The sequence below is a fragment of the Marmota marmota genome, unplaced genomic scaffold (assembly GCF_001458135.2).
Source record: "Marmota marmota marmota unplaced genomic scaffold, marMar, whole genome shotgun sequence".
NCBI lineage: Eukaryota > Metazoa > Chordata > Mammalia > Rodentia > Sciuridae > Marmota > Marmota marmota.
Window position 1 is genome coordinate 5,985,098 of NW_025999927.1, and position 64,969 is coordinate 6,050,066.

Here is a 64,969-nt window from a genome sequence, read left to right on the forward strand (position 1 = left end):
ATATATATATATATATATATATATATATATATATATATATATATATATATATATCTTGAATGTGTGTGTATATATATATTTCACATTTTGCTTTCAAAAATTTTTAAATAGAAAAATATCTTATATATTTAATCCAACATGCACTTCCTGTTGTTCTTCATTCCTTGCTATATATCCAGGTTTATGTCTGTTTTCATTGTGTTCAGCTTGCCAAATATCCATTAGCACTTCTTGTATGACATGTCTTCTATCAACCATTGTGCTGTGAAATGGCTATTCCATCTTCACATTTTTGAATCATTGTATCTGGATCATAGGTGCCTCTTACATTTCCCTGTAAGCACATTAATCTGATGTCGATTTTCCAGAAGAGGACCCCTCGCCATTTATCCTTCCACCTATAGGGTTCCCCTGCCCCTTTGCCTACTCTTCTGCAATTTGATTACAGTGCTTTGCTTCAACAGGATTTTGTTCATTCTGCTTTGAGCATGTGGAGGTTCTAGAAGCTGTGGATTTATAGACTTTACTAAATATGAAAAAAATTAATCTTTTTTTTTTCCTGGATCTGTTTCTAATGACTACACTTTCCTAAATATGGAACACACTTTCCTTTCTAGTGAATGTTTATTATTGATGGACATTTTAATCATTGAGAGCTCAATACACAACTGGCAGTGACTCTGGATACAGTATGGATTACTGGGGATTTGTAGCCAGGGATCAGGGGATATGATGCGGAGGTCAGCTGGTGGATGATTACTAAGAGGAAACATTAGAGTAGAGACATCCTGACCAAACTGAATGAGAGGATTCCTGTGAGAGATGGCCAGGGTGATCCAACATCTCCTGGAGGATGGTGAGGATGAGGAACTTGATGACACATTGAGAGAGGGAATTCTCATTAAATTATCTGCAAGACTGTGACTACAACTGGGCAGTGCAGGTCCAAGGACAGATGCCAATTGCAATTGAGTCAAGGAATCAATGGTCTTCGGAATCCAGTTAATTTCAGAAGGACTTGATGATTATAAGGCTGGCTTTTTGTTTTGTCTTGTTTACCCTTTTCCTAAGGAATCACCTTTCTTGGTCTTTCCTGCATTCCTCCTATGTCCATCAAAGGATTTCCAGTCTGATTGGTTGAGACTCAAACTGTGACTGCTGCAGTAGTTTTTCACCTATGGCAACCTGGTGGTTATCTGTAAAACTTTATGCCTAACCTTTCCTCCTAGTCTATGTCCATAAACATTCAGGGAAGACTCAGGGATACAAAGAACTATTCTCTGCCTCTCTTCTTCCTTTCAGATTCTCTGCCCCAAAGTTCCACATCTCAAGCCTCAAAATTCAATACAGTTGTCTTTAGCTCAATAAGATGGCTGTGATCCCCTGACTTCCCCAACCTACACAGAGTTTTAGCAAGGACAATGGATAGGAACCTGTGGAGCTATGGAAGGCTCAAAGTGCTCCTTGACCTGTTGCTCAGAAATCACAGTTCTGGGCACAGTTGTCCAAATTCAAAAATCCATTGATACAAATCACTTCCCATGGACAGAAATCTCCAGGAATGTTGATTTTTTGGTAGGTTTATTTGTTTCCATATTGGTAGGCCATTAGAACCTATCAAAATTATTTTATGGGCTTATAAATGAGTTTCTTAAACTATAGTGATACTAAAAAATCAATACATTCAAACATGTTTATAATATATGACTTCATGGAAAATGGGCCTTACTGATATCTAAGTACTGCGAAGTACTTAGATGTAAGTACTTTGTGACATCAGAAGGCCATGACATCAGAACATTCTGATTGACTATCCATCAAATGCAAACTTATCATATGAGCCCAGGCACCCTGTAATACTTACTCCAAATTATTTAAAGAAAGCATAGATGCCTCTGATTGTACAATAGATGACAAAAATCTGTTTTCCTAATGGTAAGCTAGAGCATTTGTGTTCATGTTGTAGTCATGTGTAGAAAGTGAATTGATTCACAGAAATATAAAAGCGGACTTTGATTTTTGTATCCAACATTGTCACATGTTTCATTTAATTAAAGCCACAAGTTTTATAAATGCCTTTCATGCAATATAAATATCCTTTCCCATAAATTTTAACATAATTAGTATAAACTAAAATGCATATTAAGTTTCCTCTTGCCAAAATTTCTCAGAATTCTCAACTTTATGTGTATCTCAAATACTAAGGTAGTCTGAACCTAAAGTTCCTTTCAATTTATCTGTGATGAGGAGAAGTTAGGGGAATATGAAATAAATGTTGACATTTTCTGCAGAGAAATCTCTGGAATATGCAGATCTTTATCTTATTTTCACAGAGTATACTATCTCTCCACACACCTCTCCACTAATAAATGTGCTTGGTTCTCCAAGATGCATCTCTTCAGGAACTTCTGTGCTTTTTCTTAGTTCTTGCCATTAAATGGGGCTTTTAAGATCGCCCATGCTGCACAGAGCACACATGCACAGACTGGGGCTCTGCTGAATTTCTTAATGATCTCTAGGAGGGCTAAATATGATGCTCTATTTGTTTACCTAAGAGAAGAGAAAATAATAATAGGTTATTTCATCATATAGATTTTTGTTATCTATTGTACAATTAGAGGCATCTATGCTTTCTTTTAATAATTTGTATTCAGTATTACATGGTTAATATAATAGTTATCTTTCATATTGCCTCAGCCATGACTGACTATTGATACTTTCTCAAATTCAATAGTTTGTCTTTTAAAATTAACTATTATACTTCAATGTCTGTCTAGAATTCAAACCTTAGTTTCAAAAGAAGCAAAAAAGAAAAGAAAGTCCTGGTTGGTATACTCAATATATATATTTTTTGATACCAGGTATTGAACCCAGTTTCTTTGCCCATTTATTGATTGAGTTATTTGGTTTTTTGATGTTAAGTTTTTTTGAGTTCTTTATATATCTGCAAATTAATGCCCTGAGGTGCAAGTGGCAAAGATTTTCTCCCAGTCTTTAGGCTCTCTCTTCATACTCCTGATTGTTTTTCTTATTGTTGTTGTTGCTGTGAAGAAGCTGTTTGGTTTGATGCCATTCTATTTATTGATTATTGATTTTACTTCATCTGCTTTAGGATTCTTGTTAACAAAGTCATTTCCTGAGCCAGTGTTGGGCCTACATTTTCTTCTATCAGGTGCAGGGTTCCACTATTTAATAATGATAATAATGATTTAAAAATTACTGCAGTGTTAGCCTTCTTCATGTTATTCAAATAATTCGAGTTTCCCTGTGTGTGAATTCGTTCTACACTTTGTCAATGATCCAGGACAAAAGATTCCTATAAACTCTATTTTATGTGATTAGCATTTTGGGGTTACTGTACACTCATAAAATTAAAATGCTAGCTTCAGCAATGTGAATCACCCATTAACTACATTTACAAATTAATTAATTGTTTATATAATATATACAATTATAACTATGAAGACAAGTCTTTGATTTACCCAGCCAAGACAGTTCTCCTATATTTTATAAATGTTTCAAAACTCATATTCTATATTATTTAATTTTATACACTAGTTTCTTTTAATTGCATTCAACAGGAGACTACAACCTTGAAAATTTAAAGATAGATTGATTTTAATCATTATATAATAATTTGTTATTTTTTTTAAATGGGCAACTCTTCAGAACGTTTTTGTTTATAAATCTCACTCTTGTTCAGGTGATCTTTCCTTGATGTGTTACTAGAGTTTCAAGTTACATTGCAAATTCAAAATATTTATAAACTACAGTATCTTTATCAAATTCCTAATCGTTAAAATTTCTAAAACTAAAAAAATACTGTATAGTTACAGATGATTACAGAAAGAGAAACTTGACATTCATTTTAGCCTCAATAAAATGTTTTTGAACTGGATTGAAAAAGAACAGCTTACAGTTCTTCAGCCACAGAAAAGCACTGTGATAGCCTAAGTCAGTCTCCCACCTGCCATCGTCCAACACAGTCCCAGGAGGCTCACGGGGTTTGAACACTTGAAATGAGTGAGTCCAAATTGAGCTACACAAAGTATAATATAAGCACTGAATATAAAGACTCGTGAAAAATGTAAAATGGATATTTAATTATGGATTATATGTTGAAATTATATTTTGATATACTGATTTCAAAAATATATTATTAAAATTAATATAATTGTCCTTTTTCATTTTTCAAATAGAATTTTTAAAAATATATAGTTGACTCTCGCTTTCTTTAAGTCAGCTGCTCTAGAAAAAAATAAAGCACAAAACTCCAGACCAACTCCTCGTTTATCAGCCTAGGTCTCTAGTGTGCGCCATGTGATGACTTCCAATGGAATCTGATACATTAACTCAAAGTAGGGATTTTTTTTTTAGTTTATATGACATTATTTGATTTTTTTTCAACAAATTGAATTTTTCTCTCCATCCTGGCAAGTCAGAAAGCACAATAGGGAACTTTGTTCAGAATTTTAATTCAAAAGCAGCATGCTTGAGTATCATATAGAATACTAATTTTGGAATTTTCAGCTTTGGCGACACTAATAAATAACAATCATTAAATGTAAAAGACTGAAACGTTTAATCAAAATTAGTACATCTGGAGATCTCCATTTCATTAAAATTTATACGCATTTTCATTTGTAAATTTCCTTAAATTGTCTGAGATCCAGGAAAACTTCTGAGGTTTATATATAGGTGGATATCATGAACTGAGTGGAATTTAATGGAGCATTTTGAGGAACTGCCCATTTTTTTTCCTGGAAAGAGGAATCAAAGACTTCATCAGCATCCTTAGAGACTCAGATGATGCAAAACCTTCCATATATACCTTAGAACTAGCTTAACTCGTTTCTAATTCCATGGCTTTTTGGAGAAGGTAAAGATTAGACACAAATTTCTTCACATTATTCTTTGCCAATAAATGTATTCAGCTTCTGACTTTTTAAAAAATTAACTGTCAATGTGGAGACACAGTAGATTCACTGGGGAGGGATAATTGCTTTCATAATCTGAAAACTACAGGGATTCAATCTGGTTTAGATCACAATGGGTGTGTTCTGAGTTCTGCCATGAACGCCACAAGAGTTAGTGCCTTCATTCAGAACAGTTGTTATGTTTATTTTGTCAAAATTTAGTAACATTCATTTTTATATAAAGGCAATATTCAAATTTTTTTTCCAATAGAAAGTTACTTTTTGGACTGTTCAGACTCCATTAACTTCACATACCTACAAATTAACATTAAGATCCCTTAAGCACAATATACACTCTTCGTTCTGCCCCTGTAGAGTTTAGCAAAAGAAACTGCTTTGTTCTATCAGAGGAGCCAGATATCCTGCCCAGAGCACTGACTTCATAGATCCTCGAGCTTAGAATGGTCTGAACACACAATTTCTTAATCACAAGAAGATACTATAGTCTTAGAGAAACTGAAGCACTTATATGTCTAATTTAAAATAAAACCTCCTGTGTTTATGACAAATTTAAATCTGAGTATGTGTTTATTAGTAAGTAATTAGTTATCTGAGTTTCTGCATGATTCCTTCAATAACTCACAGTGTAAAAGAGTCAAGGTTGGCAACCACCACTGCACAAGACCAAAAGCTTCCACAGCTCCAGCACACCGGCTTGGGCAGAGTGAGCCTTAGGAAATGATTCTAGAGGCCCCTTGCAAAGGGTGAATTGTCTGTGGGTAAAAGGGGTTGGGTAAGCATTTGAGAGTAGGCTCAGGAATGGTGGACACTCGTCAGACTCGGGACAGGTACCAAACTTTACAGAGGTTTTGACATTTCACTAATCTGTGGTGGAGCCTGACCACTAACTGACACCATTTCAGGGACTCAGCAACCTTAAGATTATTTGTCATGATACCAAGATGTGGTGGGTCTTTTTCACTTTCATTCCCTTAGGAGTGTAAAATGGAGTGTCCAGGCAGCTCATGAGGTAAGACAGATCGACACAGCAGATTCAGCAAACCTGACAATCCAGCCAGAGAGTGAAATATTTGCAGAAATGTGAAACAGAGCTATTCTTCTCAGGATTGTTTTTGTTTTCCTAAATACAACAATTTTCAACAAAAATGTGCTATGTAATTTAACACATAAGTTTATTAGTGTCATTTAAATGAATTTACAAATAGTTTATTTGTGTTTTAACTTCTAATGTGTAAATATTGATAGATATAACTAATAGAAACCAAGAATCCCAAGTTAAAAATGTTTATGTTCATAAAGGAAAATAGACAAAAAAATATGATTTTGAAAGATGCTGTGGGGCTGGGGATGTAGTGTGTAGGCCCTGGATCTGACTCTCAACACCAAACCAAAACACACCAAAAAAAAGTTTTTAGAAAGATGATGAAAAGTCTTCTTACAAAATTCAACTGATTTTTCAGACAAAACAATAAATAGTGGTAATTCTTTGCAGCCATTCAAACTACATTCAGATGTACAAGGGAATGTTTCTACCTGATTGAATAACTGAAAAAATTTACACTTTCAAAATTTACACTGGTGAAGAGTGTAGCTGTCTTCTTTCCATTTAAAGAGCCAACTTTTGTAGTGCCCAAAGTTCCTATTGATGGCTAAATTAAAAGCCTTTTGGTGATTCTGTACATAGCGCTAAATACTTTCAGAATGCCAATTCTTTGCAAAGAGCATTTGGTGCGTGAAGGTGCCCATTCTGTGCTTGCAGGGAAGAAGAGTCTGCAGGGCAGAGGAACTTGAGGGCAGAGGAGCTCTGTGAATGAATCCACATGGTGTCTTACTGGCTCCTGCCCTCAGCTGCAACTTGGATCCATCCTTGATGTTTAGAGCATCCAAGTGTACACTCCGGCCATCATTATATGCTGTCATCACTCTGACAAGGCCTCTGAGTGTCCGCAGGGCCTCTCAGAGTGCATGCATTTTCTCACCAGTGTAAGCAGAAACTTCAAGATCCCTTCACACCAGAGTTAGGCTACTTGCACCTAGGACTTGGCTTCAGAGTCCGATGAGAATCAACATTTTCATCAAGATACTCTTGGGATCCCATTTCTCCAGATCCTTGCCAACACTCACCTCTTGACTTTTCCATAGCAGACCTCCTAACAGGTATGAGGCAATCCACTTACATGTGAAATATTAAAAAAGAAAAACAAAAAAGCCGAATGCATAGAAAGAGAGTAGAATGGAAAAGTTACAGGGTCTAAGAAGGGTAGAGAAAATGGAGAGGGAAACTGATTCTTTGGATTTCTATCATGAGAATGAATTTAATGTAAACCAGTTAAACAATTATAAAATGTGTATTTTAAAAACCATGAGCCATTTGAGTAACTCACTGTTATTACAAATATTGAAATAGAAATATGATGTATCTATACTTTCAGTAACTGAGTAATAGTAATCTAAAAATATTTGCCTGTCATGGTATGAAAAATGAGAAACAGGATTACATATGAGACAGCCATAAATCTGTGTAGCAGTTGGGAATATAGGCAGTATTCAAAAACAAGATAGTGATTTAGTATACACAAATAGATCTTTAAATGTTATAAATAAAATATGCCTTTAGAGAAGAAATTCAAATTTAAAGGGGATTGTAAAACACAGGGTAAGCAGAAGCAATGTGAGAAGTGTGGTTGGAAGGGCCTGGAAGGTTTTCTATGATTTCACGGTAGGTTTTGAGATCATCTGCCATTGTCTGATAATGACCTTTATTGCCACAGCTTAGCATAACATGACAAATACCAGCGGTGTCTTTGCCCTACTCCTTCATAGCAACATCATCTCTTCTAGGGAAGTGACAGCGACAGACAGAGGGCCCCATATCTACAGTCCCACTCCTCCCTTCTGTGCTCACAGCCACCCTGGTGTTGACCTCGCTCCATTTCTAAATGGGAACAGCCTCTTTCTCCTCCTCTGTTTTTGCTTTGCAGCAATGACCCTCATCTCCAGCTCAGGGTTGTGCCTTGATTGATCTAAGTCAATCATGACAGTCTATTTTCCTTACTGACAATTCATTTACATTGTGCTATGAGATACAGTTTTGCTTAATTAGACAAAGGGAGACTTCAATGGGGTTCTCAGAAGTTGCCCTTGCTCCTGTTGATGAAGGGAGCAACCCCCTTTAAAACTCTGGGGACTGCAGTTATGGTCTAGACGGGATATTTGACACAGATGAAGCTGTGTCAAATAATCTGATATAAGACAGCAAAACAGAAAGATTTACAAATTCTTTGTCCCTGAAGCCATTATTGAACCATGATATTTTAGTCAGTTGTGACTGCTATAATAAATTGCCATAGAACAGATGGCTTAAACCACAACCACCACAACAAAACTCATTTCTCACAGTTCTGGAGGCTGAGAATTATGAGACTAAGGCCTCATACATCCAGGGTCAGGTTAGGACCCTCTCATGTTGTGAAAACTCCCTTCTTCTTGCATCCTCACATGAGAGAGACTCATAAAGAGAGAGATCACATCTCTTCTCATACGAGCACAATTTTGTTTTTTTTTTCTTTTTTCTTTATCCATTCATCTATTGAAGGCCACCTAGGTTAGTCCCATAGCTTAGCTATTGTGAATTGAGCTGCTAAAAACATTGATGTGCCTAGGTCACTATAGTATGCTGATTTTAAGTCCTTTGGCTATAAACTGAGTAGTGGGATAACTTTGAAAAATGGCAGTTCCATTTCCAAGTTTTCTGAGGAATCTCCGTACTGCTTTCCAGTGTGGTTGCACCAGTTTGCAGTCCCACCAGCAATGTATGAGTGAACCTTTTTCCCCACATCCTCGCCAACATTCATTTTTAGTTGTATTCTTGAGAATTGGTATTCTAAATGGAGTGAAATGGAATCTCAGTTTAATTTTAATTTGCATGTCTCTAATTGCTAGAGATGTTGAACTTTTTTTCACATATTTGCTGACTAATCAGATTTCCTCGTCTGTGAAGTGTCTGTTCAATTCCTTTGCCTATCTATTGATTGGGTTATTTGTTTTTTGTTGATTTTTTTTGTTTTGTTTTGTTTCGGTTTTTGGTGTTCAGATTTTTGAGTTCTTTATATGTTCTACCTGAGTTTCAGGTGGCAAAGATGTTCTCTCATTCTATAGGTTCTCTCTTCACATTCTTGATTGTTTCCTTTGCTGTGATGAAGCTTTTTAGTTTGACACCATTCCTTTAATTGATTCTTGATTTTACTTCTTGCACTTCAGGAGTCTTGTTGAGGAAGTCAGGACCTAAGCTGACCTGATGGAGTGTTGGGCCTACATTTTCTTCTAGGTGGCACAGGGTCTTAACATTGGGGCTCTGCTCTCCTGACCAAATTACCTTTCAAAGATTTCATTTCCAAGTAGCATTTCTTTGTGGATTAGGGTTTCAATCTTATGAGTTTTGGGAAAAGATAAACATTAAAATCATAGCACATAAATTGAACATGCTCTGGAGCTTCAACATAACCCTGAACTTCATGTTATCTGAGACAGTAGGTTTCCCTGGTGTTCTAAGAAACTGAAGTCTGACTTTTTAATATGTAACTGGCAGTGTCCCTGCAAATCCTTCTATAGAAATATTGTAGATAGTAACGCTTAAAGTAATTTGGCATAATAATTCTGAATTAATTGAGTTTTTTTGTAGTGCACATCTTCAGTAAGATTTCCTCAAAATACATAGGTCATTAAGAATGCTTTTCCTTTTCTTGGTATTCTTTCAATTTTCTTGATACAATTTATGCTTCATGGTTTTAATATTTTCTTAAATATTAAGAAATATACAGGATACAGAGCACACTATCACATAGCTCAATAGCTAATAAAGCCAATAATTATGTAAATGCAACTTGAATCAAGTAAGACAGAGTTGCCAGACCCCTGGAAGTCTCTCCCATAACCCTGTTCAGTCATGACCCTGACTTCTAACAGCAGAGATTAGGTTTGTCTATTTTGGAACTCATAATAAATGGGATCATAAAGGTTGCATTATTTTATTAGATTATTTCCTTTATAAACTATGTTAATAAGATCCATAAATTGTTTTGCAAAGAATTGCTGATTATTTATTTTTATTTCTGCATATAATTCTCTTATTTGAATATACCCCAATTTATCAGTGTTAACACCAATCAACATATATCCCAAGAAATTGTTAACACTGCAAAAAGGAAAGCCACAGATGTATAGAAGGTATTTGCAACTTATAAAACTAACTAACATTTTGTTTCCAGGATACAAAATGGTTTTCTAGAATTAATATAATAAAAAGAGAAATAACCAAGTAATAAAATGAAAGAGACTTGCAAACCCTGTAGAACAGAGGTTATCTCCAATACAAATTGGAATGATGATATTTTCTTTCAGTAATCATAAGAATGCATATTAAAGATTAATTTTAGATTTCACTCCACATCCAATGGATGGATAGTGGCAACAACAACCAAACAAAACCAAGAAACTACAAGCAAATGACAGTATCAAGTACTACAAAGAAGTGCAGCAACAGGAGTTTTTAGACTCTGCAGCTGGTGTTGGGAATTCATATAGTATTTAGGAAAACATTTTCTGTGATTCCCTGAACTTGAGCATATGCATTCTCTGTGATCTGCAAATTTCATTCACAGGTATATCACTATGTGATGCATCTAGGATAGGTGGGCATTTGTTCCAAGGGACAAATGCATAAATGTTTATGTAACTGCAACAATTTGAGTAACTAAAAAGTACTGGCAAGTATTTTTTTAAAAGCCATCATAATGTATACTTTAAAATCATTCAAATTTCTCTTCCGTATCAATTCAACTACATGGGTCAGGTCATAAAGTATAAGACAACACTTAAGATAGGAGAAAGAAAAGGAACAGGAGTTCAATGTTGAACCTAGACAACTGAGCCCAAGAAATACATAGGAAGTCTATTGTCCTCCAACACCATAGTCACTAAGCCCAGCTGAACCAACTGGAGTACATTACTGGGCCTCTTGAGATGACTCTTCCATTTTTCAGGACAAACTTTTTCACACCTTCTCCAAGATTCTCAAGTCTAGCATTCACCCATGGAAGTATGCATGTTAGAGCTTCCTGAGGAGAACCACTCTACAGAATGCAGCTGTCTCAGGGACTCCAGCTGCCACAACCTTGATTCATCGAAACATCCACATATGGGTCAGATTCTCCCTGGGCTGCTAGGGTGGGGAGCATGCGTGATAGAGGTAATGGGGCACCCTCTCTGTCTGAGGCACACTGTTGGCTCTGGGACTCCGAATCTTTGTTGAGCCTTTCTCAAAAGGGCACTTTAGTCTGTTCCTACTCAGTTGTCCTGGCCTTGTGGACTGTGATGGCTTGGATATTGAGTGTCCCCCAAAGCTCCTCTATTAAGGCAGGAATGTTCACAAATGAAATGATTGGATTGTGAGGGCTGTGACCATACAGTCCATCCTAGTTGGAATGGGGGGACTGTAGGCAGGTGGGGCGTAGCGGGAGGAGGTGGGTCACTGGGCATGTGACCTAGTAGGTGCATCTTCTCTGTGGCCACTTCAGTTCTCCCTCCTTCTCTCCCTCTCTCTCTGTTTCCTAACTGCCATGAATGAAGCTGTGCTTCTTCACCATGCCATGCTGCCATGATGTTCTGCTTCACCTCAGGCCCAGAGAAATGGACTTGGCTAACTGTGGACCAACCCTCTGAAACTACAAACCAAAACAAACTTATCCTTCTGTAATTTGTTCTTGTCAGATATTGGGTCACAGTGTAGAAAAAATGACAAATACACCTTCCTTCCTCCTTTACTAAACCTCACACCTGAATTTAATCTAAAAGCTTTCCCCCTTGAATTCATGCTCCTTCTGTCCTTTGCCCTTAAAATATTGCCCATCCCAAATAAATCTGCACATTCAGTTCAATACTGGGGTCCCCTATCAAGAGGACTGGACAGCATGCCTAATAACCCACACTCCTTCCAAAAGCTCTTAAAAATACTATCTCACCAACCTACTATTAGAGCAGTAGGAATTCCTCATTTTTTTTCCACCAGAAATTCTAAAAACAAACCTATATCCATATCAGTTGAATCTTCCCTTCAGATTATTGTTCTTCTGCTTTAGATTAAAGGTGACTGTAAATTATTTGCCACACTTTCCAATGAGCAGTGGAATCTCATTTACCTGCCTTTGAAATTAACCTGGGACTTCTGAGACCAGACCACATAAAATTTTTCAGATTTCAATCAAGTCTCTTAGAATGTTCTTTCTGGGAGACACAAACCCCTATTCAAGAAGTTGGAGACACCTGGAGAGAAGTCACACACTCAGCCCCAGTCCAGTCCCAGCTGAGTACCACATTCCAGTCATTTCCACCAAGCACAGGACATGTGAATACAGTAATCCCAATCGCCCATCAACGATCTCAATGCTGCATAGAACAGATGAATCCTTCTGTTGTATTCTGCCTGAATTCCTCATGCTCAAAACCTTAAGCTGTAATAAGACTACGAGGCTATTTTTGCTTTAAGTTGCTAAGTTAAACAATAGTTCACCGTCCAGCAATGAATAACATAAACACTTTCTCTTGTCTGTGGGTCACCCACCAACCCCCACTCTGTCCATTGCTTTATGGAGGATTTTGCACTGTTATTTGGCTCCTTTTCCTTTAAGCAAATGTGTCCTCTTTTCTAGTACCACTGTAACAAGCACAGATCTTAGAAACACAATCCCCGTGGGCTAGGCTTGTTGGATTAACAAGCAGATATCAACATTTTAGTGGCTTAGTCACATGGACATGACTATTGTTCCACCGTGAGAGTCCTGAGTGGGCGTTAAGATTGCCCTGGGACCTCCTCATGATCATTCAGAGACTTCACATGCCTTTCATTTGGTGTCATCTTCATCCTTTGGAGCTTCATTATCATCTGCATCAGGCAGAAAAGAGGAAGGAGCAAAGGAAGGGGGCATTAGAGATGGTATATAAGGGCAGAGAAGCGGCATCTCAAACTGCTTTTGCTCCACCAGCTGGAGTAGTCGAATAGCCACTTAGAACACGAGGGAGCCTATGGCACCTCCTGGGTAGGCAACAAGAGGAGATAGTGATTCCTAGTACAGGAACAGAGTTTCTGCTTATATCGACCATGAGAATAGGCTGATTATTTTGTTAAAATATCTCAATCTAGGGACACAAGCATTTCAGAAAGTCCTCCACTTTATCTTACGGTCAAAGGAGTAGGTATATTTTGGATCAGGAGAATCAGGCACCAGCATTCCTCAGCCCTTACTATTCCTCAGCTGTGGCAATAGTAAGTATGACCATGGACATGGGGGTTCCCATTATAAGTGAAGGGATTCTGTAAGAAAAGAGAACTCTAAACCTCTTCAGGTAGAAAATGCTTTTATATGAAAGAGTGTACAGATTTTCAAACAAGGTCCCCCAACCAAGGAAATGTGGGTAGTAAGTAATGAGATCATCGTGTTAAACATTAGTGCATAGAATTTGCCAGAAAAGAACAGAGGAAATAAAAGCTGAAATGAGCTATTCTAGGGTTAGCAGAATCTCCACAACCTATTCCAAAAGTGCCTGTGCAGAAGAGCCGGGCTGTAATGGGAGAAACGTGAAAAATCTGTATTCCAGACCATTATCAAAAACAGTAGGAGCCTCCTGGAGTGTCATGCCACCAGATGAAGAGAGACAGCAACAGAGATACCCAGTGAGACCTGACCTAGGGTGAACTCTCAGGTCCATGTCTGCATTCTCTCTGGAGCCACATCCAAGACCTCATGGTGATGAGACGGAAGTCCAGGGGATGAGATGCTCAGAATGCCAACTTTTCTCAACTGTACATAAAATTCTCCAACACAGACCATCAATTAAGCCATAAAACAAGACTCATGGAATTTAAACAGTTTGAATCACACAAATTATGTTCTCATGATAAAATAGAATGGAATTTGGGAAAAAAACACAGAAATTTGTGAAACAAGCAAATATATGAATTTTAAATAATGCACTCCTAATTAACCAATGGGCCAAATAAAAAAAGTCATAAGGAAAGTTAGAAAAATATTACAAAATTAATGAAATGAACTGCATTATGCCAAAACTTAATGGGATTTAGCTAAAGCAATGGCTGGAAGGAAATTTAGGTTTGCAAAATTATCTACTTTAAAAACTAAGATTTCAAATCAAGAACTTTATGTTCTACCTAAGACATAAAAAAAGAGTGAACTACACCCAGAACAAGAAGGTAGTAAACAATGAAGATTAGAAAAGTAAATAAAGAAATGAAATACTGGCAGAAAACAATAACAGCCATTGAAACAAAACATTTGTTTTAGAAAAGATCAACAAAATTGAAAAATCTGTAATTAAATGGAACATTAAACAAGATATTAAATAACACAAACCAGGAATGAAAGAAAAGGAATTATCATCAATCTTTCAGAAATAGAAAGGATTATAAAGTAATAATAGCAATTGTTTGCCAACAAGTTATATATTGAGAATAAGGTGCGGGGTAGGGAGGCTGTTCATGTCCCCTTAATAGAATTACTTTGCATTAATATTTTATTGTCCTAATGTCTTTGTCCTTTTTACATTGGATATTTTTTCAGTCAGATCAAATTTGTGTAATTTTTTCCTGTAGCATTACTTTATTTCTATATGCCTCTTTGTGTCAGTATTGTATATTAATCGTAGGTTGGTAAGACCTGGGTCTTAGTATTTTTCCTTCAGCGTTTTGTAGTAAAAGAGTGTAATTTAAACAAGTGAAGCACTTTTTTTCACCTCTGCAGATTTCAATCAACTCACATGGATGAAGATACATACGTTTTAGTTAAACTTTGCACAAGATTACTGTGATAAAGTTGAATGATTCAAGTAAAAACAATATTTGTAACTCATCCTAAATGCTAATGTACCTAAAACTGATTTGTACACACATATGTACAAAAATGCTGGATGGTATCTAGTGTTATTTTCCGCACTTTGAAGAGCAAGGGCCCCATAGAAAGGATCCCTAGGCTCATATCCCACAGTACGGGAGATGCAGGACTTAGAAGGAAATTCTCTGACCTCAAGTTTTCTCCAGTACACATTACAGACTATATTTCTTTTAAATTGATAAGGTAGTTATAAATGCCCTGAGGTTTGCCTTATTGATGGTGTTCTGAATGCTCATGGTTACATTCACCACTCTGTGCTTGTCTGTATGGCTATAGTTTACATAGCACCCATTAAAATAAGAGAAGCCATGCCTGTTTCAATGGAAATTATGCTCAATGTAGAACAGAGAAGATTAGTATTATTTCTAATCAAAGTTGAGTTAAAAACTTGTGAAATTTCCCATTCTTTTAAAAAGAAGCCTGACTTTGAATTCCTGATATGAATTTAGTATCATGTAAGCAGGCAAACATGGGTTAACCTTTCATGTAAAGGTAAATAAAACAAAGTTAAGTGCATAAAGAAATCAATACCTCAGAGCATTAGAGGAGAGTGGAAATAATCAAATGAAACTTGTTGAAATTCAAAAGAGAAACTAAATTGGAAAAGGTAGACATCATGCAGATTGGAACGTGGGAAGCACATATGACAATTTTAACCTTGCCCAAAGTACTATGGGGAGCACGTTTTTAAAAAAGGTGTCATTCTTATTTTTGTTGTCAATTCCAAAGAGCAAAGAACTTTTTCCCCTAATCTCTTTTTGTAAACACCTGTATAAGTCATTGTCGTATTACTTCATTTTGCCAACATCTATTTACCCTGAGAGCCTTCTGCAGAGTGGAGGGGTACATGACAAGCCAGTCTGGTAGGTGGGTTGTATATTTTAGCAGAGAAAAGTATTCATAAACAACTCTGCCACGGAGCAGAGACTGCAGACACAATATGAAGTGTTTTAAGTGCTGTGGGAATATGAAGAAAGAAGAGGTGACACAGCATTGGTGAGATCAAAGAGGCCCTCATGGAAAAGGTCACACGTGAGGGAAGCTTTCAAAGATGATAGAATCTCAACACTCACTGCTCTGAGAGCTGGAGAACCTCAGAAGGATCAAGAATACTTTGAACAAAGCAGAAACACATCCGGAGGATGATAAACAGATGTGTTTGAGAGCGCAGGGGAAGGCAGGGAGTGTTTTAATGAAAGGCGAGGCTAAAATGTTACATCAGAGCAGGAATTACAGAATAAAGGCCAGAGTGTGGACCCTGTGATTTTGGTAGAGAATTATGAATTGCAATTTGATTTAAGCAGATATATAAAGTCACTACAACTAGCTCATCTAGCAGCTGTTATAGGTGTCAGACATTTGAAGAGTGAGATTTAAAAGCTCGGTGGATTACATAATGATGCATTAATTAAAGAACACTTCACAATAGGGCCTGCACAATATTTTCTCTAAATGTGCCATGCACTGAACACTATGACAATAACAGAGACCTGCTTAGGGTGTAAGCACTGATCCGAGACTCCTCCCAGGCTTGTAGGAGGAAAACGCACTGAGGTTCTAATTGAACAGGAACATAAGTCAGCATGTGCAGGAAACCTAGGCCTTCATATCCATGTCAGCTCTTATGGTCTCTGTGTCATTTCTTATGGTGCTCTACTTAGACACAACAGACAGCACAGAAGGTCTGTTGACACCCGCATACCAAATATAGGAGTGGTGCCTTCCACTACGCCTCATGACCACTCGGGCATCACCAGCAACAGGAGTTGCCTGGTGCTCTTTTAATCTCAAGGGACCGTCATACACACAGCACAGGATGATACTGATATTTTGATTTGCAAACACTACTCAATTTTTTTTTTTTTGCTTTTTTGAAGCACACAATGTTCGTCTAGCCCTCGCTCATGATGTAATTTTTAAAAAATTTTTCTAGTTATGTCAGGGTTTTTAGCCCCCTGTTCCCTCCTGACCTGTGGGAGAGTTTGGGGGAGCACGCCCCAACCAGGATGAACCAAGAAAGGTGAAGGTTAACTGGCCGCCAGCCCCCAGCCCTCCCTCGCTGGAGGACAATCAGACGTGCCAGGAAGAACAGTCAAAGCAGGATCTCCTTTAATGAGAAAACACACACAGCTAATATAATGTACAGGAGCCAATCAGGGTAAAGGTCAGCAAGGTGGGGAAAATTTACATCTACACCTATCCTACAGGCAGTAATGGGAGACATGAGCTGTCCGAGCTGTCCCTGAGGGCAGAAGGGTTCTGAGCCTATCCTAGAGGTGGTCTGATTCTTCATCACAACCCATGGCAATGCCTTCTGGCTAATCGCTAGGTGCTCTCTTAGCCACATGTGGCTCCAGGACTGGGAAGCGGGTAGAAGCCAGCAAGTTAAGTTTCCTCTTTTCTGATGCTACATGTCCCATGTTACATCATGCCCTACCTTGTTATGCATGAGAGCAGAATGCAGTTCATTTTATTGTACACAAAATGGATCACAACGTTTCATTTCTCTGGTTGTACACAATGCAGAGTTGCACCATTTGTGCAGTCATATGTGTACAAATGGTGTATGCCCATCTTATTCCACCATCTTAACTTACTCCTCTGTCCCCACCCCTATACCCCCTCCATTTGCCCATTCCAAAGTTCCTCCCTTCTTCCCATGCTCCCCTGCTCCATTATGGATCAGCATCCATTTATCATAAAGAACATTTGGCCTTTGTTTTTTTGGGATTGACTTAATTTGCTTAGGGTGATATTCTCCAACTCCATTCATTTACTTGCAAATGACATAATTTTATTTTCTCTTAATGCTGAGTAATATTCCATTGTGTATATATACCACCATTTTTTATCCATTCATCTATTGAAGGGCATATAGGTTGGATTCACAGGTTAGCTATTGGGAATTGAGCTGCTATAAACATTGAGATGACTGCATCACTATCATCACTGTATTATGCTGATTTAAGTCCTTTGGGTATAGACCAAGGAGTGGGATATCTGGGTCAAATGGTATACCATTCCAAGTTTTCAATTTTCTAATGAATCTCCATACTGCTTCCCAAAGTGGTTGTACCAATTTGCAGTGCCACTAGAAATGTATGAGTGTACCTTTTTCCCCACATCCTCACCAATATTTATTGTTGCTTGTATTCTTGATAACTGTCATTCGACTAGAATGAGATGAAATCTTAGAGTAGTTTTGATATGCATTTCTCTAATTGCTAGATGTTGAACATTATTTTATATATTTGTTGATCAATTGTATATCTTCTTCTGTGAAGTGTCTGTTCAGTTACTTTGCACATTTATTAATTGGGTTATTTGTTTTATTGGTGTTAAGTTTTTTGAGTTCTTTGTATATCCTGGAAATTAGTGCTCTATCTGAATGTAGTAAAGATGTCCTCCCACTCTGTGGGGTCTCTCTTCACATTATTAATTGTTTTCTTTGCTGAAAAGAGGCATTTTAGTTTGAATCCATCCCACTTATTGATTCTTGATATTATTTCTTGTGCTACAGGAATCTTAATAAGGAACTTGAGGCCTAATCCAAAATGATGATTTGGTCTTAATCTTTCTTCTATTAGGTGCAGGGTCCCTGGTCTAATTCTTTGGTCCTTGATCCACTTTGAGTTGAGTTTTGTGCATGGTGAGAGATAGTGCAACCATTACTCTTAATGATGAACATTGGGTCCTTAAGATGTGAGTGAATAAAATTGCAAAAGGCAGTACAATTAGAAAGACATTTAAAAATTTTCATCATTCCTTTAGAATTCATTTTATATCTTCATTTCATAAGGTATTGACATAGTAGTGCATTTTCATCATTTAATTTACATGCTAAGTTTTTAACTAATGGTAGTAACAAGTCACAAAGGTTTAGAAATACTGTTAATAATATTTGCAAACTGGTTCTAGGGTTCATTATAGCCCTCTGTGTGTGAGAAAAATTTGTGGATTTTTATATGTGACTATTAAATGAGTTGAGACTAGATAATATTATCTGTTGCTAGCTTGAGTTGGGCACATATAACATAATGCTTGTCAAACAGAGGAATGAATGAGGCATGAATCACCTATTAAAATATACAAGTGACCACTTGCTGTTCAGACTAGGATAGAGGGCTGTGTCCATCTGTAAATTAAATGTATTTGAATATTATAAATCATAATCTTTATTATTTAGATTAAAATAAGCAATAGTATGAGTTCAATTTTTGCTTCTATGCCATAATGAATCTCCCCACTCTCCACTTCCTAAATCACAGCTGGTGATGGATATATTCATATCTTGATTTAGTTTTTCAACATTATATTCATGCATCATAGCATCGATTCGTATATCAGAAATACATGCAATTATCAATTGTCTATTTATGATAAAATAAAAAAATTAAATCTCTACCAATGCACCTTTAGCTTGATAATTACATTTTATTCACTTGTAAGCACAACTGTTTCTAGTTGTCTGTATAAAAGAGGAACCATCAGATTTTGTCAACTAATCTACTCTTTCTGGCTGACTGTTCTAGATTGTTCCTTACCTGAGGAGTTTATAAGCCTATCTCGCCTTTTAGTGTACACAATATCATCAACTTCATTACGATGCATACTTTCTGTTTCATTTTGGTTTTGTTCCTACATGGTTTGTAAAAACCAGCATGTTAATCTAGCTCATTCTTTAGTTCTTCTTGGGGATCCTAAGGATTTTCTTCTAGAGGGGGCCTATAAATATCTTATTTATCTTCTTCTATTTTCTAAACACTATGACATAATGTCACTGCTGGCTTCACAATTTAAATACATGCGTGAAAACCCCTTCTCACACACACACATGCTCCAGAAGTTTAGCATATGAACCCAGAGAAAGCAAGACTGATGCAGGATGGAAAGAGCATAAAGATACCAGCAGCACTCACATAAGGTGACACGGATGCATATAGATAAGGTATCTGTGTCTATTTGTGTAGGCACACACACACACACACATATATATATGTGTGTGTGTGTGTGTGTGTGTGTGTGTGTATATACATACACACATACATATATACACACACATATATTTTTTAATGCTATTTGGTAAGATATCAAATTGACTCCATTTGGAGCTAGGTTTTATCTTATTGATACCTGTTGGCTGAAATTTCCTGAATTACTTGTTTCTTTGTATTGTTATTATTTAGATGTAAAGAATGCCACAGTGCAGGTTGGACTTGACAATGCATAGGGAGAGCCTGGGCCTAAATAGCCATGCTTCCCACTGAGGACACTGCAGGCAGACGTGGGAAGCAAATTTGAAGGTGGCAATGGAAGACCAGGAGTAGGTCTGTCCAGAAGGACATGCAACACCTCTGTAGGGACTCCCAGGTGTAAGTGGGAGAGACCCATAGTGGACACAAGGCCTTACATTTTGAGCATTAGTGTTGATGGTTCCTACAGTACACACATCACCAGAGCACTGTGGTCGAAGCTTGCTCCCTAGAGAGGCACGGTTGGTCAGTGGTGGACCCTTCAAGAGGTGGGGACCTGGGGGACACCTTCAGGTCATTGGAGGAGTATCCTTGAAGGGGATTGAGGGATCCTGGTCCCATCCTCTTCCCCTCTTTTGTTGCCTAACCATGATTTGGGCAGTTTTGCCTCACTACACACTCCCACCATTATGGCGGCCCCAAAGTAACAGGGACACCCAGTCATGGACTGGACCCTCCATAGCAATGAGCCTAGATGGAAATACAGTTAAGTAGTAGTGATGGCAAGGTGACTAGCATAGGAGTAGTTGTTATTGCATCAAGAGCAAGATGGGAATTTCAGAAAATTATCTGAACAGACATCTTCATGTGCTCTGCTATTTAATTTACATTAACATATTTTCGTACAATGCTGAGATTCTAAACTCTTGTGGTAATAAGAGCCAAGCAAGAGGGAAAATGAACAAAGTAAAATAGCATGTGCCCTAAATAGAAAGACATTTAAGTCAAGTAGGCACATGAGAACTTGAAAATGTTATTCACAAGAAGCCATTACTATAAAGATGTACACATTAAATCCTCCTCAACTTAAAGACAGAAACATATCAGCACTGTTAAGGTCAATTTAATTAAAACTGGAAGAATTGCTCATGTTAGAGATTTTATATTTCTTTTCAGTGTCCCTGATTACAACTGCTTTAGGGAAATTCTTTAGTCTCTCTTCAGAGGAATATTTTTTTCTGAACTATAGGATTGGTTACCTTAAAAATGTATAAAGTACACAGTTTTTTATGCTCTGAAATTCCATTTTAAGCATGCCTGTTTTGGCTTTATGATATTCTAAAGAAGACTCTTTTTAAAATATATGTAATGTACTAGATGAATTATTAATTATTTTGCAGTAAATTTTAATGTCAAACGTTTTCTTTTTCTATATTGCCAGATTAATACTAATATGGACAGTTTCTCTCCCCTTTTGGGGTTGTGCTAAACAAATTAATGAAACCACACAGTAATTAGTACCTGCAGTGTTAATTTATAAGTGTTGTAGCTACTAGAATGGGCAGTGTGGAAGTGAACGGTGTGGAATCAACCCTGGTCAAGAATTTGTTGGTTTTATTAGGGTTATAACACAGCTTTAACTTTTAACTCTTCTTCCATTCTTGAATAGCTGAAAATGTGAGAAAATTATATAAAACTCTAAAAATGACATTCAAAGGACTTCATAAGAGGGAATAGTACTACTGTCCACTCAAATTTGAGTATTACATACAATAATGGAATACTTTTAGTTTTATTTTTTATAATAGATATTCTTCCTAAATGCCTAATTTCCCCACACTACTGACTAAATCATGGTTTGGAAATGATTGGTTTGCCTCACTAGTGCCATGTGTTGGAGTCTTGTTTCCCAAGGTGTTGGTCTTGGGAGGTGAGGGGACACATAAGAGGTGGGGCCTCAGCTCTCCCTCCACCTTCCTGTTTTGAGATGTGACCCTTCCTAGCCATGTTATGGGGCTCACCAGGGCCAGCACTATGCTGTTTGGACTCTCAGCCACCAAACTGGAGCAAAACAGACTTCCTTCATATGTAGTCTGCTTCTGACATCCTGTGATAGCAATGAAAAGCAAATTAACACAAGTAATTTGAGCAAAACCTGAAAAATATGTGTGCATCACTCTATATATGAAAGAATTGCAATAGCAATATCAAATACCAAGAAACACTTGTAACATGGAGAAATGCAGCTACTCATTAGAAATGCAATTTCCTCCTAGGAAATCAATACTTCAGTTACATACAATTACTATATGAAACAAATGCAAAAGAATAAGCGTGACAACTAACACTTGCTCTGTATCAATGTAGGATCATAGGCAAGAATGGAAATCAAAAAGAAAATCAGAAGGCAGAGTTCGAAAACTCAAGATAGTCATGATGTTATCAGAAGAGTATAATCATCCCCATCAATGCTGATACTCTGGTGAAGGATTGTAAATTACTTGCAAAGCAGCAAGCAAGCCCAGACTAAAGCAGAAAGCAAGTATAGCACATGTGTATTTACTAACAAACCACCAGGATCTCACTCCTGGGTGTTTACCTAAAATATCTGAAATCAGTATGTTGAAGATGTCTTATGCCTGGGTTCACATTCACAATGAACAAGCTAAAGAACAAATTAAAGATTCCATCAGAAGATGAATGGATAAAGAAAATGTGGTCTATATACCCAAGGGAATATTATACAGTTTTTAAAAGGAACATGATTCTGTCATTTGCAACAATATGGATTGAATTAGAGAACATTATTCTAAATGAAATAAGTCATGAAACAGAAAGACAAATACTGCATATTTTTCCTATAGGTAGAATCTGAAACAATTGATCTCAGGCAGAAGGAGAATGATGGCCACCAGAGGCTGGGCTTGCAGTGAACAGGAGGTGATAATCAAGGGAGCTAAGTCTCAGTGAGACAGGAGGAATAAAGTGTTTATTGTCATTTTCTTTTCTTTTCTTTTAGATCTGCTGTACAGTGTGGTAAATTCAGTTAACAAAGTTGAGAACCATACATTTTAACCTTTTGGGGAGTGTGGATCTCAAATGTTCTCATGACAGATATCAAATGTTTGAATGATGAATAGATTGTTTGGCTTGATTTGATCATTCCATATTATATTTAAAAACCCATAACATCACTTTGTACTTTATAAATATATGTACTACAATTTGTCAATACGTAATAGAAAAAGAGAAAGGAGAAGAGGAGGAGGAAGAGGAGGAGAGGGGAGGGGAGGGGAGGACAGGGAGGATAAAGCTAGTACATTTGTGGAAGGCAGACTTCATCCATCTTTTCCCAGCCCTGTCAAGAGCACATCCTTCTGACTGTGTAACGTGTGAAGCCCAGACACTGAAGGAGTAAGAGCGTGTTTCTTCCCATGAGAGCTGGAGGTTTGGTTAGGCACAAAAGGTCTGACCAGGAACTTGGAGATGGTGAGAGCAGAGAGCTATTTTAAATGGGAGAATGGGAAGGACACAGGAGCTCTGGGCCGAGGAGTGGCCACAGGGCAGCTGGTGTGAGAGACAAGGAACAGCCAGCAGCCATCTGAAAGACTCAAGGGATAGATGAGGAAACCCACCACGGGGTTAGCTAAGATCACATGCAAACACCAAGCTCAGAGACTCTGGGCCCCCCGCTTCTCCAGCCGCACAGTATTTCAGAGTTCACTCTGAGCCTCACTGAGAGATGGAGCCATCTGGGATTCTGGAGGTTTCTGACCTGAGATGGCAAGAGAAATCTAGGTGACCATTAATATATATATATATATATATATATACTTTTTTTAGGAAATTACAATGTGTATAAGATTCACTGAATACAGCTCTTAGGAGAGATCTATCTTTTAATGGATTTGTTCCATTCACTGTAGTAAATTTGGCAGATTCACTCACTTCCTCTTTAAGGCATGATGTGGCACTAGGCCGTGTTGATTTCACCGGGATCCCTTTCCCTGTGAGCAGGTTAGGGCTGAACACAGAGAGTGATCAGAAGCTCCTAGGCTGAGGGAGCAGCAGCCCTTCTGCTCTGCAGGAGAAACTGCCCAGAATGCAGCCAATGGGCTGGCCCACGGGGTGACAGGGGATGGCCCTGGGCTCCAGCTCCCTCCCTCCCACTGTTCTTCTTAAGCTTTCTGGACAAGGCTGGCACTCAGAAGTTCTTCACAGGCTCACCATGTGGTCCGGGTTAGCCACCAGGAGACACACAGGGTTCCCACCTGTCCTGCTGGGTGTCTGACCTTCGTTGATTCCCTCTCTGCCTTTGCAAATCCCCATTGGCTCTTGCTTTCCCCCTTCCTGCTGCCTGGCATCTTCCTGTCTTGCATATGTCAGGTGCAGAAAGGAAACAGCTCTTCACAAATCTCTTCCCTTGCCCCCTGTGTTATCCCGTCCCCCATTGGGGAAACCTCTGGTCCACCCACCGTGCCCCAACTTCTTCTAAATTCAACCCTGTACTAAATCTTTTATTCTTTTTTTTTTTTTTGTACTAGGAATTGAATCCAAGGGCGCTTAACCCCTGAGACACATCCCCAGCCCTTTTTAATGTCTTATTTAGAGACAGAGTCTCACTGAGTTGCTTAGGCCCTCCCTAAGTTACCAAGGCTGGCTCTGAAATTGTGATCCTCCTGCCACAGCATCCGGAGCCACAGGGATTACAGGCCTGTGCCACCTTGCCGCGCTTAACCCATCCATATCTCTTACCAAACTCTAACAGATACAGGTATGAAATAAAAAGGAAATATTTTCTCTAATTTAACCAAGAGTTTAGTTTCCACTTACGTTGCCAAACATCCTTTCAAAATGAGCTTAGAGCTCACATATATACTGTTCTTCTTCTTATTAACCTTATTTATTATGTATTTTTTTTATATGGTGCTGAGGATCCAACCCAGTGCCTCACATGTGTGAGACAAGCTCTCTACCACTGAGCCACAATCCCAGCCCCCATACTGTTTTAGAAAGCTCTTCCCATAAGGATAACTCACATCTAGGAGATCATAATTCACATATTACAAGTTGTATATCCTTTTTGGGTCCAAGTACCCAGGATGAATGCAGCTTGCTAAGAGAAATATTTCAATTTGACCAAGTTCTGTGGTGTGAGATGGGCAGACTCCACTCAATAGAATGGGGCATGACTGAGGGACTCATGGTTGGTTTATTTATTGTGGTTTTGACCTGTTCCTTTGTTCCATGTTCTCTCCTCTTCAGCCTATCACTCATTTTACTTGATTAGCCTTCACATGACCTGAGATGCCATTGGGCAAAAGGCTTTTGAAGTCACAGGCCAGACACTAATTAGAAAGTAGAGGCAACAGCTACAGCTCAATCTGAGGCTTTCAGGGAAAACAGTGGGATCACAGCAGCACAAACCAACCACAGCCTAAAGAAGTGATGTTAACAAGGGCCAGAGAGAGCTGCTGTGATTTTTACAAGCGAACGCCTTTAATCTTCTCTACCATAGGGCACTCAGAAGTTAACATTATGCTCCTTTTAAATATGAGGCATTGAGGCTTCAAGAATATTCTAGAAATTGCTTGTAAGTCATCTAACCCATAAGTGACAGAAATCTTTGCATCCAGATCTGTGTATTGTCAAAGACTGTATCCTTTATAATACATTCGTTTTTCATCAGAACTTGCCTATTTCTTAAATTGTCTTTCAAAACTCAACTTTTTATCTGAAAGGAATTGTTTTAATTTTTCACATCACTTTGTATATTTTATTTATATAAACCTAGGTAAATACTATTTAAGGGTAAGAAAGGTTTTATGATGAAAAGTTTTTGTTGTTATTGTTGCAGAGGGTACCGCACAAACTATTGTGGATGGCTACTTTACAAATAGCTTCTTTCAGAGGACCAGATCTGACAGGAAAACAAAAACCAGGGCCATCAGGAAAGCAAAAACCAGGGACAAGGGGACAAACAAGCAGAAAGGTAAGTTCAATATTTTGGATCTTGAATTTACAGGAGCCTTGATAAAACAAAGAGCTCCTGGCAAGGCTTCCTCGTGTCTGCCACTTTGGTGTACGACAAGAACCATCTCTCTGTGACCCTGCAGGACTATGCTTGTCAAACATTTAAAGTGAAATAGGAAGAGGGAGATGTGTGTTGGCTCCAGGGGGAGCTTAAACCTGGGTGGCCCCACTCACCACAAGGACTGAACACAAGCTCCCAGTCCATATGGGTTGGACCTTAGCAAAGCTTTGCTTTGTTGGGAAGCTGAGATGGTGAGATTTGGGGGAAGAAAATGGCCCTATGGTGTTCTCTTTTTGCATTTCCAAAGAAATATGGATTAAGGAGTGGAATGTGACCCCATTTATATTAAGCTTATAAATGCAGTTTCCCAGGAGAATGTTGTCAGGGCAAAAATGGAGGGCAATTTTGAGGTTTCCAACTTAAAGTTATAGCATCCCCAGAGGAGGAGAACGTGTGGAGATAAAGCTTCGATCCCTGGCTAATTCAATCAGCAAAGATACAAAGGCCACACACAAGTGACAGGTACACCTTGTAATGTAACAAGGGATAGTTATTAGTTGCTATGAAAACTGTCATATCTATTTCTCTCAGAAGAGAATTCATATTCTCAATAAAACACTGTAATATCTTTCCCTCACCTAGTCATCCTTCTTAATGTAAAACAGTGGAACACAGAACACAGTTGGGGAGCAGTAATTTGTTTTGTATCATTACCTGCTAATCTTGTTAACCCTTTGCCTTTTCCCTAGAAGCATCTCCATGGATGTGTGTGTGTGTGTGTGTGTGTGTAATCCACAGAGTGGAGTGGTAGAAATTTTAGAGCTGGAACTTGAGAGGGAAGAAGTTATGTTTAAGTTGAAGGTATGTTTAAATAGTCGTGCTACCTTTAAATCACTAACTTGCAACCCAAGAGATCAAAAAGTGTTGCTCAAATGTACTTTGCAAGAGAAGCTATGGATATAGGAAATGAAAAGTCTTTCCCACTTCCTGGAAAGTTCTTCTTGACTGCTGACCCAGATCTGGGTGCAGAAGCCACTTCTTCAGGAAAGCTGGTTCCCAAGTCTGGGGAATGTCCTTCACCAGATCCTTTCATCATACACTTGATCTCAGCTCACAGGATGGTTGGAGCAAAGTATATAAGCCTTGTGGGGAAGCTGATGTCTGAAGGGTTTGATTTAGTTTTTTTTGCATTATTGAATCTCCACTGCACACACCAGTAATGCGCTGAGAAAATACGAGGTGCTCATAAATGCAGATGGAAAGAATACTCAAATAAATAAATAATCCATAGCTAATCATAAAATCTGGCCTAGAATTCAAATTATTCATTTTTTATTTTCATAAAAATAGGAGGAAAATGTTGGGAGAATATCTATGAGGGCAAAGCTCCATTACACACTGCAAAACAAAACTTAAATGTTCCCTCTCATTAGATGACAGGAAGAAAACCTAATTTGGTGAGAAAAAAGGCAGATACATGACACATCAGAGAATCAAAGGGCACAGATACTCAGAATCACTGGAAGAAAGATGAGGAGGAGAGGGACAGGATAGGAGGGGAGGCAGGGAGGGAGGAGGAAAGAGGGAGGGGAGGCAGCATGGATGGGCCCCATTGGAAAAGGACAGAAAGGTTTGTGCTGTTTAGTGACTCACTGTTCTTTCATGATCTCATAGAAATGATACTCAGGGGCGTGATCGCCCAGCAACCAGAGCAGGAAAGTTGAGGACTAAAAATGATCCTGCTCGTGACCATGATGCTGCTGTGGAATTTCAAGAATCCCTGAAGTTCAAGTTCCTAGCACAGTTCCTGGAAGTTCACAGCAAGAAGCCACAAAAAAACTCCGCTCTTAATGAGCTGAGGCAAGGTGCAGGGCTTCTCACCATGAGGACAGGCGTCAGTGGTGTGACTTATGCTCCTGCCACTTTGACTCTTCCTAAGAGTCAAAGTGTTGAGAGGACAGGGAGTAGGTTATGTGTTTATGTGTTGACCTCTCAACACATAACACAGGAGTAGGTTATACCCCTTAGACATTATGCAAGCACAGAATTATTAACTAATTACATGCAGAACTTAAAGGAAAAGCCATGGAATGTCTCAAAAACTGACCAGGCACATTGAATGGGAATAAAGTTATGAAAACAAGTAAAGAAAGGGCCAAGTTAAAAATAGAAAATGATTATAATTTTATTTTATCAATACAGGATTATAGACTATTTGAATAATAATAAAAATGATGTGTTTATGAGCTCGTATAGTAAATAGAGTTTCTATAGAATGCTGAAAGAAATTTAAGAAGACCTAAGAAGAAGGAAGACCTCCCATGTTTTTGAGTAGGCAGGATTAATATTATCAAATTACCATACTATCAAAAGCACTACACAGATTCAATGCAATCCCCATCAAAATATCAATAAAATTCATCACAGAACTAGGAAAAACAGTTCTAAATTCATTTGGAAGAATAAGAGATTCAGAATAGCCAAAGCCATCATGAGCAAGAAGAGCAAAGCTGGAGACAGAACAATTCCAGACCTGAAATGATGCTACAGAGCTCTAGTAACAAAAACAGTATGGCACCAGCATCAAAATAGACAGGAAGGCCAATGGAATACAATATCAGCCACAGAGACAACTCTCATGGATACAGTCATCCGATACTTGATGAAGTTGCCAGAAACATACACTGGAGAAAAGATAGCCTTTTTAACAGATTGTGCTGGAAAACTGCATTTTCATATGTGGAAGAATGAAACTCTCACCCTCAACAAGGGTCAACTCAAATGGATCACAAACTTAGTAATTAGACCAGAAATTTTATGATTACTTAAAGAAATATATAAGCCCAACAATCCAACGTATTAGAGCAGTCACCAACTTCCTTAAAAAAGACTCTTTAAAGCTCAACAAATAATATCAAGAATCAATAAGTGGGATGGCTTCAAATCCAAAAGCTTCTTCACAGCAAAGGAAATAAGGGAACAAAAGAGCCTAATGTGAGATCTCCACCATTAATATCCATAATATGTGAGGAACTCAAAACACATCACAAAAAAAACCACCTAAATAATGCAATTAACAAATAGGCAAAAACTAAAGAGATACTTCTCAAACAAGGAACCCAACTGGCCAAAAAATATAAGAAAAATTGTTCAACATTCCTTGAAATCAAAGAAATGCAGATCAAAATCAAAACTACAGTAAGATTTCCTCTTACTCAAGTCATAATAGCAATGGTTAAAAACACAAATAATAATAATTGCTGGTGAGGATGTGGGGGGAAATGTACACTTGTACATTGTTGGTAGGACTGCACACTAATACAATCCCTCTGGAAAGCAGTGTGGTGCCACAACCTACCCAGCTGTTAATTCAGATGCAGCTGATGGGTGACGCGGGATTAAGAAAACCACATAAACACTCAGAAGGAAAGCTGGAATCAGGTGAGACAGTGATCTCTGAGAAGCAGTGACACAGAGCTGGCCCAGCATGCTTATTATATAGGATCTTATAATCAGGAAGTTAAAGACCAAAGAGGCATTGTTTTCTATGTACTAGATAGTTATAGGACTGGAAACATTTTTGTAGCTATTCCACTGGTGCAATGCAAGGAGATTCCAGGGGCACCCAGGAAGCCCATTATCCAAAGTTTCTATTAAGCAGGCAAGCTTGGAGCTTACAGCACTGGCAAAACACTGCAGTTATCTTGCTATGCTCAGAATTCTCTATCCCTGGAAATTGGTGTCTGAGATCTAGGCCAAGACTGACACAGCTTCCCTTCTTTGCACAGAGCCTTCATGAACAGGGGGTCACCACAGCAACTGGGAAATTGTGATCCATACATTTTGTATAGGAAATTCCTAGTGTTTGCAGGTACTCCGCAGCCACAGGACAATCAAAGACTATGATCCAGATCCTGCACTCACCAGTATGGAGATTCTTCATAAAACTAGGAATGGAACCAACATATGACCCAGCTGTCCCACTCCTTGGTATTTATTCAGAAGATCTAAACTCAGCATACTATAATGATATAGGCACATCCATGCTTATAGCAGAACAATTTACAATAGCCAAGTTAGGAAACCAGCCCAGGTGCCCATCAACAGATTAATGGATAAAGAAAATGTCATTGATATACAGAGTGGAGTTTTACTCAGCCATAAAGAAGAATTAAATTATGGCATTTATTGGTAAATGGATGGAACTGGAGAATATCATGTTCATTGAAATAAGCCAGACCCTGAAATTCAAGGTTTAAATGTTTTCCTTCATATGCAAAAGCTAGGCCAAAATAGGGGGAACAGAAAAGTGTGTGTGGTGGGGATTCCATGAAAATAGAAGGGAGGAAGGGGATGGAGGTGAAGGGAGAAGTTATGGGAAAAGGGAGGAACTGTGGGATGAATCTGGCCAAAGTTTTCTATGCACATATATGAATATACCAGTGAATTTTATCCTTAGGTACATCCATAATGTAGTAATTTAAAATAAATAGAAGAAATAGCAGTAGAATAGAAGAAAGGACACGAAGAGGAAGAAGGGGAGGGAAAGGAAAAGTACTGGGAACCGAATTGGAGAAATTTTATTTTATACTTGTATAATTACATCAAAATGAACTCAAATATTATGTATAAATATAATGCACTATTTTAAAAGAGAAAATAAATAAATAAACATAATTTTTCTAACCCAATTAAAGTCTTTTGTTTTACTCTCAAAGGTGTGGGTGGTTCAAAGAACTCAAATGATGAATTTGCTAAATTACAATATGATATGCAATCTTGAGACTGAAATATAGTTTTTCTTATTATCTGTTCACCATCAACAACAAGCAGTTCAAATCTGTAGAAAAGGAAGAGAGATTTTCATGTTGTGTGCATATTATTATTATCTGATGAGCACATAAAATCTGGTTGACACTAAATATAAGTAATTGGAAATTATTTTGGTCATTTCTGCAAGAGACATGAAGATTTTCTTTTCATTCATTTAATTTAGACTGACTAGTTAAAGATAAAAATCAAACAAATATTTAAGTACCAACTTCCTTATGAATGTCCATTAACTAGATATAATTTGTTTCAGAAGTAGGACTATTTAAGGTAAGTAAATAAAATATGTAACAAAAAATTTTCAAGTTAAAGCAACCGAATAATTCATTAAGTGTTCCTAAATTAAATCACCTCAACATCAACTTTAATTAACAGTCACAATTTTGTCTTCACAATTATATTATTCCAAAATAGATTTCTTAATATAATTGCTTGCATTGTCAAAAATATTTCCACTGTCGAGTCATCTAAAATTAATTGAACAAAAGCTGAGTGCAGTGGCATGTGCCTGTCAAACCAGCAACTCAAGAGGCTGAAGCAGGAGGATCATGAATTTAAGGCCAGCCTCAGCAATTTAGTAAGATGCTCAGCAACTTAGCAAAAGCTTGTCTCAAAAATAAAAGATAAAAATGGACTGGGGATATAACTGAGGGGTGAAGCACCCCTGGGTTAAATCCCCAATAACCGCCCCCCCCCCAAAAAAAAAACACAGAAAATAAATAAAGTTAATAGGACAAAACATTAAGACCTAATAACCACTGGTCTAGGAGTTTAAATTTGATGGTTGTTTCTTGTTGAATGGTTAGTATCTAGAGTCCACAGTTGGCTAATTAAGGACTGGGGGATTTTTAAGATCATGACCTTTTATGTTGCATGGTTAAACTCCAAAGCAAAGTCAGGCGACTGTGTGTTGTGATGGGATTGCTCGATACATTTTTTTTTAAGTCAGACTTCCTCCTTTGATACCCATTCCAGAAAAGTAAACAAGCATCCTTAAGGAAGTAGACACAGAAAGCTGTAAAAGGTGCTTAATCCAATATCCTCCCCACCCCAACTTTGAGGCAATTCAAATCAAAAGAGTTCATTAAAAAGGAAAAATATCAGCAAGCATTCTGGTGATGGCTCATGCTGCAACTCTTTTATTTTACTAGTGGGAAATCAAAGAGAATTTGCCCAACACAGTTAAGAAACTGAATTCCTCTTGTTAGTCTACCCTGAGTTTATTTTTTTCTAGCTGAAAAATTCTAAATCCTATTTCATCTGTTCCAATTTTCAAGAAACATTTTATTTTTAAAATTTTCTTCCTATATTGTTATGAAAACAATTGCAGCTATTATTTAAATCTTACAAATTCTTGAAAAATTACTTTATCTAACGTCACTGTGATTAATTTACTTACATAGAAACATATTCTGCATAAAAATACTTAATGAACCACATTACCAGCCGTATACCAGGAAGTTCATAAAAGTATTATTAGGTAGTCTGAATTTTATTAAGTAACAATTGACAAATACATTATTATATAGTTGAAAGTCAAAATACATATATTTTTTGAAAATCAAATTCACATACAATAAAAACTTTAATTAGATTCATGTTATATTGAAACTAGTTTAGAAGTTTCACTGTAGCTGGATGGCTTCGTACTTTACTCCTTAAAACAAATTTAATGTGCAAATAAAGACTTTATGACCACACCACTTGGTGCTTCACTTTATTTCCATATAATATGAACAGAATTGCAATTTGCATTTTAGACATAATACAACTTCTATGAACCTGCAACATGTTATTTTTTCACCAGGGAGAGGAGGTATTTTAAATGATAATGAGGTCATAATTACCCAATATCTTTCTGTCTGTCTGAACAATTCATTGCCTGCTAATCCTTCTGTTGCAGGACCTCCTCCAAGTTCTTTGCTGTGAGGTGGTTATTTGTTTTTTTTTTTTTTAATGTGCTAGCTGAAAAATGAGGTCAGCACTATATCTATTAGTGTCAGAAGAGAGAGCAAGCAAGAGTTCAAGGCAATGACAAGATGCTAAGGAGACAGGAAGTGGGATATAACTGAACAGAGAAACTCACACTCTCTCTGGAAGCTAATATGCTGGGGTTCACAGCACTTGGGCTGTAAAGTATGGGGACACCAGAACTTAAAGAAAAGGACCACTTACAGGTCAATAGGATGTACATCAGAAAAGAAAGGATGCTATCCCACCTGGAAGCACTTAGCAGTGAGGCTCTAGAAGAAGCTTGAGCAGGTACTCAGTAAGGAGAATTTATCCAATAAAGAAATGTTCATGACTTTCTTTGTTCAGTAAGAGGTACTACTCAATGGTGGAAAAATTACAGTTTCTACTTTACATATATTTCATTTATATTTTATATTCTTATAATTACATAATTATAACATGTGCACTGTAGCCTAAAGGTCCTGGAATCCCATCACTCAAAGATAACTTTTGCATAGATTCCATTTTCTCTATTTATTTATTGTTCATAAATGGGAAACTAAATATATACAATTTGGTAGATTTTTCTTTTTTATAGAATGCCAGTTTATTTCAATGTTGATAAATTCAATGCATCAAGGAATATATTACTATATTTGTGTTATGGAAATGAAACCCTGGCTACTTTTAAGTAGAAAGAGAGCTAAAGTTGTAAAATCTTTTATGGTATCTCTTCCTGCACTCATTACTAGACAGAAAGTGGCATTCAAATGTCAAATGTCATCTGCTGCACAAGTGTTTGACTTTTGTTATCAAAATGACCAGATAATACCATTCTCTGTGTGTGCTGTGTGTATAGGATTTCCCACTATCTCCACAATATAGATGGTTATCTATATTATTCATTTCTGCTAAAATGTATTCAGATTTTTAAATCATATTTTATTAATTTTGAATAGCCCATGCCAATCTAGTTATAATTTTTATATACTACTTTCATATGAAAGATTTTATATCTTTACATACTAAGCAACAGAACAATTTAATTTAGTTATACAGACTTTTGTCCTCAATTTTAAACACACTTTTGAATCATATGTGTCAAAACTCTGCCAACTTCCTTTTGAACCCAGAGGAGTTGGATCCACATATTAACATTTTCTACCTTTGACTTCATGCTTGAAAATATTTGCCCAACTTCCTTGTATTTCCTTCTAGTATGTTACAGTTTCTCTTTGCATGTAAATATTTAGTCTATTCATAATATAGCTGAGTAAATGATAAGAGGGAACAGACTTGAACTATTAAATTATTCATTCTATTGACTTAGCTTGACAAAAGCAATGATCCAACCTAGTACTGGCTTCAGATGCTCCTTTATCACATTTTGAACGTCTGTTTATACACTTTCTCTTCCTATAATTTTTGGCATCAATTTATTTGACTCTTCTTTATCAATATGACTTATTATCTAGGGTGGCAGATTTCCAACTCATGATATCATTTCAAAAATTTTCTTGGTTTTTCCAACTAATTTATTTGACCAAATAGACACATTTTGCAAAGAAAATGCATCCCTGTGGTATGTGATCACAGTGCATCAAATCCCAGGTATATTAGTTTTCCACTTATTGTTACATTTCTCAGAGAAATTTTGTACTTAGCTATTTTGTACTTAGCGGTTCTTATTTTGATATTCCTGTATATTTCATAATTTTCCTGAGATCATTTTATCTTCTGTGCCTTATTGTTAGATTTAATATTATATTAACATTTGGTTGAATTTTTACTGTAGAAATTTTTATATTTCTCTATGGAAATCATTTTAAAATTATTCTTTAACATTTGGAACAAATGTCAGCATATGTAGAGTAAATGACATCAAGATAAATATAGATGCATATTTAAACTTGCCAATTAAAGGTGTACATGTGAAAATGCATATCAAAAACTGACTAATCATTCAGATTCTATAATTGACACTTGAAAGAAAGATGGGGGTTTAGGTTGGGGGCGCAGCTGTTGCTGTTGTTGTTTTGTTTTAGCTGTACTGGGGGTTGAATCCAGGGCCTTGTTCATGCCTAGCTAGTGATAGCTAGTGATCCACTATTGAGCTACATCCCCAGGTCTATTAAAGATGTTTTAACAGCTCCCATTTCTATTGTACTTCATGGCATTTTTTCTTGTTTTCATTTAGAAAACCTTAATTTAGCAAATTATCATGGAATGGAAGAATTAAAGAATGTGTAGTTATAATAAAGCCATTGCTTATGTACATAGTAACCATGATTTAAGAAGTGGTTTACGGGGTCTATTTGTTTTTCTTTATTGCATTCCATTTTGCTAACTTGCTTCTGTCACTTCATAACTTCTCTATGAATCTACAATATCCCAGAGATAGTTCTCATCTTCTGTTTGTAGAGCATTTGTAGGATATTTTCTTCCTGATAATGATTCTATTTCAGATTTTCAGGAATATAGATTGAGCTGAATCTTTTCATGTTTTACAGTCAAATGTGAGACCCAATTTTATGTCACAGCTATTTAGTTAAACATCAAGTCCCCTCGGAGTCCTTAGACTTTTCTTAGCATTGTTAGTCTATGTAACTTTGTCTTATATACAATTTTCATGGAGAAAAATATATTTTTGCCTCTTTCTAGAGTAATATTTGTAGCAATTATTTTAACTTATGAATGATTTTGGCACAGGTAGACCACCAATTCATGCTCTGGCTTTCTGGTTCTTACTTGTTTTCTGTTTCATCTATATTACCTCTAGGGCGTGTAGGGATAAACTTGCTATGCATTAGAAGACCTTTCTAAAGCATTTACACTTGAAATAGAAATTTTGATTAAACTTTTGAGCTTTAATCTTCCTTGCCACCTCATTAATGAACCTTTACTGGTTTCAGGAAATTGTTAAAGAGAAACTGAAAGCCATAACACTTTTTCTTGGATTTACTCAATGTGTAACACCTTGTAAGCTCATCATTCTTCCATTCCATACCCTCCATCTTTTACAGAATTTCTCCTCTTTAGACAGAGTCTTTAAAACTTACCTCAGAGAAGATCTTTTAGAAATAAGCTCTTTAAGGCACGTCTTCATTTCTGAAAGGCAGCACTCCTGGGACAGGATTCTAAGTGGGTGACAGACTCCTCTCAGGTCAGAGACACCATTGCTCTGAGTCCTGGCCGCCATGGTTCTTCCATTGAAGCAAGAATTCACTACACCTCCTGCGCCTCCTTTGGAGGGGGTCCAGCACCCTTTGGCTGCTTTTAAACCTTCTGATTTTATTTCATTTTATTTTTATGTTCATAATGATGTCTCTGGGTATCAATTCATGTTCATTTCTGTTTAGGGTGAAGGACCTCAAGGCCCCAGGCCCAACATTAGGAAATCTAACCCCTGGGCCCTGAAGCTGCAAGATGCTCCCTTACACAACCCCCATGTCAAAACCCCTCCAGCAGCACGTAGCATTTCGAGTCCTGCACAATGCTACCACAAGATGTTCCATATAGATAACCCTAACGGTCAAACTTGAGGAACAAGTTTAAAAACAGGAACCAAAAGGACAGGATGCAGGTTTAAAAACAGGAACCAAAAGGACAGGATGCAGGTTTAAAAACAGGAACTAAAAGGACAGGATGCAATTTTATGGTTTTCCCGAGAACAATAAGTTGAAAAAAAACAAGTTTACCCCCTAGGTGACCCAACTGCTGGATTCAGAGGGACCAATAGAAAGACTGTTGCTGTGCTATGCTAAGAACTAACCCACTTGTTCCCTATAAAAGATCTGTACCCCAAAGCCCGGTGTGCCAGTTAACCGAGGCTCCGGCTGAGGTATTGCTGTGCACCCACAGGCGCCTGTGTGAGAATAAACGCCTCCTGCTTTTTGCAGCCAGTGTCTCGCATGGTTCATTCCGGGTTTGGGATCTGCGGATCTTTCATTGTGGAGGTTCCACCGAGATCCGAGATCCCGGTTCCGACCCAGATCCCTATCCGGAGGACACCCGACACCACTGGGAGGTAAGCCGGCCAGCTCGAGCTCTCTGATTTGTTGGTCTAATGTTCAGTGTTTTGCGTGGCGTCTGTAAGACTATGCATAGTCATCCAGTATTCTGAGGCAGCTTGAGAAGGAGTTGACGAACTCGGACTTCTCCCCTGCCACCCTGGGAGACGTCCCAGGGATCAGAGGGGTCCATTTCTTCGGGGCCCCCAGTGTTTCCGAGGGATACACTGTCTTTGTAGGCAACGGAGAAGCACGTACTTCTCCCAGGCCATCTGATACTTTCGGTTTCCACCGAAGCCGCGCAGCGCTCTTCCTGTTCGGTCTCGTCTTTGTGTCTGTGTGTTTGTCTCTTTACTTTCTCTCCGAAACTAACATGGGACAATCACTAACAACCCCTTTGAGCCTCACTCTAGATCATTGGCAAGACATTCAAGATCGGGCAAACAACCTGTCCATGGCAGTCAAGAAGAAAAAGTGGAAAACTCTCTGTACTTCAGAATGGCCAGCATTCAACACCGGCTGGCCAGCAGAAGGGACCTTTAACATTGATCTTATCTTACAGGTGAAAACCCGAATCTTCACCCACGGTCCTCATGGACACCCTGACCAGATACCCTACATTGTCACCTGGGAGGACTTAGCCTCCAACCCACCCCCTTGGGTTGCTCCTTTCTCTCCACCCAAGCCCCCTCTCCGCTCTCCCCTTGAACCCTCTGCTCCCCTCATCCCAGTTCCCCCTCCCCAAACCTCTCACCTTTACCCTGTTCTTAACAAATCTGAGACCTTAATTAAATCAGGGGCAACACCAAAGAAAGTTCTACCACCAGAAGACTCAGCCCTGATTGACCTGCTGACTGATGAGCCTCCTCCCTATCAGCCCCAACCCTTACAAGCCCCTGAACCTGATCAACCATCCTCCGAGGACGAAAACCAGGAAGGCCCAACCGCCAGTGCTCCCCCGGATCCATCTCCCATGGTGGGACGACTCCAGGGACGCCGAGATCACACCGCCTCAGGGGACACCTCTAGAGTTCTCCCCCTGCGACAGACGGGGGGCCCCAACGGCCAATATCAGTACTGGCCTTTCTCTGCCTCTGATCTTTATAACTGGAAAACCCATAACCCTTCCTTTACCAAGGATCCCGTAGCCCTAACCTCTTTGATTGAGTCTATTCTAGTAACCCACCAGCTAACATGGGATGATTGCCAGCAGCTCCTGCAGATACTCCTCACTTCAGAGGAGAAACAAAGGGTTCTTTTGGAAGCTCGCAAAAATGTGCCAGGGGACGACGGGCGTCCCACCCAACTCCCAAATTTGATTAACGAAGCTTTTCCCTTAACCCGGCCAAATTGGGACTATACAACTGAAGCAGGTAGGAACCACCTACGTCTCTATCGCCAGTTACTCATAGGGGGTCTCCATGGAGCAGGGCGGCAGCCCACCAATTTGGCTCAGGTAAGACAGACTATCCAAGGGTCAGAGGAAACCCCGACAGCATTCCTAGAAAGATTAAAAGAGGCTTATCGGAGGTTTACTCCCTTTGATCCTGATGGTGAGGACCAAAAAGGGAACGTTTCCATGGCTTTCATTTGGCAGTCCGCCCCAGATATCAGGACTAAATTGCAAAGATTAGATAACTTACAAGATTTTTCCCTAGCAGATTTATTGAAGGAAGCTGAAAAGATATTTAACAAAAGAGAAACTCCAGAAGAATGAGAAGACAGGATTAGGAAGATGCAGGAAGAACGAGACCTTAAACTTAGAGAGGAATCAGATAAAAGAGAAAGAGAAAAAGACCGGAGGCGTAACAGGGAACTAAGTAAAATATTGGCCACCGTAGTTCAGGCAGGACATCAGGGAGACAAGGTAAGCAGGGACAGGGAGCGAAGCAGACCCCGTGTAGACCGAGGCCAGTGTGCCTACTGCAAGGAAAAAGGACACTGGGTAAAAGACTGCCCGAAGAGACCCCCCAACCCCAGAAGAGATACAAATCGGACCCCCCAACTGCTAGCGTTAGATGAAGATTAGGGGAGTCAGGGCCAGGAGCTCCCCACTGAGCCCCGGGTAACTCTACAAGTAGGGGGGCAACCTGTGACCTTCCTAGTGGATACCGGAGCCCAACATTCGGTGCTGACACAGACACCAGGGCCCATGAGCCACAAAACGACGTGGGTCCAAGGCGCCACTGGGAGCAAACCATACCAATGGACCACTAAAAGAGAAGTACACCTTGCCACAGGTAAGGTTTCCCATTCGTTTCTGCATGTGCCTGACTGTCCGTATCCACTGCTGGGAAGAGACTTATTGACCAAATTGAGAGCCCAAATTTATTTTAAAGATGGAAGTGCCTCCATCACGGGGCCAAACCAGACTCCCTTACATGTATTGACTTTCAAATTGGAAGACGAATATAAACTTTTTGACAAACCCTCGGTATCTATGAGAGACATGGACTATTGGCTTAGTTCCTACCCGGAGGCCTGGGCTGAAACCGGAGGAATGGGAATGGCAAAACAACGGCCTCCAATAGTCATTCATCTAAAGGCCGCTGCTACTCCCATCAATATCAAACAATATCCTATGTCAAGGGAGGCCTACCAGGGCATCAAGCCGCACATCAAACGCCTCCTAGACCAAGGCATCCTAACACCTTGCCAATCGCCCTGGAACACCCCATTACTGCCAGTTAAGAAGCCGGGGACTAATGATTACAGACCGGTCCAAGACTTAAGGGAAGTTAACAAGAGGGTAGAAGATATTCACCCCACAGTGCCAAATCCTTACAATCTCCTTAGCACTTTGCCTCCTACTCATACTTGGTATACTGTTCTGGATCTGAAAGATGCTTTTTTCTGCCTAAGACTGTCTCCCCAAAGTCAGGCTCTCTTCGCATTCGAATGGAAAGATCCCGAAGGAGGAGTCTCTGGACAACTGACCTGGACGAGACTGCCACAAGGATTTAAAAACAGCCCAACACTCTTCGATGAGGCTTTGCATCAGGATTTGGCAGACTTCCGTGTAAGACACCCTTCCCTAATCATGCTTCAATATGTAGATGACATCTTGCTGGCTGCGACCTCCGAGGAAGATTGCCAGGCAGGTACGGAGGAATTATTGCAAACTTTGGGACTATTAGGGTATAGGGCGTCAGCAAAAAAGGCCCAAATCTGTCAGACAAAAGTTACCTATCTGGGCTATGAACTCCATGATGGTCAACGATGGTTGACAACTGCCAGAAAAGAGACTATCTCAAGTATACCAACCCCCCAGAGTCCCAAGCAACTGCGGGAATTTCTAGGGACCGCAGGTTTCTGTAGACTCTGGATTCCTGGGTTTGCTGAGATAGCAGCCCCCTTGTATCTACTGACTAAACAAGGTAACTCCTTTACTTGGACTAAGGAACATCAATTGGCATTTGATCACATCAAATTGGCTCTTCTGTCAGCCCCCGCTTTGGGCTTACCGGACGTTACCAAGCCCTTTGATCTATTCGTAGATGAGAAACAGGGTTATGCAAAAGGGGTTTTAACCCAAAAACTGGGGCCCTGGAAGCGACCTATAGCCTACCTGTCAAAAAAATTAGACCCAGTGGCCACAGGATGGCCACCATGCCTCCGGATGATCGCAGCTGTGGCTCTTCTGATTAAGGATGCCACTAAACTGACTTTGGGACAGCCATTAACCCTATTAACCCCTCATGCCATTGAGACTGTAATTCGCCAGCCACCTGATCGCTGGATATCAAATGCCCGACTCACCCATTACCAGTCTTTGTTATTGGACACCGACCGAATTCAGTTCGGTCCCATGGTGACACTGAATCCAGCGACCCTCCTGCCGCTCCCAGGAAAAGCAGATCCTCACAACTGCCAGCAGATTCTTGCAGAGACACAGGGAACCCGGCCAGACCTCACCGACCAACCGATGAAGGATGCGGAGCTGGTCTGGTACACAGATGGAAGCAGTTATCTGCTCAATGGAGAACGCCGAGCAGGAGCAGCCATCACCACCGAATCTGAGGTAATATGGGCGAGTGCACTTCCGGGCGGAACATCAGCTCAGCGGGCAGAACTGATAGCTCTGACTCAAGCTTTAAAGTTGGCAGAGGGGAAGAGACTAAACGTGTACACCGACAATAGATATGCCTTTGCTACTGCTCATATACACGGAGAAATTTATAGGCGCTGGGGGTTACTAACCTCAGAAGGAAAAGAGATCAAAAATAAGACTGAAATATTAACTTTGCTTAAAGCTTTGTTTTTGCCTGAGAAGTTAAGTATCATGCATTGTCCCGGTCATCAAAAAGGGGATACTCCAGAGGCCAGAGGGAACAGATTAGCAGATGAAACAGCCAAGAAAGCAGCCCTAGGGCCACAACTTTTGATAGTGACTCTATTGCCCCAACGAGCAGACCCACAACATGATGACCATGAGGAACACTGGGTCTATGAAGACAAGGATTTAAGTGCCATACAGAAACTGGGAGCCACTTATGACCCCGAGAAAAATGTCTGGAAATATCGAGGAAAGACTATCATGCCCCTCAAAAATTCAAAACAACTAGTAAAGTCCCTACACAGACTAACACATCTTGGGGCTAAAAAGATGAAAGAACTCTTAGAACATGGGGAAGGTACTTTATATCTTCCGAACAGGGATCAACTTCTGCGCCAGGAAGCAGAAAACTGTCAAGCATGTGCCCAGGTAAATGCTGGTAAGATCAAAATTGGAACAGGGATCCGGGTAAAAGGCCATAAGCCCGGAACCCATTGGGAAATAGACTTCACTGAAATCAAACCTGGTATGTATGGCTACAAATATCTCTTGGTTTTTGTTGACACTTTCTCTGGATGGGCAGAGGCATTCCCGACTCGGCATGAAACTGCTAAGGTGGTCGCTAAGAAATTGTTGGAAGAAATCTTTCCCAGATATGGGGTACCTGGGACAATTGGGTCAGATAACGGGCCTGCATTCGTCTCCCAGGTAAGTCAGATGGTGGCCAATACATTGGGGATTAATTGGAAATTACATTGTGCTTATAGACCCCAAAGTTCAGGACAAGTAGAAAGGATGAATAGAACCATCAAGGAGACTTTAACTAAATTAACGCTTGAAACTGGCACTAGAGACTGGGTACAACTCCTACCTTTAGCCTTTTACCTGGCCCGAAACACCCCAGGCCCACAGGGACTAACCCCATTTGAGATTCTGTACGGTGCACCACCACCCGCTGTTAACTTTTATGAAACTGAAACCTATGCCTCCCTCACCCCATCTATGCAGACTCATTTGCGTGCCTTGCAATTGGTCCAGAACGAGGTCTGGAAGCCTCTAGCTGCAGCATACAAGGAGGAACTTAAAACCCCCTCGCTGCCACATCCCTTCAAAGTTGGAGACACCGTCTGGGTACGCAGGCACCAGAGCAAGAACCTCGAACCGCGGTGGAAAGGACCCTACACCGTTCTGCTGACCACTCCCACTGCAATCAAAGTAGACGGCATCACCGCTTGGATCCACGCCTCCCACGTGAAAGCTGCACATCCACAGGAGCCCACAGATGCCACTCCAGAGCCTGAATGGAAATTGCAACGCACCCAGAACCCGCTAAAGATAAGACTTACCCGCTGTTGATTTTTCTTGCTCTGTGCTCTATCTTCCCCATATCAGTTGCTAGGCACCAATTCTATGACCCCAATCGGCCTATACGCCAGACATGGCAAATAATATCGGGGGCGCGAGACATAATTTGGGAAAAAACATCCACAAATACCCCCTCTGGGCTTGGTGGCCTAACCTGGAGCCAGATCTTTGTCACATACTGGCTGGGTCAGAAGACTTTGATATTCCAACTACTGACCCAGCTAAACCGAGTGGGCCAGAAGTGTGCATCTCCAGCGGGCGCTGCCCTTGCTCACGCTATCCGGCAGGATGTAGGGACCCAAGGGCTCGGGCAGCTCTAAGGAAAAAATCATTCTATGTATGCCCCAGGGACGGGAGAATTAAGTCGCAAGCACGTAAATGTGGGCAACATGAAAGTTATTATTGTAAGGCTTGGGGATGTGAAACTACGGGGGATGCATACTGGAACCCTAGCTCATCCTGGGATTTGATCCAAGTAAAAAGAGAAAAGCAGAATGAGCCCCCACTCTCTACAGACTATTGTAAAAGTACACCTGGGACAGTCAACACCTTATGGTACGGGGACTGGCCATGTACCATGTTTGCCTGCAACCCCTTAAACATTACCTTTACTAAGGCAGGCAGAACATCAAAAGATTGGTTACAAGGAAGGCTATGGGGACTACGGGTATATCATCAGACTGCATATGACCCGGGGGTCCTCTTCAAAATCAGGTTAACTATAAAAGCTGACCCCTAGCCAATAGGCCCTAATAAGATACTCCAAGATCAAAAGGCTCCTCCTCCTAAAAAATATAAACAGGCACCCTCAAGGCCAACGTCCCCATCTAATACCATCCGTCCAACCCCCTCCACTCCTCCGACCGTGCCAGTTGTCACTAATCCTACTTTACCAGGGTCAGGAGAAAGACTCATGGACCTAGTTGAAGGGGGATACCAAGCCCTTAATTCCACCCAGCCCAATCTCACTGAGTCCTGCTGGATTTGCCTCCAGGCAAGCCCCCCCTACTATGAAGGAGTAGCTATTAATGGGAATTTCACCTATGGCACCTCCACCAGCTGCAACTGGGAAACAAGACACAGGTTGACACTGCCTGAAGTAACAGGTACAGGAACATGCATAGGAGGCTCCTCTATGTTAAAAGAGCTCTGTGCACGTACTGCAACCGTGTCATCCTCTGACACATCCAGCTACTTAGTGCCTCCAACAGGACTCTACTGGGCATGTAACACTGGGATTACACCATGTGTTGCGATAGCCAATTTCAACCAGTCTAAAGATTTTTGTGTGTTAGTCCAGATCTATCCACGGCTACTCTATTATTCCACAGAAGAATTTGAGGGACATTTCATGAGCAGGACTCGATTCACCGGAGAGCCTATCAGCATTACCCTGGCAGTCTTGTTAGGAGCAGGAGTATTGGCAGGGGTTGGGACTGGGGCTGCAGCTCTGATTGAGGGCCCTCGACAGCTAGGGATTCTGGAGACTGCAATCCAACAAGACCTAAGAGCAATAGAAACCTCTGTAACTGCTTTAGAAAAATCCCTAACCTCCTTATCGGAGGTTGTTTTGCAGAATAGACGAGGTCTGGACCTATTATTCTTGAAGGAAGGAGGTCTTTGTGCGGTCTTAAAGGAAAACTGTTGCTTTTACACAGATCACACAGGGGTAGTAAGGGAGTCTATGACAAAGCTTAGAGAAAGACTGGATGCACGGGAAAAATCCCTGCGAGGCTCCCAAAGTTGGTTTGAAAGCTGGTATAATAAATCCCCTTGGCTAACTACTATATTATCTACTGTAGCTGGCCCCTTGATTATATTACTGTTAATTTTAACATTTGGACCCTGCATATTTAACAAATTAATGCAATTTATGAAAGAAAGACTGTCCGTAATCCAAACTATGGTCCTCACGCAGCAATATCAAGTACTCCAACAACACGCTGAGCCATCAGCTGTGTAAATGCTGAATTCTGAGCAGGTAGATCAATGGATATAGGATTATATCCCGGATAAAGAAAAGGGGGGAATGAAGGACCTCAAGGCCCCAGGCCCAACATTAGGAAATCTAACCCCTGGGCCCTGAAGCTGCAAGATGCTCCCTTACACAACCCCCATGTCAAAACCCCTCCAGCAGCACGTAGCATTTCGAGTCCTGCACAATGCTACCACAAGATGTTCCATATAGATAACCCTAACGGTCAAACTTGAGGAACAAGTTTAAAAACAGGAACCAAAAGGACAGGATGCAGGTTTAAAAACAGGAACTAAAAGGACAGGATGCAATTTTATGGTTTTCCCGAGAACAATAAGTTGAAAAAAAACAAGTTTACCCCCTAGGTGACCCAACTGCTGGATTCAGAGGGACCAATAGAAAGACTGTTGCTGTGCTATGCTAAGAACTAACCCACTTGTTCCCTATAAAAGATCTGTACCCCGAAGCCCGGTGTGCCAGTTAACCGAGGCTCCGGCTGAGGTATTGCTGTGCACCTGCAGGCGCCTGTGTGAGAATAAACGCCTCCTGCTTTTTGCAGCCAGTGTCTCGCGTGGTTCATTCCGGGTTTGGGATCTGCGGATCTTTCAAGGGAACTATTGGTCTTCCTGAAACAGGGCTTGTGTCGTTCATCAATGCTGAAACATCATCCACTCATGTGCCTGAAAATTGCATCTTCTCGATTCTTTCATCTTTTAGCATATATCAAAACGCTTCCTTTTTCCTCTTTACTTCAGCTTCCTCCTCTTCCCATTTTCCATCTCTTATCTTTGTGTCTTGTGAATTTTCTCTTTTCTTGTTTTCAGATATGCCTTTCCATTTACTGTCTCTCCAAATGTCTCCTATCTTTTGCTGACCGCATCCATCAAATGATTATTCAAACTTCCACTTTCACATTCGTAATCCTTGAAGTTCTGTTTTAAAATCAAATCTGCCTTTTTACATTTATAGTTTCAACATAATTTTATATCCCTTCTTATCACCACTCTATTCACTCTCTTTATTTCCATATCTGGACTTGTACATTTTGTTGGTTTTGTTGAGTCACACTTATTTTTTTCTCTTTCATTGTATCTAAAGAAGATTTCTTTGTGTGACTTTATGCTTCTTGATATTATTTTTTTTAGAAAAGTTTTGAGGACTGTATTTTAAATGTTCCCCCCAAAATAAAATTTTAGTTTTCTCTTATTAATTTCCTGAAAGAACTTATAATCTGAGAACAATAAAATATATATTTTAGCTCTTTAGTTTTTCTGGTCACCTGGGTACTATAAATTGCTCTAAATCCAAGCCAGAGTAGACTTTTGTTTGGAAGTTTTCTAATTCTTGCTCCATTAATATCTTGATTTCTGTATCAATAGGAATGAGCAGACATGCCATAGAGAAGCAATGGCTCCAAGACTCTTGACCTTCTGGATTCAATGTTACGCACTTCTGAAGAATTTCCTTCCCTCCACATCAGCATAGCCATGTATCTAGGAAGATATATTTTTATAATTTTTGAAGGATTTCTAGGTGTGCACACAAAGAGGGGTTTCTCTGTTCGTTTAGCCCACAGTATTTTAGAAATAGTAGTCCAGTTTACACCAAAAATTACCCATTTGTTTCTTTTTAAAATATAGTTTATATTGTTTCCCTTAAAGACATTCCAGGGTATATAAAAGTATGAGTACTACTAATTGTTTGTCGATGTAATACAGTCATCCTAAGGCAGGTATGGTGTCTCCTATGTCATCAGGACCTAGGATCTTCCAAATCAAATTTCTATCCCACAGTTACCGGAGGTGTTGTTAACTTCAGATGGTTGCCCTTCAACCTGACCAAAGGGGACAACACAGAAGTGAGGCCTCCATTTTTTCAAGGAGACTTAGTGGATTTAAGACACACACACCACCTGTACATTGTGCCCTTGAGCAGAACACTGTCACATTGCGATGTTTATCTTCAAGGTGCAATAGAAAATAACAGCTTTATTCTAGATAATCATATGCTTGATGTCCACAGTCACAGATCCTATTACTGAAAAAGAATAAGTAGCAATCAGGTCTCTGGCAGTATAATCAGTAAGCACTCATTTGTGCACATGGAACACACTGATCCTGAACCCAAAAGAGCTAATTTCAAAGCTGTTTCAGGTTATTACACCTAACTTCAAGTCCATAATATATAGAAATGCTCATTTTTCTCTGCAAAGCCAAGATTTGGCTTCTGATTTTTATTTTACAAATAACTTTATTGAGGTTTAATTCACGTATTTTACTATAAACCTGTTTAAAGTATGCAGTCCAGTAGTACTTACATGACCACAGAGTCATGTATGCATCAACACAATCCATTTTTGTCATCACATAAAAAAAAAACTTCATGACCATTGGTAGCCATTTCTGTTTCTCTCCTCCCTCCTGTAATCATCCGCCATTTTTGGCCCCTGACATTCACTTGCCTATGTTGTCTTATTCACTGGCCTATTCTGGACAATTTTTGATGGTATTCCTTTCATCTAACATTAATTGTATACCCTTTAGCTAATGTCTTTCCATCCTCTGCTCCCCTCTGACCACTCCAGGCTCTGGTAACCACCATTTCAATTAGTTCAACTTTTTAAGGTTCCAGATTGGCGTGAGACCATGCAGTATCTCTCTTTCTGTGCCTGGCTCATTTCACTTAATATTTTCCAGATGCATCCATGGTTTTGCAAATGATGAGATTTTGTTTTCCTAATGTCTGAATAGTATGGAATTTACCAATTTTTAAAAATCCATTCATCTGTTGATAGACATTTTGGTTGATTCCACCTCTTGGACATTGTGAAAAGCTCCATAATAAACCTGGGAATGCAGACCTGTGTTTGACATACTGAGGTCAACCTCTTTTTTATATTTGCCTGGTAGAGGGATTGCAGATCATGTCATAGTTCTACTTTTAATTTATTGAGGAGTCACCAGGCTGCTTTTCAAAAGGACTCTACAAATTTACATGCCTACCAGCAGTGTATAAGTGTCCTATTTTCTTCATGTTTCCATGACAGCACTTAGCTTTTGAGTTTTTGACAAGAGCCATTTTAACAGGTGTGACATGATAGCTCATTGTTTCTTTGATTTGCATTTTCTGATGATTAGTGGTGGTGTACATTTTCTATCTTTTTTTGAGAAATGTCTATATCTATTTCCTGTTTTAAGAGGGTAATTTTCTTTCTTTCTATTGATATTTTCTAGTCACATACACATTTTTTATAGTAACCCCTTATCAGATGTATAGCTTACAAACATTTTCTCCCATTCTGTAGCTTGTCTCTTCATTTGTTGATCATTTCCTTTGTTGTATGAAGTTTTTAGTGTGATATAATCAGAACAATGTCATGAAATATCCCCCCCTAGATTTTCTTTTAGTGGTTTCATAATTTAAATCTTAATCCACTATGGGTTGATCATTGTATATGGTGATAGATAATGGTCTGATTTTATTCTTTTGCCCACAGATATCCAGTTTTCCCAGCACAGTTGTCGAAAGGGATCATTTTCCTTTGAAAAGGTGTTCTTGTCACCTTTTAAAAATTATGGCATTATGTAAAAATGTGAATGTGTAACCGATGTGATTCTGCAATTTGTATTTGGGGTAAAAATGGGAGTTCATAATCCACTTGAATCAAATGTATGATAGATGATATGTCATGAGCTTCGTAATGTTTTGAATAACCAATAAAAAAAGAAAATAAATAAATAATTAACAGTTATAAATACATAAATGTATCTCTTGACTCTGTACTGTTCCATTGGTCTCTGTGTAATGGTTTATGCTTGAACCCTGCTGTTTGCATTATTGTAGTTTTGTAACTTTTTTATTTCTGTCAGGTAGTATAATGCCTCTTTGTCCTCTTTACTCAAAATTGCTTTGGCTATCAAGTCCCCTTGTGGTTTCATGTGAATTTCAGAATCGCTTTTTCTAGATCTGTGAAGAATGTTACTGGTATTTTCATAGAGATAATATTGAATCTGTACATTCAGATAGTGTGAACATTCTAAAAATATTTCTTCAAATTTGCAAGCCTGGGATATCTTTCCATATAATTGTGTTTTCTTCCATTTCTTTCATCAGTATTTTACAGTTTTTATAGTACAGATTTTCACCTTCTTCATTAAATTTATTTCTGGGCATTTTATTTTTGTAGCTATTATAAAAGGTATTGTTTTCTTGGTTTCTTTCTCAGTTCAACATTTGTGTCTAGAAATGTGATTGATTTTTATATGTTGATCTTATATCCTTCAACTCTACTGAATTTATTAGTTCTAATTATTTTTGGTGGAATCTCTGAGGTTTTCTATATAAGATTATGTGGTCTTCAAACAGGGACAAGTTAATGTTCTGCTCATTTTGGATAATTTTTTGTTTTGTTTTGTTTTTCTCTTACCTATTGTACTGGCAGGAACTTCCAGGCCTATGTTGAACAGAATAGGTGAAGTGGGCATCCAGATCTCAGAAAAAAGTCTTTCAACTTCTCTGGTCTTGGTAAGATGCTAGTTGTGGGTTTGTTATAAATGGTGCTTTATTATGTTGAGGTGCTTTCTTTTAAGTGCTTCTGATAACCTCATTATGTTCAAATAGTGTGAAAACATCAAAATAATCCTTAAAAATTTTTGAGTAAAAACAAGTAGCAGATTTCTGGCCAGTATCAAGAGTGACCCCTCCTTGATGACATCAGTGAGAATCATTTCCTTTGCTGGTAGCAGAGCAAGTTTTGAGTGTGTCCAGCTGGCAGTCTCCGGTCTTGTCTTAGGGTAAGAATTGTTTCTTCATCTGAAGTCCCTGCTTGCCCATTCCTGTTCTCTGCCTCCATGGCCCTATGTGGGTGGGTACCACCACAAAGGATGCCTTTCTTGGAGTGTCCAGATATTTCATGTCCAGCATCTATCTGGTAAAAAATTGGGAGCCCCAGAGTTTGCTTTTAAATAATGAATCTTCACAAACTTTTGTAGGGTTGTTTTTTTTTTTTTTCCTCACTTAAATTCTCTTCCAGGAGATTTATAGTGTAAGAAATCAGAGCTGAATTTTTTTGTCTAGTTAGTTTTTAAGCCTGAAGTCTAATCGTAAACACACTGACTCCCGAGTTCTCCACAATTCATTTTCTTTCTCCTCTAAGAAGCTATATTGTGAACTTCCAACACAGTCATCTTGGGTAAAAAGACAGTCCTGACTGTGTCTTTGCCTCTAGGAGTCTCATGTGAGGAGAGACCACACTAACTACAACCTTGCAGGGTGCCTGCTGTTAGGGCCCCAAGAGCAGAGCTGCTCCTGGGAAGGGTGGAGCAAAGAAGAATATTATCTGCAGCTCTGTTCCCTTGAGCTCCCTGGAATTGCAGATATCACATTCACTTCATTACACCAGACAGAACATGGTTATATGGCTACACTTGCTTCTAACAGAGCCAATAACATGTTGCCCTTATTCCTGGTAACCATGTGCCAAAAGGAAAATCAGGGTTTACACTATTAAATGAGTTAAGAGAAAAGATATTCAATTGGCAATGTCTGACACAGGATGCTCTCTCTGTCTCTGGCGAAGAGCTTAGGTTATAGAATCACTGCCTGCATTCAAATCCTGGATCTGTTGCCTTTTATAATCTCTGGAAGGTTTGCATGAAATAAGGGTAATAGGATTATTGCCTCCATCCCAGGGTTGTCATGTAGATAAATTAAAGTAGCATCTAGCAGTGTCGGAACCATGTGCAGAGTTCTGTAAGCATCAGTGCTGACTATGAGAAACGACGACGCTTATAACTATCGTGGTACGATCTCCCCCATGACTTTTAGATTTCACCTTAAATTTACAGTGGAATGAGGCCAAAGACCACATTTCCAGTCGATTTTCTGTCTACGTATCTTCACTATCTACCGGGTTCCCGGCACTTCTCGGGCCCGAGGTGGAAGCAGTAAAGGAGATGAAAATAAGCCTTGCTCCTCTCCACGGGCTTCTGCCTGGGGTTTCACGTCTCCTTTTCCCACGTGGAACCCCCAGTCCTCTGGATGGACACAGTCACTGAGAATTTTTAATCGGCTGGTGTGGTTTCTCTTAGAGCTTCACCTGCAGCCACAGCCTACCTGTAGTAAAGAGGCTAGGCCCCCAAGGATGAACTGGCAGTTCACCTGAATCTCCACCCATTTTATATTATGGGCTTTTAATCCTTTGCCTGGACTTTAACAGATGTCCACAGGTAAAGATGCAGGTTGGTGCTCACCTTGTGGATTCCTCAGGAGCTCTGGGGTAGGTGTGCTCATCACCCCCTGTCCCTGCAAGAACTCTGCCTCAGGAAACTCAAAGCCCATGGTGAGCCAAGGCCTGGAAGACAACGCCCAGCCCAGAGCCCTCAGCCTTGCCTTCACCATGGAACCTCCTGAGATTATGGGAGGGGTATTCTGCCAGTCTTTACCTTCTTTAACTTTGAATTTTAGACCTCGCCCCACATCCTCTCAGAATTCTAATTAGAATCACAGAGGCAAGACCTGAGGCACACTATGCACACAGGGCTCAGTGGAGTTGACTTGCATTCTCAGATACAAACCTTAACTCAGCAGATCTGACTGTTCATCTTACCTGATGTCCTTCTTGGAACATCTTTAGCACATTTATTTGGGTGATTACTATCATGAAGAAAGCTCAACTAGACTTATTTACATGATATGTGTCACTTCTAGGTAACACTAACACCCCGTACAGCTATTATATCCAAATGCTACTTTGTGAAAGGATGCCTTAAAATATTGACCATATTATATTTATGTTATCAAATTTATAACTTAGACGTATGCCACTCTAAGACCTCCACCTGCACCTGTGCAGCTCCTGGCTACACACCAGCTCCCCATCAACCAACAGGGGGGTCCTCTGGCTGCCTCCATCTTGGGACACAGCTACTACTGCCATACTTCCCACCATGTGGTAATCTGCACTTGGGAACACTGTTCAGGGTCTGAGACAGTCACCCATCGCACACCACATGCTGTATCTCCTAATGCACCATACAATGCCCACCCTTGCGGCCTCATCTCTGAAAGTGGTTTCCTCCATCCTGGGACACCTTTGGTGCCATCTTGGGTTACTAACCTCTGCTGCTTCCATCGCCATCTTTAGGTGTGGCAACTCCCATCTCAGGACACCAGCTGGGGCCTAGAAGCAATATCAAGGTACCTATAGATCCCTACCCTCTTCCACCAATAGCCACTAACCCGGCACAGCACCTGCAGCTATTGGCCAGGCTGTAGCTCTCAAAGATAGCCCCTGATCTTCCCAATTCAGAACAGCTCTCCGCACAGGTCTCAGAGTTCAGCCTACATGACCTCCAGAGAGAGAGTTTCCTGATTGAGAAGTAGAAAGGGAGGGCATGTGAGAGCTACAGTTTAGAGCCCAAATTAGAGACCAGAAATTGTGAACTCTACAGGTGATAAAGGGGCTAAGACCAGGTGCCCACATCACATGAGTGGACCCCAAAGGAGATCCTTGGGGTGCAGTATTCTAATGGGGACAGCAAGTAGCTCCAAGAGTTCTGTCTCCAAGACCAACCCTTCCACCCTAATAATCTTCACCACCCTGTGGGTGTGGAGATACCAGCAAACAACTGACAATCTACCTACTGGATGAGAAGGGAAGCAGGAAAGATACTGAACTCCAACAGAAACAATCAGTCAATTTTCTTTGAGATTTTTTGTTTTGTTTTATTTTCTCCTCTATCCTTTCCTACCCGCGCATGCCTGACATTTGTGAAACCAAGTACTTTCCATGCATCCAGCTACTGAGGACTGGATTTCTGAATAGTATATTACAGGTTTTTTGTATATTATTTTACCTTTTATCAATATATTTTTTCTTTTTCTTATTAATTTCTTTGTTTGTATGTATGTTTTTTATACTCTCTCATCTATTCTCTTCTCACTTTTCTATCTCCTAAGAGTCTCTTTCTCTCTATTCTCCTACTACCAGCCAATTTCTTTTGATTCATCACACATACTTCTTGAGATCTAATACTTCTATGTCCTCACCTTCTACCTTCTTAACATCTCATCATACCCCCCAGTTCTCTCTTTGTCCATCTTTAGGAACTGTAGACTTTTCACAAACCTATTGTATGTACTGTAGATAAAAATTGAACACATCATTTCATCTATTGTGACAAAAATGAAAATGTCTCAATAGGAGCTGTTTGGTTTAAGGCTGCATATTTTTTGTATTGAGACTTGTTAATACTTATCTCCCCCCTACGGGAGAGAAATTGGAAACCTGCAGGGATACTTTTAAGTCTATAGAGTAGAAACACTGTGGATCCACAGTGCTAGAAGGGAAGACACATGAACAACATGAAAAAAAAAAAAAAACAGCTAAGATACTATCTTGTCCCAAACAAGCTAAGATACTACACTATTAGAATTCATGGCCAGCACAGTAGATGAAATGTCAGAGAAGGAGTTCAGGAGGTACTTGATTAAAATGCTCTGTAAACTAAAGGATGATATAAGAAAGTAAACACAGGAAACAAAAGATCACTTTGATAAACAGTTATATGATCAAATACAGGAAGCAAAAGATTACTTCAATAAAGAGAGTCTGAAATTAAAAAAAAAAAACAGAGCTCCTTGACATGAAGGGAAACAATTAACCAAATTAAAAACACAATAGAAAGCATCACCAATAAACAAGATCACTTGGAAGACAGAACCTCAGACAATAAAGATAAAATATATAATCTTGAAAATAAAGTTGACCAATCAGTTAAGATGGTAAGAAACCATGAACAGAACATGCAAGAATTATGGTATAATATCAAAAGGCCAAGTTTAAGAATTATTAGAATAGAGGAAGGCATAGAGATACAAACCAAAGGAATGAACAACCATCTATTCAATGAAATAATATCAGAAAATTTCTGAAACCTAAAGAATGAATTGGAAAATCAAATACAAGAGGCTTACAGGACACCAAATGTACAAAATTAAAACATACCTACACCAAGGCACATTATAATGAAAATACCTAGCATACAGAATGAGAGAATTTTAAAGGCTGCAAGAGAAAGGAAGCAGATCACATATAGGAGGAGACAAATTCACATCTCAGCAGATTTTTCAGCACAGACCCTCGAAGCCAGGAGGGCTTGGAATAACATATACCAAGCTCTGAAAGAAAAATGGATGTCAACCAAGAATTTTATATCCAGCCGAATAAGCTTTAGATTGGATGAAAAAATAAAAACCTTCCATGATAAACAAAAGTTGAAAGAATTTAAAACTAGAAAGTCTGCACTACAGAACATTCCCAGCAAAATATTCCATGAGGAGGAAATAAAAAATAACAATGAAAATCAGCAAAGGCAGGAACAACACTAAAGGAAAAGTCAATCAAAGGAGAAAACAAATCAAGTTAAAAACCACAAATAAACCAGAATTACTGGGAATGCAAACAATGCCTCAATAATAATCCTGAATGTTAATGGCCTAAACTCATCAATCAAAAAATTGGCAGATAGGATTAAATTTAAAAAAAGACCCAACAATGTGCTGACTCACCTCATAGGAAAAGACATCCACAGACTGAAGGTGAAAGGTTGGGAAAAAACATATCACTCACATGGGCCACATAAACAAGCAGGGGTTTCCATCCTCATATCAGACAAAGTAGACTTCAAGCCAAAATTAGTCAAAAGTGATAAAGAAGGACATTTCATACTGCTTAAGGGAACCACACATCAGCAAGACATAACAATTGTAAATACATAGGCCCTAAGCAATAGAGCATCTATATACATTAAAAAAAAAACCTCTTCTTAATTTCAAGAATCAAATAGACCACAACACAATAGTATTGGGTGACATTAAGACACCTCTTTCACTACTAGATAGATCTTCCAAACAAAAACAAAGATACTATAGATCTCAATAATACAATCAATATTTCATTTATCAATGAGTGAATACACTTTCTCCTCAGCAGCACATGGATCCTTCTCCAAAATAGACCATATATTATGCCACAAAGCTACTCTTAGCAAATATAAAAAAAAATAGAGATACTACCCTGCATTTTATCAGATCATAATGGAATGAAATTAGAAGGCAATGATAAAATAAATAATAGAAGCTACTCCAAGACCTGGAGACTAAATAACATTATATTGAATGAACAATGGACAGCAGAAGACATCACAGTGGAGATTAAAAAGTTCTTAGAGGTAAATGAGAACACTGATATGACATATCAAGATGTCTGGGACACTATGAAGGCAGTGCTAAGAGGAAAGTTCATTGCATTGAGATCATTCCTTAAAATTAGAAGAAGTCATCAAATAAATTATCTAACAATACACCTCAAAGCCCAGAAAAGGAAGAACAAATCAACACCTAAAGTAGTAGAAGACAGGAAATAATTAAAAATCAGAGCCGAAATCAATAATATTGAAGCAAAAGAAACAATTTAAAAATTTACAAAATGAGAAGTTGGTTTTTTGAAAAAAATTATAAAATTGATAAACCTATGGCCTTGCTAATGAAGATAAAGAGAGAAAAAACTCAAATTACTAAAATTCGTGATGAAAAGGGGAATATCACAATGGACACTATCAAAATACAGAAGATAATTAGAAACTATTTTGAAAATTTATACTCCAATAAAATAGAAAATCTTAAAGACATCGACAAATTTCTAGAGTCATATGATCTACCCATACTGAATCAAGATGACATACACAATTTAAACAGATCAATTTCAAGCAATGAATAGAACTGCCATCAAAAGCCTACCAACAAATAAAAACCCAGGACCAGACGGATTCACAACTGAGTTCTACAAGACCTGCAAAGAAGAACTAATACCAATACTCCCCAAATTATTCCATGAAATAGAAAAGGAGGGAACCCTTCCAAACTCATTCTATGAGGCCAATATTACTCTGATACCAAAACCAGACAAAGACACATCAAGGAAAGAAAAGTTCAGACCAATAGCTCTAATGAACGTAGATGCAAAAGTTCTCAATAAAATTCTGGCAAATTGAATACAAAAACTATTAAAAAGATAGTGCACCATGATCAAATGAGGGGTATAAAGTTGGTTCAACATATGAAAATCAATAAATGTAATTCATCACATCAATAGACGTAAAGATCAGAATCACATGATCATCTCAATAGATACAGAAAAAACATTCAACAGAGTACGGAACACCTTCATGTTCAAAGCACTAGAAAAACTAGGGATAATAGGAACATACCTTAGTTATCTATGCTAAGCTCAATGCCAACATTATTTTAAATGGAGAAAAATTGCAATCTGCAACAAGACAGGGATGCCCTCTTTCACCATTTCTATTCAACATAGTCCTAGAAACTTGAGCCAGAGCAATTAGACAAATGAAAGAAATTAAAGGGATATGAATAGGAAAAGAAGAAATCAAAGTATCATTATTTGCTGACAGCATAATTCTATACCTATAGGATCCAAAAAATTCCACCAGAAAACTTCTAGAACTAATGAATGAATTCAGCAAAGTGGCAGGATAGGATATAAAATCAACACCCATAAATCAAATGCATTTCTGTACATGAGTGACAAATCTTCTAAAAGAGAAATTAGGAAATCTACCCCATTTATAATAGCAAAAAATAAATAAAATAAAATACCGTGAATCTATCTAACAAAAGAGGTGAAAAACCTCTACAATGAAAATTACAGAACACTAAAGAAAGAAATTGAAGAGGACCTTATAAGATGGAAAGATCTCCCTTGCTTTTGGTTAGGCAGAATAATGTTGTCAAAAAGACCATACTACCAAGAGTTATACAGATTTCATGCAATTCCAGTCAAAATCCCAATGACATCCTTGTAGAAATAGAAGAAGCAATAATGAAATTAATTTGGAAAAATAAGAGACCCAGAATAACCAAAGCAATCCTTAACAAGAAGAGTGAAGCAGGAGGCATCACAATACCAGAACTTAAACTATACTACAGAGCTATAGTAAGAAAAATGTCATGGTATTGGCACCAAAACAGGCATGTAGACCAATGGTACAGAATAGAGGACACAGAGACAAACCCAAATAAATGCAATTATCTCATACTAGACCAAGGTACCAAAAACATACATTGGAGAATGGATAGCCTCTTGAACAAATGGTGCTGGGAAAACTGGAAATCCATATGCAGCCAAATGAAATTAAACCTCTGTCTCTCACCCTGCACAAAACTCAACTCAAAATGGATAAAGGACCTAAGAATTACTCCGGAGACTCTCATCTAATAGAAAATAGAGCAGACCCAAATCTACATCATGTCAGCTTAGGAACTGACTTCCTTAACAAGACTCCTGAAGTACCAGAAGTAAAATCAAGAATCAATAAATGGGATGGATTCAAACTAAAAAGTTTCTTCTAAGCAAAAGAAACAATTAATGAAGTGAAGAGAGAGCCAACATAATGGGAGCAAATTTTTACCACACACACATCAGATAGAGCACCAATCTCCAGGATATATAAAGAACTCAAAAAACTTAATACCAATAAAACAAATAACCCAATCAATCAATGGGCTAAGGATGTGAGCAAATACTTCACAGAAAAAGATATACAATAGATCAACAAATTTATGAAAAAAATGTTCATCATCTCTAGCAATTAGAGAAATGCAAATCAAAACTAAGACTTCATCCCACTCCAGTCAGAATGGCAGTTATCAAAAAAATCAAGCAACAATAAATGTTGATGAGGATGTGGTGGGACTGCAAAATGTTACAACCATTTTGGAAAGCAGTATGGAGATTCATTAGAAAACTTGGAATGGAACCACCATTTGACCTAGCCATCCCACTCCTTGGTCCATACCCAAAGGACTTAAATCAGCATACTCTAGTGATGACAGTGATGCAGTCACATCAATGTTTATAGCAGCTTAATTCCCAATAGCTAATCTGTGGATCCAACCTAGATGCCCTTCAATAGATGAATGGATAAAAAAACCTGTGGGATATATACACAATGGAGTATTACTCAGCATTAAGAGAGAATAAAATTATGTCATTTGCAAGTAAATGGATGAAGTTGGACAATATCATGCTAAGCAAAATAAGCCAATCCCCCCCCAAAAAAATGCCAAATGTTTTCTCTGATAAGTGGATGCTGATCCATAATGGGCAGGGGCAAGGGAAGAAGGGAGGAACTTTGGATTAAGCAGAGGGGAGGGAGGGGGTGGAGGATTGGAGAGGGAGGGGAGGGGGAATGTGGGGAGGGGGAAGATGGTAAAATGATATGGATATTTTTACTCCTAAGTATGGGTATGAATGAACAGATGGTATAACTATATCATGTACAACCAGAGAAATGAAATTGTACTCCATTTGTGTAAAAAAAATAAAATAAAAAATATTTTAAAAAATTATAACTTAATTACAAAAAAGTATACCTAACCTCTAAAATATATATTTCATGAACCTTTTTCTCCTGATTCTAAGTCTATTTTTTAAATGTAAGTACTGTGTATTGATGGCATGATTTTGTATAATGATAAATTGTGCGATCTTTACTGATGCCTGCAGCTCAAGTCTTATTGCCAAAGAAATATGAACCAGGATGAACTAGAGCAATGAAGTACATTTAACTCTTTATGTATCTAGGGATTGTTCCGTAATGCTGAATGGAAGAGATTTTAAAAAATGCATCTTGTTTTGACTTAGATTTTTAAATTAAACAGATAACAAGAACTTGTAAATAACCACAATAATCCCTAGGATTATCAAAGTACTCATGGGCTACTTAGCAGTCCCAGGGGCAATGTTTACTTCTTTGACTCACCTGATAAATATGGATGATTTCTTCTTCCCTGTGAAAGAAAACCAAAATTAAAATGTTCACAGTATGTGCTTTTTAAGAACAGAGGAAGTCTGGAGTGGGGGAGGGAGGGAGGGGAGAGAAGACGAAGGCCACAGGGTGATTCAGAAGAAGACCTGCAGAACTGGGATGGAAGCTGAGGGGAGCAGCAGAGGCCCAGACTCTTCCTTAGGCCCCCAGGGTGTGTAGTTGGCTGTCAGAAGCAGCAGCCATCTAAGGACACAAAGAGGTGACTGCCATATGAGCAGGAACTGTCAGAACGCATGTTGGTATAAAGTGCAGCACAGGTAGCCCATATGCTTGCCACACTCATTTCCTTTCCCTTCTCAGCACGAAGCTGGTCACACTTGGCAGCCCCCTTTCGTAATTAGCCATGGCCATGTCACACATAAACCTCATGTGTCTGGCCTGGGAACATAGCCTTGGAGTCAACCAGCAAGGGCGGTTCTCTGGTGATTCTCTGTGCTTTCTCTCTTCCCCTATCTTTGGGCTGCTGGAAGACTCCAGGTCTTAAGATAAAGTGAATTTTAAAAAATAGACCAAATCTATACTTGCAAATGAAGGTATGGGCCAGAGCCCTTCCCATCTCTCACCAACGTTGGGAATTTATGCAAAAAGAAAGAAAGAAACTTCTGTAGGATGAAATCACTGAACTTTGTGGTAGATTTTGTGCAGTCAGCTGTGCCCGACTGAGAAGCCAAGTGCAGGGATGCGTGAGGCTCTCTTTCCTCTGGCTCCTGGGATGGTGAGCAGACCTCAGTGGTTGCTGGTGCAGTGGGAGGGAAATGGCCCAGAACTGACCTCGCCTCCTGCCCCAGTATGAATCGCTCCTCCACCCTCCCCTTCATTAGGTGGTGCCCAAGGAAATCCACAGACAGAACCTCCCTGGATTCACATGGTGTTTGACAGAGGAGAGCATTTGATGGCAAGAGATCCTCCCTTCAGATAGCGGCTCCTAGAAAGTTTGCAAGCAAAAGAGGTAACAGACAGCTGCTCCACAGTCAGCTCGGATGCAGTGATGAAATTGTTCCAGAAATTCTGCACAGGAGACACTGTATCCAACATAAAGCATCAGCTTATGTGGACCAGATAACAACACAAAGACAGCAGAGCACTGTGGACGTGTGTGTGTGTGTGTGTGTGTGTGTGTGTGTGTGTGTGTGTGTGTGTAGGCCTTTGTGCACACTTGCTATGGAACTTTCAAAGCAACAATACCCATCTTCTTTTTCTGTGAGTACAACTTGTGCACACTTGTACATACATTGAAGAAATGCTTCTCAAACCCCTCAGTGCAAAAAGTGTTGGCATTAATAATCATTTGAACGTGTGCCACATCAAAGAAAGAGCACCCTGGGTGTCTTCCCTGCTCCTCAGCACCCTGACCCTTATCAAACAAGATTTCCATTCCAGTTCCTTTTTAAGAACAGAGGAAGTCTGTGGACGAGCACCACATGCTCTCAGCCTTCTATACAGCTGACTCTAGGGTGGCCAGAAGAGTGTGCACTCTGCACCACATCAGCCCCAGCTCCTCCTTGATGGAGTAACACCAAACTGCTTGTGCTTCTCTGAAATATACCACCTGTCTACAATTGTTAAGCTGGTATTTTTTCTACCTTCCATGTCCTGCTATTACTAATTGTCTATTAAGTTCTGCGTATCACATCAACTTTAAGTCTTTCCTAAAAGATGATACAACAAGAGGATAAATTTTCAACTATCTCAATATTATGAAGCATTTGCTCAATAAGCACCTGACAATGATGCTGCTATGCTGCCCTGGTCTCTCTCAGGACCCTTCCTGCTGCCTCTTCCATGGGCTTTATTGGCTCCTCCTTCTCTGGTGCATGGGTACTTGAACTCTGTACTGCCACACCTGCACACACTCTGGTAATGCTCATGACACCATTTGCTTGCTTGGATGTCATTCCCTACAGATTCTAAGATAACTGAGGTGGGTCTAAGCTTTATTGGTCTTTGCTCCTGTCTTATGTCTATTTCCTAGTAAACACCTGAAGACAATTTGTGTTCTGAAGATCTGTTGGGAAGTATTTGCTAGAACGAGTTTCCTAGGGGACTGAGGGAACCAACTAGGGTGGAAGTTGTGAACCCTCCTGCAGGCTAGGCAGAAGCCTGCTCCATCCCTCAGAGCAATGGAGCTGGGATGACTTCAGAGTTGATCAAGTCAAGGACCTTATACCTCCCTTGGCTCAGGGCCATTCCCCGCAGGGGAACTCATCTGTGAGCTGCCCACAGCCCTTGCACTCAGCATTGGGGAAGTGCAAGTCTTGGGACCCACCAAGGTAAATCAGTGTTTGATGACTTAGTAACGTTGGGGCGGTCCTACAGCTTACCATTTGATCTCTGTGCAGTGGCTGGTATGGTCTCATTTGGCACATCTCTCAACCATTTGTACAGTAGCACAGGGATACGAGTGTCCATCTTGATTCCCCTCAGCGATGCGGCAGCTGGCCAGGATCTATGCCAGGAAGCTGATTCAGCTGCATCTGGCCATGAAAGGCTTCCTCCATCTACCATGTTTGGCAAACTTTGGAGTATGTTCATCTCCTCTGTGTGCCTCTGTGTGGAAAAGGTTCAGAAGCCCAGGGACAATGCAAATAAGAGTAGAGGAAAGAGGATTCCCAAGGACTCTTCACGGTGTTAGACATTCATGGTTGTACTCACAGAAAAAGATGGGTGTTGTTCCTTTTAAAGTTCCACAGCAAGCGACGTCTCTAATTTCGGAGGCTGCAAGTCTTTACCAAGAATCAAAATGCAGGCCGCATCCAGCATCTTTTATCCACAGGCACCTTCATTTCTCCAAGTCAGCAGGCTGGAGTGAGGACCCATTCATTCTTCCTTTTCCAGAGCACAGGACAGATAGGACTCAGCCACGTTCATTTACATAATCCATAGATAAAACCAAAAAGAAATCCAAGGAGAGACTTCACTACAACTTAATATGTTTTCAAATGATTTCTGAAATCTATTCATTTAAACTGTATTAAAATAATTAAGTTACAGTTCAGAGAACATCCTTCACTGAAGACAACTCACAGAATACAAAGGCATCCTATATCTGCCTTCAATAATGACCAGCCCATTAACTGACTGTGTAATTAAATTACCACTTCTTGACCTTCTATAATATCTACCACCTCAATGTCCCTGTATTCAAAAGATATTTTTACAACTAAATTTTTTGAAAAGTGCACGCTGCAATGTCTACTATTGAAACAGAATACAAATAGAGCACATTATTATACTTTCATTAGATTACTTTTTGACATCTGACTTTTAAAAGCAGGAGAGTAAAAGGCATTAAATTTGGCTCATAGCTGAATCAGCACAAATAAGAAGATTCGCTCCAAAATGATGTGGCTAGAAGAGGTTGCCTCCCAATTTCCTTCATAATTTACATTTTTATTAAAATGTGAGTATATTCAAACTTCTAGTGTTTAAGATATTAGGAAACGTTTTTAGGGGTTAAGGGAAGAACATATTTAAAATATTATAATATAGATCCTCAAGAAATGAATGTCATACCTGAAGTCATGAGAATTCATAAGGAAATGATACCACCTATGTGGTTCAAAATGTTATACTTCTTGAAAGGCAAAGAGCTAACACCACCTCTTGTAGATCAAGTTCTGCCAAGCAGGCTGATCAAATGTAGAGTTTGAAAGTCAGTTGTTAGAATTCAGGCATATTTGAACAGTGTTGGATAGTTAAAATCCATACATAGATAAGCAGAATATTTTCCTAAAGGGTAAGAGCCAGGAATAGAAATCTTGTGAGATCTGATTTGCTCATGGAAACAAGTATTTCTGTCTTCAAATCAACACGATAGGTTTGAGTATGTGTGTCTCAGCTCGATCTGACATAACAAAGCCCTACAGACTGGGTGGTGTAGACAGCAGATACTTACTTCTTGTAGCCCTGGAGGGTGACATCTGAGATCCTGGGTTGGCACTGTGAGGCTCTTGGTGAGGGCCCTCCTCCCAATCCAGACAGGTGCCTTCCCACTGTGTCCTCATTTGGTGGGGAGAGAGAGTGCCAGTCTCTTCCTTTATTTACAAGGAGATTATCCCAACATGGGGTATCTACCTCAACTAAACATAATGACCTCCAAAGACCCTGCCTCCTGATATTATCACGTTGGGGGTTAGGGCTCAAACATATGAATTTGGGGAGGATGCAATTATTCAGCGTGTATTAGTTAACCTTATATTACTACAACCAAATACCCGAGACAATTATCCTATAATGAGAAAATGTTTATTTAGCTCACAGTTTGGGAGGCTCAAAGGTCTGGTGCCTTCATTGGCTCAGTTCTGGTGAGGGTAGCAGATGGCAGTGGCAGAAGCACATGTCCTTGCAAGCTTTTACATCCTGAGTCAGGAAGTAGAGAGAAAGGCTTGGATGGGGCATCTAAGCACCTTGAAGGGCACACCCACAGTAACCTGAGGACCTCCTACTAGGCCCCACCTCTTTTTTAAAAAAATTATTTTAATCATGCATTTATGACAGCAGAATGCACTTTGATTCCTTGTACACAATTACAGCACAACTTATCATTTCTCTGGCTGTACACAATATAGCATCACACCATATGTGCAGTCATACATGTACCTAGGGTAATGATGTTCATCTCATTCCACCATCTTTCCTACCCCCAGTCCCCCTCTCCCCACCCCTTTGTTCTTCATTTTCCCCATGTTTCCCCCATTATGGATATGTATCAGTATCCACTTATCAGAGAGAACATTTGGCCTTTGGTTTTTTGGAATTGGCTTACTTCACTTAGCATAATATTCTCCAACTCCATCCATTTACCTGAAAATGCTGAGTAATATTCTGTTGTGTATATTCATTCTTAAAAGTCCATAGAACTTCCCAATAGCTTCACCCAGGAGACCAAGGCTTTACATATGCACTTTTGGGATACACTCCCCATGTCCAAATCATAGAACAGGGGGAGGCAGTTGAAGATGAGTTAACAGCAAAAGAACTAAATAAGTTAATCCTGAACAATTAAAAATGAGGAAGAGCAAAAAGCACACCATATATGAAGATTGACACCCAGAAAAAAAAACAGAGAAGAGCATTTTTAAAGTAATGTAAGAATTATTTAAAATGATCACAGCAACATATGAAGGGGAGAAATCATACTGAAAGAACCAGCACTATGCACAAAAGAACAGGACGATTTGAAAGACTTAAAAATCTACATTTATTAAAAAACATTTTTCACTGAAAAAAAATCTACATAAAAATCTAGAAATTAATGCCTCAAAAACTGGGTTGAATGGCTAATTAAACACAGAAAAATAGAAAATTAGTGAAATTTGAGAGAGTGCTGAGAAGAATACCCAAGATTAGGGATAGGTAAAGTGGTACAAAATATCAGAAATTATGTAACACAGAAATATTTAGGATACAGCTTAGTGCATCATGACATTAATTTCTATGTAGCAAATTGAAAACAATTTAGAGAATAAATAATAGATTTCCAATAGCTTTTTACATACATACAAGGTAAATATACAAAATGCATAGTCATTCTTCATAGTAGCAAATATTCAATTAGGCAATATAACTTTTTTTTTTTTGTTATTTAAAACATACATATATGTGTTTTTAATGTTTCAATGCATACATGTCTGCACATGTTACAGACTTAAAATATGACCATATCATTAACAATTAATAAAAAGCTTTAATAAAATCAATACATATAGAGAAGATTTTTAATCTTAAAGAGAGATTAAAAGATCAAAGTTGTTAAGGACTCAAGTTACTTTTAATTCACAACAGACACTAGTATGGCAATATGTAAATCAATGGATGTGTAACTGATGTGATTCTGCAATCTGTATATGGGGTAAAAATGGGAGCTCATAACCCACTTGAATCAAAGTGTGAAATATGATATATCAAGAACTATGTAATGTTTTGAACAGCCAACAATAAAAAATAAAAAAAAAATTAAAAGCAATATAACTTTTAAGAAGTAGAGTTTAGTTCAGGATAATGAAAAAGTTCTAGAAACAAACAATGGTGATGGTTGCAAACAATGTCAAGAACCATGTAGTTAAAAATGGTTAAAATAATCAATTTTGTATTATATGCATTTGGCCATATTAAAAATATAGAATTTATATGCTACAGAAACAGAAAAATGTTGAATGAAAAAATGTTCAAGAGCTTCATAAAGAAAGTTATAAACTTCTACTGAAATAAACAAATTAAAATACAAGTGTAGAATTAAATCTTGTTCATATATGGAAGAATTCAATATCTCACACGAATTTTCTTCACAATAACATATAAATTAAATTTAATCCTGATAATCATCTTAGGAGTGTTTTACAATGACACAGAGATATTTTTCATAAACTTCAATTGAAAAACAAGTTATTAAGAATAGCAAAGTCAATTTTGAAGTTGATGCATAGGGAGTCTTTCTCTTATAAGATTTCTGTCCTGAAGATGCTCTTCCAAGCAAACTTAAAATCAAGGTCCAGTGACCCCAGGTAGAATCCGGAAGGTGTGGATGGTATTTCCAGCAAAGGAGGATATAAACTTGAGCAGTGTCCCCATCTCTGATCTCTCAAGGGTTCCAAAGAACACAAACAGGTTCCAAATAAAAGTCTCACCAGAGCGATCACTGCATCTGGAGCACCTACTGGCAACCCAGAACAGTTTACCAAGGAGGGGAGTTAAACACTTAAACTAGCAAGCAATGAGCTTGTTTCCTCCCCCCACCCCCACACC

At 39.0% G+C, this 64,969-nt stretch overlaps 1 protein-coding gene and 1 long non-coding RNA gene across 2 annotated transcripts; both read left to right on the top strand.

Annotated features, from left to right (window-relative positions):
* Nucleotides 1-28,917: 28,917 nt before the first annotated feature.
* LOC125615914 lies at nucleotides 28,918-44,878 on the top strand. Its single transcript, XR_007346522.1, has 3 exons — nucleotides 28,918-28,931; nucleotides 30,212-30,215; nucleotides 44,359-44,878. It is a non-coding gene; the product is annotated as an uncharacterized LOC125615914 (long non-coding RNA).
* LOC107157937 lies at nucleotides 36,787-42,808 on the top strand. Its single transcript, XM_048800406.1, has 3 exons — nucleotides 36,787-38,266; nucleotides 40,273-40,279; nucleotides 41,655-42,808. Exons 1-3 carry the CDS (start codon nucleotides 37,073-37,075, stop codon nucleotides 42,329-42,331), a joined length of 1,878 nt encoding a protein of 625 aa, XP_048656363.1. The 5' UTR covers nucleotides 36,787-37,072; the 3' UTR covers nucleotides 42,332-42,808.
* Nucleotides 44,879-64,969: the final 20,091 nt, after the last annotated feature.

Excerpts from the sequence above, each read along its gene's own strand:
- LOC107157937 (XM_048800406.1), top strand. The coding sequence starts at position 37,073 with ATGGGACAATCACTAACAACCCCTTTGAGCCTCACTCTAGATCATTGG.